The sequence below is a fragment of the Lolium perenne genome, chromosome 3 (genome assembly GCF_019359855.2).
Source record: "Lolium perenne isolate Kyuss_39 chromosome 3, Kyuss_2.0, whole genome shotgun sequence".
Classification (NCBI taxonomy): Eukaryota; Viridiplantae; Streptophyta; class Magnoliopsida; order Poales; family Poaceae; genus Lolium; species Lolium perenne.
The window spans coordinates 93,631,072-93,701,340 of NC_067246.2; the positions used below are offsets into that span (position 1 = coordinate 93,631,072).

Sequence of the window (70,269 nt, forward strand, 5' to 3'; positions counted from 1 at the left end):
AGGACGATGAAGAGGACGACGAGGACGAGGATGCCGCGGAGGATGCAGAGGATCTCATGGAGGTTGACGCGGACGGCGTGAGGAAGAAGAAGGCGGCCTCAGGCACACGAGGCCCCAAGTGGAAGGTTCTGGAGGATGAATGTCTCTTCGAGTCGTGGTCGACGGTGAGCCATCACTCCGTCATCGGCTCCAACCAAAAGTGCGGGAAATATTGGGCGAGGATCAAGGCGGAGTTTGATGAGGGCAAGCTAGTCAACAAGGATTACCGCACGATGACAATGAAGAGGATCCAAAAGGCAATGTCGACGCGCTAGGTCATCATCTATGCATCGGTGAACATGTTCCATGGGTTCCATAACGACCTCGAGAGCAGAGGCGATAGCGGCACGAATGTCAGCGATACGGTACGCCTCTTTCTACGAAAAGTTTTAGCGCCTAGTTTAATCACGATCTGATTGCGCTTCCTTTGGATTAATTCGACCGCGCCGTGGCGATGTACCGGAAGAACTCGGAAGGGTTTAGGCCTTTCGTGCTGCTGCATTGCTATAGCATTCTCAAGACGGACGAGAAATGGCGGTTGACGCGTATTTCGTTGTCGAATGGGAAAGATGCCATTGATCTGGATGCACTCTCGCAACATTGGCAGGGCGTCCTATCGGCAACAAGGCTGCCTTGGCCGACGTAGCGACAACCCAGAAGATGCAGGCGTCGGTCACACGGTGCCTCGCCGAGGTCTCCTCGATCCTGCTCTCCCGCGACAAAAAGACCGACGAAAGGTGGGCGACGCTGCTCAAGAGGCAAGAAGAGAAGATGGAGCTCAAGAAATGCAAGGAGGGCATGTTCCTGCGGACCGCGTCGACAACTGGAATGTCTCCCCGGATGCGGGCGGCGCACAACTTCTACAAAGGCATGATCCTCGACGACATTGAAGCTAAAATGGCGGCGGTCGAGGCAGCGGCAGCAACCCCACCCTCGAAGGCAGAGCAGGCACCGGCATGCGCGACAACGTCTGCTAGTACACCTGTGTTGGCGGCATCGGCATCTGCGTCGGCCTTGGCGTCAACGACGGAGCAGGCACACCGGGCAGAGCACGACGAGGTCGTCGTGATCGACGGGCCTACGTCGACTCAGGATGCTTCGTCGGCGTCGCCGAACCCCTTCTTCTAATTTAGGTTTAGCTTGCACCATCGGTCTGTAATATGATCACGCGTCCAGTACTTTGATCGCGGCTACTTCGATCGCGATGACTTCAACAGGAACGCTCTCTTTTGAATGTGAACCATTTGAATTTTCTTTTTTGGGACCACGTTTGGGGGACGTGGCTGGGGAGCGACGTCCCCCAAACGCGGCACGAAGAAAACGTGTCCCCCAAACGCTCGATCCGGTGATGTTGGAGGGTCGCTTTGGGGACGCGGCTGGAGATGCTCTTAGTTTCGTAGTTAGGAGCCTTGATCATCTTAAGTCAAGACACCTCGAGAACCGTATGAAATATGCTATTTTCATGTACCATGCCGGATTATATTTTGTCATATCCTGTTGTGTTACTTCTCTGTTATTGATGAAGAGCAGAGTGTTTTACTTAACAGCTAGATGTGGTTCCTTCTTTTTTGCAAACTAAGATGATACCCCGCGCGTTGCTGCGGAAACTTGTAGCATTGTTCTGTTAAACCTAATATTTTAAGTTAGAACTCTGTAAAATAATATCTTCTAATATACTTAAGGACACTACACAAATGGACCAAACCCAAATAGAGATTAATATATATGATGCAATTAATTGTTGGATTAGGTGGCAATGCTCACCATGAAGCTCATAACAGTATGAAATAGTTAACTCATGAGCGGTAGTATTAGAGGGAAATAACATAAGCTGAACTCAGTAGGGATATTAGTCCTGCAATGATTGCACGTTGAAGGACTTTAGTTACAAAAATATCTAATGGTCCCTCAGAAGAAAATTTCACTACACTGTAACTTGTCATTTTCCTCTTCCCAAAGCTCAGTTGCCGACCAAGATTGAAAACCTAAAATATTTGCTGCATGGATTATAGGTTGTCAAGTAGTACAAACATGTTCAAAGAATGGGAAAGGAACAAAGCATAGTGAATTTAAAATTTGAAATGGTTTGAGAACTCTACATGGAAAAAGGTAACTCGTAATGCAGTCTTGAATGCATGAGGTAGCCGGTTACATCACTTCAGCTTACAATAGATGAAAAAACACTGACTTATCAAATAACATACGACTTATCAAATAACATATATCGATCAAATAGCTTATGAATAAATTGACACAAATAAGTAAAGTGGCACATGTATTTCATATTTTCATTATTAGGAAATATAATTATCTGAAAACATAATAGTAGTGGTGAGACTGTTATAGTTTTATTGAAGAGAAATAAAAACATTTTATTGCTAAAGTGATACTTTAATCTCTTCTCTTCTCTGTAATGATTAGCAGGTATATGACAATACGTACATGTATTAATTGCTGAAGGAGTCAACGAACATAGAACTAAGAAAATCAGAAAAACCATGATTAGCGATCCGGTCAAATATAAATCAAGCTAAAATCTCTATTACATACCTTTGACTACAGTGCATACATTAGGTAACTTTCCAGCAAGAAGCAACTCCTTGGAGTCATCGGTGATATACCTGATGTTCAGGTAGAGGACAAATTTTTTCGATAAAGGGAATATATTAATATCAAGAAGATACCAATTACACCCAGCCTCTGCAACAACGCACCACCCTAATGGCACTACGGATGCACACAGCCAAAAAAAAAAGAAAAGAAAACTAAGAAACAAAAGTCCCGCTACAGTATCTCGGGCCTAACAACAGCAATACATCCACCGCTAAGACAACACCTGAATTACAGACTCTCCAAAAAACGACGCCTCCAAGAAGGGAACAGTGCTCAAACACTGTCGTCGCCCGATCAAAGATCTTAGGTTTTCACCCTGAAGATAGTCCCCGCTCTCAAAACAATGCCTCCACCAAGGCCATTGCCAGGCACAACCAGTTAAGGCCAGACCTTGGATTTTCACCCTGAAAGGTAGGACTCTGCACTTCACCTGTGTTGTCGCCCCCACTTTCATACCGCTCTTGTGAAGCCCGGAACACCAAGCAAGTCTCTCAACAACGCGGAGAGTTGGAACCTCCCTTAGCTAGTCCTCCCCTCCGGCCTTCATGAAATTCTCTTCTTCCGACTTTCATCATGGATCCATAGTCACTTGATGTCAACACAGAAAAAGAGCTTCGCGCCGCTCCCTCCAGAACCAATCGGTCGGAATAAAAACATGGGTGCGCACGACCGAATACCTCCGATCCAACAAACTCCAGGCAAATCCCTGTTACATTCGTCGGCGGAGCCTTCCGGAACTCAACCCACCGGCCAGATCACGAGTCCAGGTCTCCGGTAGGTCCTCCTCTTCGACGAACTATCAGATTGCCCAGCAGGAAACAGGCGAAGCCACTGGCTGTTACGAGGCGCAAACCAGAGCTGGCCCGCGTCACCGCCTATCTGGGAATGGTGCGCCGCCGCCCATGTACATGAGCAGATGGAGCCACATGCATCATGCTCCAGCCACTCATGCAAGCATGCCTTGGCTGCACGCCAATGATGTATCCAGGATTCAATGGATCATGCCATGGTCGCACGCAAGGCAAGGACGCGGTTCCAAGATCTGATAGCCAGCCGCCAGCATCAGCCAGATCGGGACGCCGGCAATCAGCATCAACCAGATCGGGACACCGGCGACCAGGTGCTGCGGCAACCAGATCGACGACCTACTCCAGCAAGAATTCGATCTTGGCCGAAATCTTCCTGTATCGGTGCACGATCGCCCAGATCGCATATCTCCAAACGATGAGAAAACAACTAGGGAAGAAAAACGGAGGTCGGGCAAGCTCCCCGCTGCCGCCGTCCGCCGTCAGACGGCCTCCTCCAGCGGCAGCGGGGTAGTTGGGGCGGCTGGAGGAAGAACTCTAGCTGGTGGCGGCTTGGGAGCCTCCGGAGTCGCCAAGGGAGGCGACCCGGGAGGACGATTCAGCATTCTCAGGTAGAGGACAAATGAAGAACATACTTCTAATTTGTGCCCGAACGCCTCACCTGTTGAGATGTCAGATATACAAACTTAGTCAGTACAGCACCAGAACATTAGTATTAGTCTAGCACCTCATCTCTTCAACTTTCCGCTTTGCTATTCAAAAGTTCTGACCAAAGTCCATTAGGCAGCTGCTTCAGGCAAGAGAGGACGTATCTACAAAACAATGGAGTAATCACATGTTACTGGAATCTCGACAAGGATGATCCAATCAAATCAGTGGAAGTGGGTCTTGAGTCAGCAACACGCAGATTCCTGTGAAAAAACCAACCAAATGATGGGAGGTCAAAACGTCAGTCGAGCAAAGCAACCTCACAGATGAAAACCTTAGTGGGAGGATAAAAACATAAAGGAAGAAGCAGAATCTGGATCGGGCAACTACCAGAGTAGACACCGGTGCCATATATGAACGCGAGCAAGCCTGAAGTCCAAAGCATCACGGCCTCACGAGCATCTTTTTATACATGGAAGCAGCGCCTGGTCAGTTCAACCTAGAAGTTTCTTGTGTATTTGCTGGGCAATCATGGCTGATGAATGCTTGGCATCATGGGGCGGTTTCACTAGTATTTGTGGCGAGAAGCGCATAGGTCGTAGTGAGAGGATTTATGGCCAAGAAGTTGTACACCGTGGCGGTGGCGGTGGCGGTGGCGGAACAGGAACACGAACAGACGGGAGAACGGCAAGAAAGTGCAGCGCTAACACGAGGAAGGGCGAGCGAGCGCAGGCGGCAACTCATCCAGCCCATATACAGGCCTCTCGTCCAGCCCAAGCACGCCCAGCCCATGGGAGAAAATGCGGGAGAGCCAGAGAGCGATCAGCAACCAACCAGCCAAGGAAAAGAGCGCAGCGCTAAATTAAGGATGACGTGGAGGCACAGGAGGTCTGGAAAATCAGCAAGTGGGGGTCTCCTATTTAGAGATAAAAGATTAAGGAGTAGTTTTCTTTTTGCGAATTAAATAAGAATGGTGGTGTGAAATTAATCCACAAACCCCTTCTATCTGAACTATCCTTTTCGAACACATTATAGGTTGCTTCATTACCGAACCTCGCAATATTATAAGATTAGTAATACTAAGCTACTTCTTAGCATATGCTAACCGTTTCAAATCTGACGGGTCTTCCATCAGGTTGATTACCTGCTTCAGTTTCAGTTTCAGTTTCCACCATTTAACTCCGTCTCAAATCGAAGAGACTGTGCTTCGATGATTAGCAAATTAGCTGCATTGTCGTATCACAAGCTTGGCTCTAAGGTCTGATGTCATTGAAGCGAATCTATATCTATATTCTATATTTATTTATTTATCTCTATCTCTATATCTATCTACATATATACTCTACTTTAAAAGAATATAATTGTTCCGGTTCCTGGCAACCGTGGTCTGTTTGGTTGAGCGTTCTGCCCCAGGTTTCGTCGCACCCCCTTGCTCTGGCCCCATCGCCCCAGGTTTCGTCGCACCCCCTCGCTCTGGGGGTATTTGATAAAATGCCCCACTTTACTTTGACATTTGCTTCAAAGGGCACATTTACTTTGTCATGGATGAAATGCCCCATTTTACTTTGCCCATTTGCTTAAATGCCCCATCTAAATAATTTACTGCAAACTAAAATAGCATCCTTCTAATCTAATATAACTAGATGACACCCCGCGCGTTGCTGCGGAATTAGTTAGTCGATGTTAAAAGTTTCGGTGTAAAATGGAAATGATGCCAACTAAATGTTCGAAATTGAAAAGTCGATAATATGACAAAAAGACACTAACTACTCAATTGGTAGTGGGGTTGGTCTCGTGTTGGTATTAGATATCAACCTCCTAGCCCTTGTAATACCAATGATCTGATATTGCTTTAACATAGTGTATCGGAATATGTTAGAAGATCAAGACAATGAAAGATTTAGAGATCGGGAAATCCATATTGGCTCCCGGGTGCAGATGCACTCGATAGCTGGACCAATCAGAAACAGACAGATTGATAGCAAGCATTGTATTTCATGTTGTATATGGCTGCGCACTCGGAATATTATAAAGTGGGTCAGCGGTGGATGTAGACTCATTGATTGCCACGGCCCTGTTTCTTGATGTATCGGTACAAACTTTTTTCTCACGTCCTGGACCAACGTCTAGAGTCTTGACCGCACGCGGTAGTTAAGACAAAGCCCAGATGTCATCAAATCCCTTGTAGATGTTCTATTCAAACTGCTCTAAAACATAGCCCGTGTATAAATCTTGCTGGCATGCTTCTCTACGCCCAGATTGAGATTGTGATGCACAACCACTCCGCCATGCAACATCAATCTATATTACATCCTTCTCGAAAGCAAGATACAGATGACTTCGGCCGTCGCTCTCTACATCAATGGGAGCGGCGGCTCCTATACGTGACGGGCTACCCGCGCCACCGGGCTATCCCGCGCCGCCGGACTTTCGCGCGTCCGGAGGATGGCGACTTAGCGCGGGCAGTGTCCCGATCCCGCCGCCGTCGATGGGTCGCGCCGCCCTGGAGGCGGAGATCGACGCGGTGCTCGTCACCCTCAGTGACGAGCAGCGCGCGGAGGAGAGGTTCTTTCCCGACAATTACGAGGCGTGGACGCTTTTCTTTCGGCAGAGGTATGAGCGCGAACTCGCCCAGTACGACGGACCTCCTCCTCCTCCCGCTAGGAACAACGCCACCGGCCGCCGCCGCTGGTGGAGCGCGTCTGGCCGCACCCTCGAGAATGTGCTCGCGCACATCGAGGGTGGGAATTCCCCCATTCTGGGGATGCCGCCGCCGGTGGCGCCTACCGTGTCACGCCGGCACGGTAGCTCCTGGACGCCGAGGAGGATGGCGCCGTCCTCCTCCTCGTCTGGGTCGAGGTCGGCGTCCAGGTCCGACGGATCGGCTCCTCCGCCTTCGACATCGGCCTTCGTCAAGAAGGAGCCGGCGTCTCCAGCGCCGACCTGAAGGCGCAGCAGCGGCGCCCTCGTCATCCGCGACCAACCTTCTCCCTCGCGCGGCCGCAAGAGGAAGTCGTCGAAGAAGGAGGCCGCCGCAGCGTCGCCTGCTGGACCTGGCTACCGCGCGCCAACGCGCCATCCGCGCCGCCGCACCGGCCACCGCAACGAACGTCGCGCCCAAGCCCGTCCCTCTGATCAAGCTCGAGGAGAGCAGCGACGACGAGCTCTACCGGCCGACGCCGCCACGCGACGACCCTGGTGCTGGCTCAAGCCGTTGGTACGAGGCGCCGCCGGCCGAGGACGCCGGCAACTCGAGCGACGACGATGACGGCGATGATTACACGGCCTTCTACCACCATTTCGGCATGTAGAAGGACGTTATTAATTTTAGTTTATGTTTCCATCTGGTCGAATTCAAATATATATATATAAATTCGGCATATATATGTACGAACTCGCCTATATATGTTAAATATCTTTAAATTTTGCTTATGTTTAAACGAATTCCACCTTGTTTTATCTGAATTCGCCGTTTTTTGTCAAAACTTTTCATCCATCCTGAACTCACCGCTGGGAAAATGGACCTCCCAGAAAAAAAATACATACATCCAGCGCTAAATAGCGCCGGATTTCGGCCGGAGGAGCCCAAAGATGACCCACACGGTTTCTGTCCGGTGGTGCCCTTCTGACCAGGAGCCTGCAGTTGCCACAGGCACATATCAGGAAACCAGGAGCCTGCAACGCTCTGGAGTCACTACTTAATAATTCTACAATCACTAGTTCCGGTGTAATTTTGACAGAGATCTAAATCGGGAACCTAATCGGACCATGGCAAACAGCAGGGCATCACACAGAATCTATAAAAGAAAATATGTCAAACTGAACATGCGTAATGAATCCACAAGGGCATTGCATCAGCCAAATATGTTAACCTCTAATTTCTATCTGTGATCATACGAATGCACACAGATTATTTCTAACTGAGCTGGCCGAATTTCATGCGTATGCTCTGGCGATTAATTACCATTTTTTTCTACCCCAGAGATTGCAGATCCCTATTTCCAGTTGAGAGTGCGGAGTCCGCTTGCCCATCAGCGTCCTGCTCAGAACCCGAACCCGGCAATAGCTTTGTACTTTGCCCATCGCGGATTGATCCTGCTCCATTGCACTCGCCATCTTCCCTCGCGGCCGTAGCATCCACCGCAGCGTCCGCTCCGCCCTCCCAGATAGGAACGCTGTAAAATGGAGACACGGGCACACGGCCTCCCGGTCAAATCATGGAGCAGATATTTGCAGCTGTGCCGTCGTCGCAAGCGCCATAGCCCGATGGCCGAGGAAGAAGGTTGCACACACGTACCTGCTCACCAGATCCAGCGGGAAATCCAATTCGTTGATTCAGGTCGCCGGCGAAATCCTGCTCTACCCTCCGCCACTTCGCCGTCACAGTCCCCGCACACCCCGCTTCAGCACCTGCTCAAATCGCCGGAGAGGGCTCTACTCTGCTCGGGAGCGACACCAAGTTTCAAGCGGTTCGATCCGGGAGACACACGCCGACGGCCGCACGGACACACAAATCTGGACCCGTGGTCCAGGAAGCCGCCAGTGTAATGTACCGCGGGTCCAGATATTCCCCGTAGCGCAGCCGTCTCCTAGGCCGGTTTCTCTCCGTCCGACCAGCGTTAATGCTGCGGGCCCGTATACCGACCTTACGCGACGACCCCCATGTATTATCTATTTACTAGCGTACCTACCCATCTATTTCCTGACTGAGTCATCAATCTTCAGGCGTGATACTACGGTCCAGATATCAGGTTTATTTGTACCCGGGAGCCAAAACTCCACTCCCCTTAGAGATCTCGTTGTTGGACCACAACTTTACTTTCTTTCTATTTGAAAATACGGGGACTACTAACAGTGAAAATTCAAGCATAACAATGAACGTGACTCAATCAAAAAAAATTGACCAATTAAATTTGATTTAAAATATATTTTTGGAATTGTAAGAACATGTTTGCCGACGCCCTATGGATATCAAAATGTTATGGACAGGTCTAGGGAGCAAACGGTGGCTCGTTTGTCTAACCTGGCCCTCACCCGGAAAAGGAAAGTTTCGGTTGTGTCATAGCTATTTACGGAAAGTACCTATTACCAGCACAAGGTGACCAAACAATAACGGGTCTCCTCGTGGCACCTACTCGTTTGCATGTGTAAAAGCAATTTCACACAACGTGTGTTCACGTGATTTATACTGTGCTTTTTCAGCAAAAAAAACAAGCAGCTCACAAAAATGATACATATTACTAGCCTGCTAAAAAATTGGCTAGAATACACATCATCAGTTTGTACATTGCGTGTCCATGTTGAAAATATTAACGACACATGAAATTTTTGATATTTTAACATTCGACGTAGCCATAGAAACCTACAATTTTATATGACTTGTTGACACAACAACGGCAGTTGGAAAAAAGGCCAAGAATGAAGAAAACAAAGCTCGGCTAGTTGACATCTTCCAAAAACTGGTTGTTGATTGCTTCAAGCAGGTCAAGCACCCACCTTGCTCCTATCCAGATTCTTGCCGAACCAAAAAGCAACAAGCAATTGTTATGTTGCATTGTCATCTAGGTAACTAATGTACTTCCTTCCGTTATTCTCCATTTTTCATTGAAATGATCCAGGAATCTGGCTAGGAAAAAACAGAGAACCATCAGTGTATACCAAGATAATTGAAAGTTGCTGATGTTGTCCAAGCAAAAGTCTAGCTAGGAGGCAACTTATCACTGAAAGTTAGGCACAATTATAAGATTGTTGGGCAGCGTACATCTGGCTGCATAACAAATTATACACCTAACCTACCCAATGTTACATAACTTTGCATCGAAGTTTAGGCAGCTTAGAAAAATTGTATGAGGAACCAATTTAGCACAAGTGTGAACTAACAAAGTATTGTATATCGGCATATCAAAATTTAGAAGAAAGAGAACACTCTGGTGAACAGATAAGAAAGCAACTTAGCATATGTGTGAATCAACAACGTATTATATGCGGCAAATTAGAAGAAAGATAACACTTGCATGAACTGATAATAATGCAACTTAGCGCAAGTCTGAACCAACAAGGTATTTTATGCCACAACTTAGAAGAAATAGAACAGCTGGATGAACCGATAATAAAACAATTTAGCACAAGTGTGAACTAACAAACTATTGCATGCCACAACTTAGAAAAACACAAGGCTGAACCGATAATAAAGCAACTTAGCGCCAGTGTGAATCGACAAAGTACTATATTCTGCAACTTAGAAGAAAGAGAACACTTGGATGAACCGATAATAAAGAAACTTAGCACATGTGTGAACCAATGAGGTATTGTATGCCACAACTTAGAAGAAATAAAACTCTTGGACAAACCAATAATAAAAAAACTTAGCACATGTTTGAACTAACAAAATACTCTATGCCGCAACTTAGAAGAAAGAGAACACTTAGATGAGGCGATAATAAAGCAACTTAGCACAAGCATGAACCAACAAAGTACTTCATTCCGCAACTTAGAAGAAAGAGAACACATGGATGAACCGATAGTAAAGTAACTTAGCCAGGTGTGAACCAACAAAGTATTGTATTCCGCAACTTAGAAGAAATAGAACTCTTGGATGAACCAATAATAAAACAACTTAGTACGATTCTGAACTAACAAAGTATTATATGCCTCAACTTAATTTAGCACTCAGATGAACCGATAATAAAGCAATTTAGCACATGTGTGAACCAACAAAGTATTGTATGCCACAACTTAGAAGAAAGAGAACACGCGGATAGGCCGATATTAAAGTAACTTAGCACATGTGTGAACAACAAAGTATTGTATTCCACAACTTAGAAAAAAGAGAACACCTGGATGAACCCATAGTAAAGTAACTTAGAACAAGTATAAACCAACAAAGTATTGTATGCCGCAACTTAGGAGGGAAAGAGCACTTGTATGAACCGATAATAAAGCAACTTAGCACATGTGAGAACCAACAAAGTATTCTATGCCGCAACTTAGAAGAAAAGAACACTTGGAGGAACTTATAGTAAAGTAACTTAACACAAGTCTAAACCACAAAGTATTGTATGACGCAACTTAGGAGGGAGAGACCACTGGGATGAACCGATAATAAAGCAATTTAGCACATTTGTGAACCAACAAAGTATTGTATGCTGCAACTTAGGAGGGAGAGAGCACTTGGATGAACCGATAATAAAGCAACTTAGCACATGCGAGAACCAACAAAGTATTGAAAGCCGCAACTTATAAGAAAATAACACTTGGAGGAACCGATAGTAAAGTAACTTAGAACAATTGGAAACCAACAAAGTATTGTATGCCGCAACTTAGGAGGAAGAGAGCACTCAGATGAACCGATAATAAAGCAACTTAGCACATTTGTGAACCAACAAAGTGTTGTATGCCGCAACTTAGAAGGAAGAGAACACTTGGATGAATGGATAGTAAAGCAACTTAGCACATGTGAGAACCAACAAAGTATTCTATGCCGCAACTTAGAAGAAAATAACACTTGGAGGAACCGATAGTAAATTAACTTAGCACAAGTGTAAACCAACAAAGTATTGCATGCCGCAACTTATAAGGGAGAGAGCACTCAGATGAACCAATAATAAAGCAACTTAGCATATGTGTGAACCAATAAAGTATTGTATGCGGCAACTTAGAAGGAAGAGATCACTCGGATGAACCTATAGTAAAGCAACTTAACACATGTGCGTACCAACAAAGTATTGTATGTTGCAACTTAGAAGAAATAGAACACTTGGATGAACCAATAATAAAGCAACTTAGCAACTGAATGAAACGGGATAAGCAACTTAATGAAATGGGATAAGCAACTTAGGAGAAAGTGGGGAGCAACTTAAACTTAAGTGGCTAATCAATGAAAATGGGATAGAAAGAAAGAGAACACTCGGATGAACCGATAATAAAGCAACTTAGAACATGTGCGAACCAACAAACTATTGTATGCCGCAACTTAGAAAAAAGAGAACACTTGGATGAACCGATAACAAAGCAACTTAGCAAATTAATGAAACTAGATAAGCAACTGAGGAGAAAGTGTAAATAAACTTAAACTATAGTAACTAATCAACTTAATGAATTAGGATAAGCAACTTAGGAGAAAGTGAGCAACAACTTAAGCTAAAGTGACTAATCAACTTAATTAAATGGGATAAGTTACAATCCTATGATGAGTTGTTGCTGGTTGTATTTTAGTTGCAACCATCCCCACTAGGTTCAAACAGTAAAAAGACTAACCAGGCTCATGAAAATACATACGAGAATGGCCAAAACTAAAATGATCATTTTATTAACTTGTTCAAATCGACTAGGACAATTCAAAAGTCAGAATCAGTGCATATCGGATGGCAGTAAATGACCATGTTATACACACTTGTTCAAATTGGCAAGGACTATTCAGAATCGACAATCAAATGGATCTCAACTAATTGTAGATGTTCCGTTGTTCAATTAGAGTAATGCATCTATACAATTACTAGAATGGCATGGCTTATAACTTAAAAGTCATGGAACAGAGAAGTACGTACATACTATTGTTCTGCAGGGTCTCAATGAGCACCCATGTTTTTGAGGAGATGGACACTTGCGCCACAGCTGGCCATAACACGAGACTGAAACAGGTTAGTCATGTCGGAAAGCACTCCAATATAATGGTAAGCAAGCAGAGATTGTTATTAGGAAAGTAGCATGAAAGAATAAACCTTTAGGGTTGGCCGACCTCCTGTATGGTGTTGACGCCCACCATCTTGAGCATTCTCTGCAGCAGCTTGTTGTCTGTGGTTGCCAACCTACTTCTTCCTGCACCTAAACCAAAAGGACACACACTGAGTCCGATGAGTGCCTACAACCGTGCACGAGGACACAAGAGTCCGTGGCCGTATCCGGAACATGCAATGGTGCACTTCTTCCTGCAGAAATAGACCACACATTACTACTATGTTCCATACAAACAGACGATAAATCCCTAATATCAACAGAAATAGACCACACATTACTACAATACTTCTAGTTGCAGTTAATCATCATGATATGCACACATACATGAGGTATCCGTACTGTCCCAATTGTCATCTCATCAACTGCCAACTTAGTGTAGAAGATTAAATGTGATTAAGTTTTTTGTGTGACCATATCCAACAACTTGGTGGACTGATTTTTTTTAACTGCTTATCGAAGCAAACAGTTCCAGCTAGGAAAATAAGGCACTTAGTCTACATAACAGTACAAAAGAACGAGAGTTGTACAAGATGTCTTTTTAATGAAACAAGTGTGTATTGACCTTGAGTTTTTCTCTTCAGAATTGATACATATTCCAATCCGGTTGTGAAAATACTTCATAGTCTGTTGGACAATCTACAAAGCTGTAACTGTCTGCATTCCTTCTTACAAGGATGGCTAGGAACATATGGCCAAATAGTACATATAGCCTGTAACTTCATGGAATCACCTTGAATCGTGAAGAAGAGCAATATTGCAGAAATGAAAAAGATAACACAGAAGTGCATGAAGCAGAACACCATCAGCTCCCCATTCATTGGCTGCAGGAAATCATCTAACTCCGTGTACGAACATGAAATTGTACTTGTCCAAAAGCAAAATGTACTGCACAGACTCAAACCAGAAGCGGAGCAAACAGCGAGATCCTACTGTTGGATTCAGATTTTGGGACGGGATTGGGGGGGGGGGGTACCTTGAGGGCAGACGACGCTGATGTCTACTTCCCCCTCCTTTTCCTGTAGACAGTGTTGGGCCTCCAAGAGCAGAGGTTTGTAGAACAGCAGCAAGTTTTCCCTTAAGTGGATCACCCAAGGTTTATCGAACTCAGGGAGGAAGAGGTCAAAGATATCCCTCTCATGCAACCCTGCAACCACAAAGTAAGAAGTCTCTTGTGTCCCCAACACACCTAATAGGTGCACCAGTTCGGCGAAGAGATAGTGAAATACAGGTGGTATGAATATATATGAGCAGTAGCAACGGTGCGTAAAAATAGCTATTTGGCGTGTAGTTGATGGTGGTAGTATTGCAGCAGTAGTAACGCAGTAAAACAGTAAACAAGCAGCGATAGCAGTATTTAGGAACAAGGCCTAGGGATTAGACTTTCACTAGTGGACACTCTCAACATTGATCACATAACAGAACAGATAAATGCATACTCTACACTCTTGTTGGATGATGAACACATTGCGTAGGATTACACGAACCCTCAATGCCGGAGTTAACAAGCTCCACAATTAATGTTCATATTTTAGTAACCTTATAGTGTAAGATAGATCAAAAGACTAAACCAAGTACTAACATAGCATGCACACTGTCACCTTCATGCATATGTAGGAGGAATAGATCACATCAATACTATCATAGCAATAGTTAACTTCGCAATCTACAAGAGATCATGATCATAGCGTAAACCAAGTACTAACACGGATGCACACACTGTCACCATTACATCGTGCAGGAGGAATAAAACTACTTTAATAACATTGCTAGAGTAGCACATAGATAAATTGTGATACAAATACATTGCAATCATAAAGAGATATAAATAAGCACCTCACTATGCCATTCATCAGTGAATAAGTATTCTGTGAAATATAGCCTAAGAGACCCACACGGTGCACACACTGTCACCTTTACACACGTGGGACAAGGAGTCTCCGGAGATCACATAAGTAAAACTCACTTGACTAGCATAATGACATCTAGATTACAAGCATCATCATATGAATCTCAATCATGTAAGGCAGCTCATGAGATTATTGTATTGAAGCACATAGGAGAGAGATTAACCACATAGCTACCGGTACAGCCCCGAGCCTCGATGGAGAACTACTCCCTCCTCATGGGAGCAGCAGCGGTGATGAAGATGGCGGTGGAGATGGCAGCGGTGTCGATGGAGAAGCCTTCCGGGGGCACTTCCCCGTTCCGGCAGCGTGCCGGAACAGAGACTCCTGTCCCCCAGATCTTGGCCTCGCGATGGCGGCGGCTCTGGAAGGTTTCTGTGGTTTTCATCGAACGTATCAGGGTTTTCGATCCAGGGGCTTTAAATAGGCGAAGAGGCAGCGCAGGAGGGTCGAAGGGGCGACGACACCATAGGGCGGCGCGGCCAGGGCCTGGGCCGCGCCGGCCTATGGTCTGGGGGCCCAGTGCCCCCCTCTGGTCCTTCCCGGGTGTTCTGGATGCTTCCGGTGAAAATAGGAACTTGGGCGTTGATTTCGTCCGATTCCGAGAATATTTCGTTACTAGGATTTCTGAAACCAAAAACAGCAGAAAACAGGAACTGGCACTTCGGCATCTTGTTAATAGGTTAGTTCCAGAAAATGCACGAATATGACATAAAGTGTGCATAAAACATGTAGATAACATCAATAATGTGGCATGGAACATAAGAAATTATCGATACGTTGGAGACGTATCAGCATCCCCAAGCTTAGTTCTGCTTGTCCCGAGCAGGTAAAACGATAACACAGATAATTTCTGGAGTGACATGCCATCATAACCTTGATCATACTATTTGTAAAGCATATGTAGTGAATGCAGCGATCAAAACAATGTATATGACATGAGTAAACAAGTGAATCATAAAGCAAAGACTTTTCATGAATAGTACTTCAAGACAAGCATCAATAAGTCTTGCATAAGAGTTAACTCATAAAGCAATAATTCATAGTAAAAGCATTGAAGCAACATAAAGGAAGATTAAGTTTCAGCGGTTGCTTTCAACTTGTAACATGTATATCTCATGGATATTGTCAACATAGAGTAATATAATAAGTGCAATAAGCAAATATGTAGGAATCAATGCACAGTTCACACAAGTGTTTGCTTCTTGAGGTGGAGAGAAATAGGTGAACTGACTCAACATTGAAAGTAAAAGAATGGTCCTCCATAGAGGAAAAGCATCGATTGCTATATTTGTGCTAGAGCTTCTATTTTGAAAACATAAAGAGAGCATAAAAATAAAGTTTTGAGAGGTGTATGTTGTTGTCAACGAATGGTAGCGGGTACTCTAACCCCCTTGCCAGACAAACCTTCAAAGAGCGGCTCCCATTTTATTTTATTTTGGGTGGCACTCCTTCCAACCTTTCTTTCACAAACCATGGCTAACCGAATCCCTGTGCCTGCCAACAATCTCATACCATGAAGGAGTGCCTTTTTATTTTAGTTTTATTATGATGACACTCCTCCCAACCTTTGCTTACACAAGCCATGGCTAACCGAATCCTTCGGGTGCCGTCCAACAATCACATACCATGGAGGAGTGTCTATTTTTGTTAATTAATTTGGGACTGGGAATCCCATTGCCAGCTCTTTTTGCAAAATTATTGGATAAGCGAATGAAGCCACTAGTCCATTGGTGAAAGTTGCCCAACAAGATTGAAAGATAAACACCACATACTTCCTCATGAGCTATAAAACATTGACACAAATCAGAGGTGATAAATTTTGAATTGTTTAAAGGTAGCACTCAAGCAATTTACTTTGGAATGGCGGAGAAATACCATGTAGTGGGTAGATATGGTGGACACAAATGGCATAGTGGTTGGCTCAAGGATTTTGGATGCATGAGAAGTACTCCCTCTCGATACAAGGCTTAGGCTAGCAAGGTTATTTGAAACAAACACAAGGATGAACCGGTGCAGCAAAACTCACATAAAAGACATATTGAAAACATTATAAGACTCTACACCGTCTTCCTTGTTGTTCAAACTCAATACTAGAAATTATCTAGACCTTAGAGAGACCAAATATGCAAACCAAATTTTAGCATGCTCTATGTATTTCTTCATTAATGGGTGCAAAGCATATGATGCAAGAGCTTAAACATGAGCACAACAATTGCCAAGTATCACATTACCCAAAACATTATAGCAATTACTACATGTATCATTTTTCAATTCCAACCATATAACAATTTAACGAAGAAGAAACTTCGCCATGAATACTATGAGTAGAGCCTAAGGACATATTTGTCCATATGAACCAGCAGAGCGTGTCTCTCTCCCACACAAGCATTTATTCAAACAAAAACACACAGACGCTCCAAGAAAAGCACATAAGATGTGATGGAATAAAAATATAGTTTCAGGGGAGGAACCTGATAATGTTGTCGATGAAGAAGGGGATGCCTTGGGCATCCCCAAGCTTAGACGCTTGAGTCTTCTTGATATATGCAGGGGTGAACCACCGGGGCATCCCCACGCTTAGAGCTTTCACTCTTCTTGATCATAGTATATCATCCTCCTCTCTTGACCCTTGAAAACTTCCTTCACACCAAATTTCTCATAAACTTCATTAGAGGGGTTAGTACATAATCAAAAACTCACATGTTCAGAGGTGACACAATCATTCTTAACACTTCTGGACATTGCTCAAAGCTACTGGAAGGTAATGGAACAAAGAAATCCACCCAACACAGCGAAAGAAGCAATGCGAAATAAAAGGCAGAATCTGTCAAAACAGAACAGTCCGTAAAGACGAATTTTTAATAAATAATTCCGTTGCTCAAATCAGAAAACTCAAAACTAATGAAAGTTGCGTACATATCTGAGGAACACGCACGTGAATTGGCATATTTTTATGATTTTTCTACAGAGAAAACAGCCCAGATTCGTGACAGATAGAAATCTGTTTCTGCGCAGAAATCCAAATCTAGTATCAACCTTCGATTAGAGGCTTCACTTGGCACAACAAAATACAAAACTAAGATAAGGAGAGGTTGCTACAGTAGTAAACAACTTCCAAGACACAAAATAAAAACAAAGTACTGTAGCAAAATAAACACATGGGTTATCTCCCAAGAAGTTCTTTTCTTTATAGCCATTAAGATGGGCTCAGCAGTTTTAATGATCCACTCGCAGGAAATAATATTTGAAGCAAAAGAGAGCTTCAAGAGGAAAATTCAAAACACATTTAAGCCTAACATGCTTCCTATGCAGAGGAATCTTGTACACAAATGAATTCATGAAGAACAAAGTGACGAGCATAAGAGGATAGAACACGAGTAACTTCAAGATTCTCAACATAAAGAGGGGAAACTTAATATTATTAAGATGCATATAACCATATTTCCCTCTCTCATAATAACTTTCAGTAGCATCATTGATAAAATCCACAATATACCCATCACTTAAAACATTCTTATCATGATTCATATGCATAGAAGTATCATTAATTTTGGCATAAGAAGAGTTCTTCTCACTAATAGTAACTGGAGCAAGATTATTATCAAGAATTTGAACATGGTAAACGAGTTGCATATTAAGGGAATTGTTTTTGGTAATCCAATCATGACTATGACAAGTTTCATAAGGATAGTTATTACCTATATCATAGCATTTTTTATAATAATCATCAAAGATTGGAGGCACAGTGTCATCATAAGAAATAGAATAGTTATCTTTCACAGTCGGTTTATCTGTGTCCACACCATCATTGTTATTAGAAGGAGATGCATCAAGAACATAATGACCAGTAGCAAAAGGATTTTCAAACACCTCTTCCCCAAGCTTAGAGCTTCCTATATCATTATGGGAGGAAGCATGGATAGCACTGACACTATGGCAATTATTATCATCATCATTTTCAGAATTAGTTTCCCAGAGATTTGCAATATCAAAAGTAGTGCGCTCATTCAAATCATGATTGCTAATATATGTAAAGGGCATAGGAAGATCATCGTATTCAGATTCATTATCACAATAATCATTAGGAGCAACATACTTACGGTTACTTAGCGTTATCTCATTCACGCGGGGATACGCCGTTACCTCTTTCTTTTTATTCTCCTTCTTCTTCTTCTTCTTCTTCTTCGTTCCCTTCTTCTTCTTCTTCTCTTCCTTCTCCTCGTTCCCTTCTTTAGGAGGAAGAGGCTTGAAGGGTAGCTTGTCCGCATAACCTGATTTATTTTCAGAAACAACAGAAGAAACTTGGGAGGACCCCTCCTTTTCATTAATTAGTTGAAAACACACAGCGGTCCTATCATATTTTGGCAAGGTGTCATCTTCTAAAATATTTTGTATGTAAGTATTTGTATGGCTATTATCAATGCAATAAGAAAAACACCCATGCAGGACATCATCAATATCAAGATCACTCATATGTAACAAAGAGATTTTTCTCGACAGTTCTTCACACCCCAAAAATAAAGTAAGTTCATCATGCTGATTAGGAGTAATTTCATCATCACAATACAAATTTGCAGCACTCATTGGGTTCAAATTATCATTGGAGGAGCATTGAAAATTAAAATGACCCACTTCATGGCAAACTTCACAAATAAAAGGATAGAGGGCACAAACTTTTTTACCAAGATCATCTAGAGCCCTGAGCCACTTTCTAGTTTTTTCATTAATATGATGGATGCAATATTCATCTTTGACTTGATTAATTCCACAAGGTCTATGCATTCCACAAAAATTAACATGCTTATAAGAAATAGCATTCTTAGGAGTTTGAGCATGCTTATTGCAATAATTAACAACAATTTGATTCTTCATGCAAGCCTCTTTAAAAGGTTCATGATACTTATCAAAGTTCTTCTTAGGCAATTCAAAATGAGAAGCAAAGGATTTATAAAGATTTGCAGCAATTTGAGAGTCAAGACCATAAGTAGCACTCATATTTCGAAATTCATCGGTATCCATAAAAGCTTCAATGCATTCATAATCATAATTTATACCTGACTCTTTACCTTTGTCATTCTCCCATCCTTCAGCGTTGTCCTCAATCCGATCAAGAAGATCCCACCTAGCTTCAACCTCCTTGCTTGTGAAAGATCCCTCCGAACACGCGTCCAGATAGTCCTTGTGTTGTCCTGAAAGCCTCGCATAAAAATTATTAACAATAACATTACGGGGGAGCTCATGAATGGGACATTTGAGCATTAGTGACTTCAGTCTCCCCCACGCTTGAGAAATACTCTCTCCCTCACGACGATAAAAGTTATAAATATAATTCCTATCAATATGCACTTCATGAGGAGGATAAAATTTAGAATAAAAGAGAGATGCAATTTTCTCCCAACCAAGAGAATGTCTATTCTCCAACAATTTATACCAATGCGCCGCTTTACCAGACAATGAAAGCAGAGAATAGCTTCTTCCTCACTTCATCCATAGAGATACCTGCACACTTGAATAACCCGCATAATTCGTGCAAAAACAGTAAATGATCTCTAGGATGGACAGTTCCATCCCCTTTATAGTGGTTGTCCATAACACGTTCAATAATTTTCATAGGTATTTTATACGGAATACTTTCAGCAGGTGGATTTAAAATATCAGAAGCATCATTAGAGTTATCGCATATGGGAGATAAAGCATTATCAGAGCAAAATATTTCTTCCAAAGCTGAGGAGCAAAAAAGATTATTTTTATATAAACTAGCTTCCCCAAGCTTAGACTTTTCCATAGTATTAGCAGTAAATGCATTCATACTAATAACATCGCTACTAGCATGCAAATAAGGTTCCATAGGTTTTTTAATTTTCGCATCAAACAATTCTAAATCAGGAAAAAGATTAAAAAGCTCACCAATTTTTTTGTTGTTTTCCATTATGCCTAACTAGTGTAAACAAGAAACAAAAAGATGCAATTGCAGAATCTAAAGAAAATAGCTTCGAGTACTTACAACGACGGAAAATAGCTTGGTAACCGAGGTCCGGAGTGTGAGTACCTTTTACCTTTCCTCCCCGGCAACGGCGCCAGAAAATAGCTTGATGTCTACTTCCCCCTCCTTTTCCTGTAGACAGTATTGGGCCTCCAAGAGCAGAGGTTTGTAGAACAGCAGCAAGTTTTCCCTTAAGTGGATCACACAAGGTTTATCGAACTCAGGGAGGAAGAGGTCAAAGATATCCCTCTCATGCAACCTTGCAACCACAAAGCAAGAAGTCTCTTGTGTCCCCAACACACCTAATAGGTGCACCAGTTCGGCGAAGAGATAGTGAAATACAGGTGGTATGAATATATATGAGCAGTAGCAACGGTGCCAGAAAATAGCTTGCTGGCGTGTAGTTGATGGTGGTAGTATTGCAGCAGTAGTAACGCAGTAAAACAGTAAACAAGCAGCGATAGCAGTATTTAGGAACAAGGCCTAGGGATTAGACTTTCACTAGTGGACACTCTCAACATTGATCACATAACAGAACAGATAAATGCATACTCTACACTCTTGTTGGATGATGAACACATTGCGTAGGATTACACGAACCCTCAATGCCGGAGTTAACAAGCTCCACAATTAATGTTCATATTTTAGTAACCTTATAGTGTAAGATAGATCAAAAGACTAAACCAAGTACTAACATAGCATGCATACTGTCACCTTCATGCATATGTAGGAGGAATAGATCACATCAATACTATCATAGCAATAGTTAACTTCGCAATCTACAAGAGATCATGATCATAGCGTAAATCAAGTACTAACACGGATGCACACACTGTCACCATTACATCGTGCAGGAGGAATAAAACTACTTTAATAACATTGCTAGAGTAGCACATAGATAAATTGTGATACAAATACATTGCAATCATAAAGAGATATAAATAAGCACCTCACTATGCCATTCATCAGTGAATAAGTATTCTGTGAAATATAGCCTAAGAGACCCACACGGTGCACACACTGTCACCTTTACACACGTGGGACAAGGAGTCTCCGGAGATCACATAAGTAAAACTCACTTGACTAGCATAATGACATCTAGATTACAAGCATCATCATATGAATCTCAATCATGTAAGGCAGCTCATGAGATTATTGTATTGAAGCACATAGGAGAGAGATTAACCACATAGCTACCGGTACAGCCCCGAGCCTCGATGGAGAACTACTCCCTCCTCATGGGAGCAACAGCGGTGATGAAGATGGCGGTGGAGATGGCAGCGGTGTCGATGGAGAAGCCTCCCGGGGGCACTTCCCCGTTCCGGCAGCGTGCCGGAACAGAGACTCCTGTCCCCCAGATCTTGATCTCGCGATGGCGGCGGCTCTGGAAAGTTTCTGTGGTTTTCGTCGAACGTATCAGGGTTTTCGATCCAGGGGCTTTAAATAGGCGAAGAGGCGGCGCAGGAGGGTCGAAGGGGCGACGACACCATAGGGCGGCGCGGCCAGGGCCTGGGCCGCGCCGGCCTATGGTGCAGGGGGCGGTGCCCCCTCCTGGTCCTTCCGGGTGTTCTGGATGCTTCCGGTGAAAATAGGAACTTGGGCGTTGATTTCGTCCGATTCCGAGAATATTTCGTTACTAGGATTTCTGAAACCAAAAACAGCAGAAAACAGGAACTGGCACTTCGGCATCTTATTAATAGGTTAGTTCCAGAAAATGCACGAATATGACATAAAGTGTGCATAAAACATGTAGATAACATCAATAATGTGGCATGGAACATAAGAAATTATCGATACGTTGGAGACGTATCAGACGCCTCTGGAAACAGTCGCTAGGCCCCTAGGATTCGACGGAAGTGCGGCCAGCGAAGGAGTCGAAGGGTGCGGAGCCGTAGTCGCGCCGGCCGGCAGTACCACGCATCCGCGTCCCCATCCCTTGGCTTGCTTGAACCCCTGACCTCCATGGCAGCGACCGGGGACGGACGGTAGCGGGCCGTCCACGGGCTTGATGCTGCGACGGCTGGTGTATCTTCCGGTGAGCCTTTCCGCCGTCCTAGATGCGTTGCCAGAAGGCGAGCAGCGCGGATGCGGAAATGGAGGAGCGATGAAGCGGGATCGGGGAAAAAATAGGGTGGCTGGGGCCGCGCCGGAGGTTTTGGACTTTGGAGTTTGGAGGGGGCACCGGAGGGACGGGCTGCCGCCGGTGCGGGGAAGGAGAAGGTGTGGGGATCGGGAATGTGGGGAATCTCTCCTCACCACACAGGCACGTGGGGCCACCAGGTGAGAGATGTCGGAAGCGGACGACAGGGCCGTGATCGAGTGCATCGGACGGACCAGAAGCGAGGGCTCGGACGAGCAAGCTAGCACCCGTGCGCTTTTTAGCATTTGGGAATGTTATTAAGGTGACTGACCATAAAATTAAGAAGATATTTGGAAAAGCTAAAAACGGCATCCACTGGATGCTAGCCAACGTCCATTATGGTCCATCGAGAACAATGATTATTTTCTCGGGGAATAGTACACCAATTCTTGGAATGGAGACTGCTAGATGAAACATTGCAGGAAACATAAGCAAGACAATCACATATAGAAAATTGCCCAAAACCGAGGAAAGGAACTCAACCAAACCTGAAAATATCAGTTCTTATGAAAACGTGTAAAGGTATATCTGAGATAAATTTTGGCAGACTCAATGCCAAATATTTTAGTTTGCTACATGAACTAATTAAATTGGTAGGAAGAAAGAAAGAGTCCATGGAAAAAAGAGGGACTAACAAACAAATCATCAGGCTAGAGAAGTGCGAGCAGCTAGCATCTGTAAAGCAAGGAAGGTGTATCAGGCAGAGCATGTGGAAATGTCAAGGCGGCACCGCGGCATGATTTAATTTGGAAGGTAGTCATCTGTACTTTCAGCCGTCTGGTCTATTTTATTCAAGCTTGAAGAGGTCTAGTAGAAACAGAAGTTGCAGTTGCAAGCACTTAGAAATACATTACTCTTACTCATGTCCTGTTTCTTCATGCCTAATTAGGCCCAAGCCTTCCTCCCTGCAATAAGTATAACTTTTAAGATTATCGAGAAAGATTAAACAGTGGAATTGTGGAAAGCTTTAAGAAAACCTGTCAAATAGTGCATCATTGTTTAACTGTATATTCCCATAAGGCTGACATTCCACACATCATGTATGACTTCAGAAAGTATGGGCGCATGAAAGAACTACATGAATTGAGTGAATGTCTGTCTAAAAAGTACTTACCTGCATTCTACTTTGATTTTCATCAAACACATTGTCTACATATAGAAACAAAAACTGCTGAAAAGAAACATGAGAAGGGTGAGGGATACAGATTGCAAAATCGTTGTAGCCCTATCTTAGATCAGAACTACTCCATGACCATCAGTTGTAGGTATAGATGTGAACAACAGAGGCACATATCATAAGGAGCATATGATTTGGGCAATGAGATGTGTGAGAATAGAGAGAATGGGGATGCGGGCTAATCGGGAGGCGATGGCGTGGAGAGCCGGGGGCAGCAAATTCATGACTGCTCATAGTGGGAGTAACATAGCTAGTAACATCACACATCTCAAGGCATTTTGGTGACATGGCATACGAATAAATGAAGAAAGAGAGTGAGGTGGTAACTAGCTATGTTACCATAACATCACACACCTCAAGGCAAAATGAGTCTACAACATAATAAATGACATAATGCATGACACCACATATAAGTTACTACCCACTATGAAGGTAGTAACCTAGACTAGACTAGTCTAAGTTACTCCCCACTATGAGCAGCCTAACTTGCCAACATCAAATTCATCTGGCAGGCGCTTAGACACCAACTGCGATGGGGACAACTGGATGGAGTACCTCCGGTTCTTAAAGTACGCGAGAGCAAGTCCATCGGTTACCTTGTATGGAGAAATAAAGCCAATCAGTTTCATCTGCATTTGTTGCGTGATCGGTAGTGGAGGAGACAGGGGCCTGGGAGCATAGTTTTTAAAACCGGACCGGACCGGTGGTTCAACCGGAAAAAACCGGAACCGGAGCCTAGGCTGGTTTTTTAAGCGCACAAGACCGTACGCGCAGCCGAGCCGGATTAAACCGGGCAAACCGGGGTCGAACCGCCGGTTTCACGCACTAAACCGGATCCCGGTCTGAACGGCTCAATGTCTTAGCGTTGTAAAAATAGAGATGTAGTGAGCAAGATTCGAGCCTTGCACCTCACGAGATACGCGCAGCAGCGCTGACCAACTGAGCTAGAATTCCTTTTTGTTCAAAATAGAGACACGTCCGTTTTGTACATCTTCTACATAGTATGCTTGGATGCAAGTTGGCTCGGCTGCCATTTTGCTTGATGGCTGTTTTGCTAGCTTTGATGTATACACGATATTACTTGGCTGTTGCTTAGCTAGCTTGCTGCTTGCCGATGCTGCATCCAAGCTAGCAACATTTGTTGTTGCCCAATTAGCTCTATTCCGTCAAGGCCCCGGTTTCAGTTTTTAAAACTATGCTCATAGGTCGCGGCCCGCGAGCTTCAGTCTTGACTTGCAAATTGTTGATCAGTTGTTGACAACTCTGTTATATAATTACGTGAGTTATTATGTCAAATAACAAGTATGAAACTTTTTCCATACATATTATTTATGTTATTGTAGCATTTATAAGTAAAAATATATTGCCTTATATTTAAAAAACCAGACAGTGAACCGGTGAACCAGTGGTCCGACCGGTAAAAACCTGAACCGACGACCTCACCGGTTCGGTCACCGGTCCGGTTTTTAAAACTATGCCTGGGAGGAGATGGACGGGTGTAGCCCTGCAATTATTTCGTGGAACATTTATGTTGAGACGTTGAATGCTGAGCATGAATGCATGATGCAGCAGTTTCGGGAGCATTCTGATCAATCTTGATTTTGGAAGGGCGAGCGATTCAAGCGGGCTTGCCGTTCAGGCTTCGTGCGGCAATGAAAATCTAAAGGTATAAACGATGCCCCCCATAGGGGGCTTCACAGCGCTCTGAGAATGTGCACCGTCCGATTTTTACACAGACTGGCCCAAAATCGATCTAAACCGCTCGTTGCTGGCAGCACAGCAGCTTCTGGTTGGCGCAGAGCACGCGTTTGACATTTACCTCGTCAGTCCTTGGCGCTAGTGAAATCCATGCGATGGCAAACATCTACCCGCGTTTGGCTGCATTTGGGTCCTATGGTCGGTCGGGTCCACGCATCAGTCGCTGTGGGTTGTTTCTGGGTCGCGTTGGTCTCGCCCCGGCCGTCCAAAATATCTCTGGGTAGATAGGGGTACTTTCGACCTTTCGCTGATGGTATAAAAGGCGAATCCCACGCTAGGAAACCCTAGCCGCCGGCTGCCAATCCGCTCGCGAGTCGCCCGCTCCTGCCCCTCCCCACGTTCTTCTCCTCCCTCTCTCCTCTATCCTGCCTCCTCCCTGGTGCTCAGCAGGAGGAGCACGAGGCGCCGCCGTATGTCGTCGTCCTCCCAATCTCAGCGCCATTCTCCTCACCCAATCGCTGGTGTCCCTCACCTGGGAGCTTGGTCTCCGACGAGCACGAGAAGAGGAGGCCGCTGCTGCTCGCCCGGAGCTCGGTCTTCGACGAGCGCGAGAGGAGGAGGCCGCCGTTGCCTTGTACAAGGTGGGCTGCTGTCTCGCCCAGCCATCCTCCTTTTCCTCCGCATCGGGGCTGCCTCAGCAGCAGCTGGAGCCGGCTGTCGGCGTGGGGACGGCAGATCCCGGCGGTCGGCGCGGGGACGGCGGATCCCGGCGCCTTGAGGTGTACAGCCGGCCGTGAACTGCAACCTCCAGCCATGGATGAAGGCATTTCGGCTGTGGACTGCCTCCTCGTCTCACAGTCTTCCTCGTGCATAGCAGCAACAGCAGGGAACCGAGCTCCAATGACTGCTATGACATGACGTGGAGATGAGGTGATGCTCTCTTTTTTTCCTTATTTGCCTCCTCATCTCTTCTTAAACTGTGTTTCAATTCTTTCCCACTAATCATCATGTAGATGCTATTTTATCTCTGCCTAGAAGGTGTTATACAATAATCCTGCAAGGGTGCAGGAGAGGTTGATCCATGTGATATTGTGCGTGTATTTACTAACTTTGCTTTATCCTGCAATTTATAATCCAATGGTAGCAATTCTTTTGCAATTGGTTTAGATTTTTTTTGCTCTCTATATTTTGCATCCCTATTTTTATAAGGTTTGAAGTGGTGTGTCTTTGTGGTGCACATGTTGGGTTAGATATAAACTGTAGTGCATGGTCTTTGTTTCAGGTTACAAGAGCAGAGATGGAGTCGCTAGCGGTGGTCATGGGTCGATGGTCTAAAAACTGACTAGAGTAATTCTTCTCCGTGGTATATGGTACTAATTATTTACCCTCAAATATTGGACACATTTATCTAATGCACAAACTCTTTCATGTTTGTAATTTGTCAAAAATGTTGGTACCCTATTTCAGTGTGTAGGTTGTCAAAATAAGCTTCCTGCAATTGGTCCTGGGTGGAGTGTGAAACAGTTCTGAACCAGCTACCAGGCAGGTAGTGACTTGGATGGTAATACAGTTACATGAAAGGAGTACAAACCCATGACGTTCGCATCCAGGTAGCCGACACCATGGCATCCATTTTCTCCCAGCCGTGAATAAAAATGTGTTTCTGCTACATAATCACACTCAAATTCATTACTCTTGATTTTTGCCTCATGTTTTTGTAGGTAGTAAACAAGGCAGTCCGGTTGGCCAACATTGTGCCTTGCATTTTGGGAAAGACCCTAAATGATGTTCAGTTCAAAGGTAAGGCCCCCTTATACAATTGCAGAAAACACAATTCCGCAGGATACAACAGACTTCTCAAATTTTTAACATTGGCGACAGGATACACAATTCCGGCAGGATGGGGGTTGATGGTATGCCCACTAGCAGTGCACTTGAATCCAAATATTTACCTACATCCTCTCATTTTCAGTGCTTCAAAGTTTAAGGTCTGTAGACTTTAATGCTCACTGGGTCTGGTTTTTTATAACACATCATTACCTAGCAGCATAACGTATTTTCCACTGTAATTTCTATGTGCAGAAAGCACTTACATTTTTTACGCTAGGATTAGAAATATAAGCTGGGTTTGGGCGAATTTGTTTTTACAGTTTGAACAACCTGCATCTTAACACTGGCATGCTTTATGGTTTTAACAACTTGCAACGCAATTCATCCGATCTGTGTTCAGGAGAGAGGTTGGGGCCATGGTATATTCAGGTATGGTTTGAGGGATGCTACTTTATTTTGCATCTGAACCGGTGAAGTGCAATTTTCTTGAATATGACATGCCTTATGGCAGAAAAGAAGAATCTAAAAAAAGGCAGGAAAAAAAGGGGGGAAGCATGCACCGACGTAGGCCAGCATTGGCTGGAGGTCCCTCACGGGCAGGCATATTTCAGTTTCTTAGTCACGGTTGCATTTTGCATATCGTGGAGAATTCAGTTTCTTAGTCATTGTTGTAGTCAAGGCAATATCACAATACTTCTCTGTCAAAATTAGTTTATTTTGCGAGCCTACCCTCCATTTTCATCAAAATAAAAAAATCTTGAGTGACACCATTTTTATAGGGTATATGGGAATATTAGCTTACGTATCATGTCTTTTTTATCTCTGTCAGATTAATGCATGCATAGAGTAATATTTTGTTCATCCTTTAGGTGTATTTGGTGTTAGTGTAAAAGAAAATTTGTATGATCAGTACAGTAGTGGTTTTCTTGCAATCTACTTTTCCTGTTTTGCTCTGCTTGCGATGGTTGATTATTTAGTTCTCTAACTTTTATAAAGTGTGATTTTAGGTTCTTTTCAACAGCAATATTTGAGTCATGTTCGGCCGTATCAGTTGGTTCTGTTTGTTATCCTTTTTCAGAGTGTTCATCTTCAGGTGCTATGTCAGGTAATTTGTCTTCACATGATCTTTCTTTTCTGATTCTGCATCCTACCCACTGCTTTGGATCAATATGAGCTTTTTAATTTGTAGGTCGTTACATACACCTTTGTCGAATATTAGTTCTTCAATTAAGTTTATGGTGGATCAGTAATCTGATTTGTTCTATGGGCAGTCCAGTTCTGAGCCCCAGCCATCACGTTTGCATACAACATATATCGTAATTTTTCCAATGTTCGTCGTACATTGCATGACCATTTGGAATTCGAGGATGCATATAAATAATATCCAGATAACCATTCTAGAGTCTTCGCAAAATTTATTACTCATTTTGTAGGCACTTCTAATTAGTTATACTATTATGCTCCATATATAAAAGTTAATATATCCCTATGAAATAAGATGAAGGATCGGTAACAACACTAACAAATGTTTTTCCAATAAAAACCAATCGGGCGGCAAAGGCATATTGATATTCCTGAAGCGAGATGAGTTCCCTAGAAAAGGCTAGAATTCCATGGGACTCATGACACTAACTATATGGTTTCTTTCTCACTTATTGAGCTATATTTAATGGTCGTCTTTCTCATTTCTAGAGCTATATGCCTGGTAGTAGTGAACAATTTGCAAGTGTGAGTATAAGCCCTTTAGATGTACCAACGAGTGGAAGGATCCAGGGGAAGACAAAATCAAGGTCAACTTGGTTTAGCCCTGTAGCAGCTCTCCAGAGCTTCATGCTAAGATACTATAATTGCACTATTTGTGAGAATGATTATTTCTCAGTTTTCAAGTACTTTTTGTATTTGCTCCATATATACTATACATTATCTTTCCTGGATTCCGTGGGACTCGTGACGCCAATATGTATGTAAAAAAGAGTTCAGTTTTATTAATTCAAGAAAAAAAGAACATACCAGCTGATGGCGCGTCATCTTGATCAAACATGTTCGTTCAGCTCCTGCAGTTTCCTGTTTGCTGTGGCTGCTTGCCACCGAGTAGGCCCTTCTCATCCAGAGCTTCACTGATAGAATCAGCACCTCTGAAAAGCTAGATCATGACTAGGGCCAGACTTCATGCCAGTAGAATGAAGCTTCAATTAATTTAGGCCAACACAGGAAAGAAATCTTAGCATGCCAATAATTGATAGAGAGGATTTCAGAGCTGTCAATAAGATACTGGATAAATTAATAATCAACAGTCCAGAAAAGAACAGCATACCAGTTAGTTGCACATCGGCCAGTTTCACTTCTTGCTGTTCCTGATCCGTCGAAAGCCGCTGCTGTTCATATCTGAACGAATCGGTACGATTGGTACTCACAAAGGTACTGCATCTTGACCAGCGACGGAGCTTCGTCGCTGAGCCCGCCGCATAGCCAAAGCGGAGTTTTCTTCTGCTTAGATTATGCCCATTTAATTCAGATGTGTACATAAGACATCCATGTGTGAAGCCCACGTGCACATGAATTGTATTTACTATTTCTATAGTTGTATTGGATTCCTCCATCTCATTCCAAAAGTGCGTTGTTGTGAAGAGTAACCTTCACCAAATGATAGAAATGAGAGTTAAAATTTTAAAATTTACACGGTTTGGACCACGCAAATATTTTTGTATTTGGCATTGCTTTTGGTTTGTTTTCCTGGGTAGAGCATCTATTGTGTGTTCACCATTTTTGTCCTAAAAATTCTTTTCGATTTGTCATTGACCCATGTGCTAGCCTACTACAGGAGTAATTATGCAATGAGTGATATCCTTTTCCCACGGGTTTCTGCATTAGTATCGGTAAAAGTTAATTTATTGCGTATATGACCGCAGGTGTCTCCTATGAGGTAGTACAAGGATTCCTTATTTGCAGTTAAAGAAAGGATCAGTTATTTAAGAGTGTCAGGTCTACATAGCTGGGGTTGCCATTCTCCGCTATGTGCGACACCCATTGCATGCTGTTCTCTTAGCCATTTGTAAGACTGTTTTTTTGTAATTTTCTGGATGGCACTACAAATTTATGGGTTAGTTTGGATACAAACTTACGGCCCAGAAATCAAATTATGCACAGAAATCCACCGGAGAGTAGCATGTGGTGGTACTGCAATCAAATTATGCAAACTTTGCTTATTTGTATCATTTACTATTGCTGCGTTTATCTGCACAAGGTAGATATTTTAGATGTCTTTCCTTCTCAGCATAGCAAGCATGTGCTACTGAATTTTTGTGATCTCTAGAGTTTGGTTTCTTCTGTTTCCGCTATGGTGATCCCAGTTTAGCTAATTTGTCTTCTACTAAATCTTCCAGTTTTAGGATGGACACCAAAACAACTCACCTTGGGTTGCTAGGTTCTATTTTATGTCCATTCCATGTTCTCCTGATGCTTTATGGGATTAGACATGGATTATTTGTTCCTTTTAATTTACAAGTATTGCTTTTTTAGCTTCTGCCGGAATCAGACCTGAAGCTTGCTTTACATATCTAGATGCAATCTTTTGTGCAATAGTTCAGCGAAACATCAAATGATATTACTTATTTTAGCCCAATGTTGTTTCAGAATGGATTTTAACTATGAGAACAAGGCAGTGCCAGCTCAACTGGAGAAAACGCAAGAGTTGTTGGACAAGCACATAGTACACGTCTGGCCATGCCCCGTTTCACCTTTCTCTCGTCATGACAAGAAGGAAGAGAAGTCTCTACAATCCTCGAGGGAATCACCTCTAGCAAGCAAGTAGCTCCTAAAGAAATTTGATGATTATCATGCCTTGCAATGCCCCATTCAGCTTTAGGTAATGAGTTTACTTCCATTGGCATGTTACACTATAATTGGTTTCAGTTCTTGCAAATCTGGTTTCTATTTCTCTTAGTTACTTTGGTAGATTATACCAGCTGCAGCTAACATTATGTGTCTAATGGACAGTTTAGTAGACAGCTGGTTAACTGCTTCCTGAAGTGACTGTATGATGCAAAGCTATGGTTCTTTTCGAAGGTACTTGGTGCTTGGACACATGTAATTGACAGCTGGTTGTATTTTCAATATCTAAAGCTCTTTTGTACCTCAAGCCTATTTGCTAGAGCTTTTGTTGTTACATTTCTACGTATATTTTTTTTACTGAAACAAGTTATTTCAATAATTTTTTGATTTAAATTTAAGAGGCTCTAAATTAAGATATATTTGAAGAGAACATATGACTCAAATGAAGCATGACTCAAATTAAGACAGTTGTAAACCAACCTACTGATCATTTTTTTGCTCAAGCATGTATTTGCCTTTTTTTTATGGCTTTAAAATAGTTACAACAACAATGAACTTGAGGTTTCCAGAATACACCTGAGTCTCTCTCACTCCCATCTATCCTACTCATGCTTTATCAACTTAGTACATAAAAGCAGTTTGTTAGTATCTTTGCTTTTTTTAGATACTAATTCATGATCTTCCTCCAAGATGGCTAGAGAAATGGCCCAGGAAATCAGCTTTTGTTAGACTTGCTGGTGAAGGAGATTGGTCCCATCAATTTAAGGTTGTAGCTTTATTCAGGATTTACCGTTTCCATGTATAGTTTTTTAACTATGCTTCCCTGGCTAAGAATGTCACATATTGTATGTATATAGCTGGTGGTTCAATGGCGGGAACCATACATGAAACCTTCCTTGCAATATACTCTTCCCTTTGCTACGTAGAATAACTGATGCCCTGCCTGATGTGTTTGTGTGGTGTATTGTTCTAGATTCTTATTATCTGTATTGATAATGCCACAGTTTTTTCTGCCTTTGTAGATGAAGAGTAGCGAATTGTTTGGACTGAATTCTGAATATGCTGCATTTGTGCCATGTGAGAGAAATAGCATATTGTTATCATCTTGAAATAGTAGACAAAAATGTACATTGAGGTGAGCTATCTTGAATGGTACTTCTTTCATTCCTCTGCATGCTTTCGCTTTGTTGCTTTAAAACTTAAGCATGTTGTTCTTTTAAGGAGCTCGTCACTTCAGTACAGACTACAGAGAGATGACGGCTTGAGATATAGTCGCAACACCATCATTGGCTGCAAGAATTTGCTCCCTGGAAGCGGAAATGTCAAGACGGTAGCCTGTAACCACCTCTGCATTATTATGAATATTGTTATTTATGTTTAGACATATCTCACACATTCGAAATTATTAAACTATGTAGCTAGCTTAATTAATCTACACATGCATCAGATGAATTCTCCCATTGTACATGTAAATTTGATTTTCCTCTCTATGATGGATATTGGGGCTGAATAAATTACCGAGTGATGACTGATGGTATTGCGTACTTGCTGCAAAAAGAAGAAAAGTAAAATTGCTCGAATTATGCCTTTTTAGTACAGTTTTAGTTCCAGAATGCTAATTGGTTGTGTTAAACTGCAGCATATTTTCCCCTCACGTGACGAATTCATAAAAGAACAATATTTTGGTTGTCCATGCAATCCAACAATTGAATGCAGTATTTTGCTCATACAAGAGAAGCAACCAAAGATCATACATGTAGGTCCTCTCTCTCCCACTCTCTCAGCCCTCTCTCTGCTTCTCTCTCTAATCCCTGTACAAATATTTCAAGGTGTATAGTTGCTAATATTTTTATGAGCATCTTTTGGGGTGTGTATGCAAATAGTAAGGTCATGAGAAATCTGACATCCGCTATTTTTCCCTCTGCGTGTTGCCTTACTTGATTTTAGTGTTGTTTGTTCCTTTCGCTGAGGGTGCACTTTGTTTATGGAATAAAGCACGCAATGATTCTGGCAAATTGCTTGAGGCCTTGAGGGTCTGGAGGAAGTAGAAGAAATAATTAACCAGTGGCTAAATTATCTCCCCTACCTCCAGATATTTATAGGTTCCTAAGGAGCATATACATCGTGTGTTATGAAAGTTATTAGGCATATGTGCCGCACCATATGTGCAATGGTAGCTATTTTTCTGTATTCTCCTTAAATTTGTATGGGTGGCGTCAAGCATTATTTTAGTTTTATCTTTGCTTGTGTATATGATAAGATATGAGATATACATGGATTTTTAGCTTAATTGAGAATTTTCTTTTATAATTACTTTGCAAGTTCTGCAGTTTAGTCATTAGTATACTTCCCTCATTAGTTCATATATAATGATAGAAAGTAACAAGTAGACTGTCTTCGCTCATACGTACAAGGGCGTTGTGGTGAGGTTAGTCGCTGTCTAACTTCATTGCGTGCAGCAGCTACAGAGCTCCGCTGTCTCCATTCCCGTCTGCACGCTGCTGCCTCTATCCTCTTCCCCTCTTCTTGGTGCATATAGTGCCTGGCTGGTCGGACGCTTTTGATTGCTGGCCTACGGTTTGAGGTAAAAATGTTTTGGGCAGATCGCAAATGGAAGAATCACAGCGCACATAAAACTAAGGGCACTATCATGTTTTGAGGTACAAGATTTCGTGATTTTTCTTCACATTTGATCTTTAATCTCTTTTATTCATTTTCATAATATAAGATTGATTATATGAGATATTGCTGCATGCTTATATGCTTAAAAAAGGTTCTTGAGGGGCTCTCCTGTGCATTATATGATTGTACCTCACTCTCCTTGTGTGCTCAATGAAGATGAAGATACCCTTTATTTCCTACAGTGGCTTGGGAAGGGGAGTAATACCGTTACTTGCTGGGTAAAAGGCCAGAGAAACGTTGTTGCGTCTGCTCCGAGTGTAGAGGTCTTCCATGGCGGTGCAGGGCCAAGGTCCTCCATTTGGTGATGGCAGTGGTGTTAGCATTTGGCGGTGCACCCACATTAGATTTATGTTTTCGATGCGTTGTGGCCTCTAAAGATCGAACTGCAACGAGATTATTTAGATGTTATAACTTTTGTACCTTCTATTATTGTCAAAAGGAAATACAGAATGTTAGTTATTGTAGTATATTTAGCTATTTTCTTGATTGTGTATAAACATTTCTGTTCTTTTCCAAATTTGTGTGTTTAGTTATAATATCACTCTATTAATTTTGTTTTCTAAATCCTCTAAAATGCATTTCTATTTAAATGTGGATCTGTTCGAACTTCACGGGATCGTGCGCCAAGGCGCACATCTAAATCTAGTAAGAGTAAAGCAAGGAGCCGCGCCCGACCGCACGGTCACGGCTGGGAATCAAGCGGAGAAGATAAAAACGGTTAATCAGGTGACGTGGCTCGCTGTAAGATCAGTAAAATGGGGCCATCTATTAAGAAAGAGAAGATATGCAAGCTGCAATTACTCTTTACCCCTGACTTTACCTCTGAGCTGAATAGCTGAGCCGTGGAAATGCATTCATCTCTCTCTCTCCCGTAAGAACAAGACAGGCCGGGCCGACGACGCCGGCGACTCGACCGGCCGGCCGTCGCGACCAAGCAAGATCGCCGCGTTGTCTCTCCACCGTGATGTCCCTCCTCGCCCCTATCCGTCGCGCCCCTGTCTTCCTCTCCCTTCCTCTCTTTCTGTCCTCTCCCTCCGCGTCCCCGTGCGGCGACCACGGACGATGGTGGCGGCGCATCCCGATGTCTAGAGGTCAGTCCCCTCCACTTCTTACTCCTCTCCTCTGCCTAGTACTTCTCTAATTTGTTTTTTGCTCTCTCGTTCGGTAGGCAGAAACACTAGAATTAGAATTGAGGGATGGTTCTGGACTAAGGTGTGCTATGGATTTGTGGAGCAGTATCTGTATTTTTGTACTGTGTATTTTTCATGGTAGAGCAGGAATAACACGATTAGTAGTGTCTCTAAGATTCTAACTTGTGCATTTTTTCCAATTCGAGTAGCGGTCATGGCGGAAGACAAAAACGAGCATGGCCATGAGTGAGGATAGGGTAAAACAGTCATTGTAGGTTTTACATTAGATGGAGAAACTTGTTAGATTCGAAATGGGGCATTTTAGCAACGCAATTTCTATTCCGCAGCTAACCTCGTTTCGGGCCTCCAGCAAGGTCACAGTCGTAGCCGCTAGATCATGATCGGACGCTGCGAGCGAAGCGGTGCTCACTCGACCACAATACAACACACGCACGTACACGGTCCCACCTTCCACGACACAATACACGCACTCACACATGTTCTGTGCTCTCTCTTATCTCGTTCGGACGGGGCTTGCCTGCGCCGCCTCTGTGCGCCCATCCGTGCGCCGCGGCCTATTCTTCGGCATCGCACGGTTATGCTTCGGTCTCTTATTATGCATCCCTTATCCGAATAAAACAAATCGCAAAAACCGTCCTAATACACGTCTCGCCGTACTCTTTTTCATCCTCCGTAGATGACACACCCGGCTACGTCTTCCGCACAGACGAGCAGGAGGTTCTTCTCCGACGCTTGTACCTCACGTGGCCCTCGTCTATGAGCAGGGATTCTCTGATGCTTGGACCTCACACATGCGTCACTGCCAAAGGAAATTAGAACGCCGTCGAGGCGTTGAGGAGAGCAGCGGCGCCGCGCCGACTGTGGGCGATCTCCTATCTTCCTGCCGGTTCACTGTCGGAGGTATTCGCTTCCATGAGCGAGAGGCCGAAGAAGAGGATCACACAAGGATGAGGAGCCTGAGACCAACAAACTGGCCGATTCCCAAATCAATGAGCCTGGGATATACATGATCACGGTCTTATGCATTGATTGTCAGCTGGAGAAATAAAAACTGCCAGAACGCAAACGGGGTGATGCAGTTTATATGTCGGCCAGACGGACGAGGTTGATTAGCATCAGGAGTCAATCGGTGACGGCCTGGATATAGACCTCTTGTCACTGAGGGCCGGGCCGGTTAGGTTCCTGTCAGCGACGAGCCAGTAGGATGGGATCGCGTGGGCGGGCGGCTCCTTGACGCCTCGACGGCGTTCTATCTTTCTCTGTGGAGGTGACTGCTCGCGAGGTCTAGCATCGAAGGATCCCTGCTCGCCGGTGGTTGGGAAGACATCGCTGGCCGCGACCATCCGATGACCTTCTCCATCCTCGGCGTCACGGCCTCGCGGGAGATGTCGCCGCCGGCCATCTACGGAAGGGACGTGTATTACAATGGTATTTGGGATTTATTTCAATCGGAAAAGAGACGCGTGAGAAGAGAAGGAAGCAGAACCGTGCGATGCATAAAAGAGGGCGCGGCGCACGGATGGGCGCACAGACGCGGGCGCAGGCAAGCCCCGTCCATCTCGTTCCCCTGCTACCTCCTGATGCGCCGCCGCCGCCTGTTGCTCCGGCTGCCGCCGGTCGCCGGCCTAGCTCCCTCAAGGTCTCCTCCCTCGAATCCCCGCCGCCACGACACGGTTCTGCCTGCGTGCGCTCCCCCATGGATAACCCTGGTGATTCCACCCACCTCGCCCGATTTTCTAATTTGATTCGCGCCTGGGATGCATCCTCGCCGGAGCCGGCTTCATCCTCGTTCGTTGCGGGGTGCGTCCTCGTCCGTGGGCGTCGCCCACATCCTCGTGGCGCCAACGACATACCCGCGGCCTCGGTTACATCCCCACGGCGTTGTGCACATTCTCGCGGCCTCAGGCTTCTCCTGCTACATTGTCGACTCCCCCGGCCATATAATCAAGTTTCGCGACTAAATCGTCGAGGATTCGGTTACTCCCCAGCGCCATCGAGATCCCAATCGCCCAGGCTAGTACTTTTCCCCCTACATCGACCAGAATCTGATCTTTTAGTGCCTGCGCATGTTACATTTTTCCGAGAAGAAGTGGTGGTAAGTGGAACTAGTTCTGTCGGATCATCTGTAGGATGGAAGCATTAGTAGAGGGTGTATTTTTTCTACCAGAGGTAGGTAGATTTTTTTTAGAAGTAACACATCATTTTGGAATAATACATGCAGAAAGAGAAGATGGAACTTGTTATTTCTTGAGATTTATGTTAGTTAGTAGCCTTGGTGTACATGAAAAATGTTGATGGAAATGTTCCATCTTCTGGCTCTGCATGTTAGATGGAGTGTATGTATGTGGAAGTAGTTTCATCGGATCATATGTGGGATGGAAGCAGTCAGTTGAGGGGGCTTTTTTTGTTACAGATGGAGGTAGATTATTTTCGGAAGTAACACATGTTTGCTGGAAGAATACATGCAGAAGCAGTAGATAGAACTTGTTACTTTTTTAGGCCAGAATTTGAGTTTTTTACATCTGTCAAACTGCAGATAGAGATGTTCCATCTACTGCTGGGTGTGTCTGTCTTGTTGGGTTTTACCAGGAATGTTTACATGCAAAAACATATAAACTTTTTTAGAAGATTATTTATATAGTAGGAAGTGAAGTTCTCTGGTGGAACTAAAATACATGGTACAATTAGTACCTCTAATTAGATGGTAAATGTACCAGTTGTAGGCATATGGACATCATGTGTGTGTTCCGCCGCCCCTGTTCCTTCCGGCCGGCCCTTTTCCTCGCCGACCTGTAGCGCCGTCTCCGCCTCTTGGGCGCTCACCTCCTCCCCCATTCCTTCTGGCCGCCCCCCTTCCTTGCCGACCTGTAGCGCCGTCTTCGCCTCTTGGGCACCCACCTCGGGCACGGAGGAGGCGCCGCCCGTGAGTGAGAGCACCTCGCGGCCGCGGGCTGCACACACCGACCATGGAGGATGCCCCGTCCCTGTCGCCAGTAGCATCCCTCGCTGCCTGGATTCATCGCGGTGATGCCGGTCTCATGTCCGCGTCTCCGGCGACGGCGTCGTTGTTTCCTGCTGGCCGGCAGCGTCCTTGTGGTCACGTCTACATCCTCCTCGTTCACCGTCACATCCTTGTTATCACCGCCAACATCACTAGTCTCCGGACACAAGACCTCCTTCACTGCTTCATCCTTGCTTCTGCTAGATACTCCTGAGGGTAAGGTATGCATTTCTGCGCAGTTATTTCTGACCAAATTGTGTAGCAGTCGGTAATGTTACATGCATTTTTTGTGCTACAAAGTACATGGTGTGAAGCGTAGTTGAATTAGTAGATAGAACATGGAACCCAACCAACTATGTTAATGTAACGTTTTTGATGCAAATGGAACAACTTTTTCCATCAGGAACAAGGCCCATCAGCATTTGTTTTGTGTTACATGTACTAGTTGAATTAGTGGATGGAACCAATTATGTCCATGCAACTATTTTTTGCAGCAGATGTAACCAATGTTTCATTAGGTGTAAGGTCGATCAGCATTTGTTTTTGTGTTACTTGCAGTAGTTAAATTAGTGGATGGACAAATTATGTCCATGTAACCTCTTTTTGCAGCAGATGGAACCAATTTTTCATTAGTTGTAAGGCCGATCAACATTTGTTTTGCGTTACATGCAGTAGGCTAGCACGGACAGTGATAGCAGCCACAACACATTGGTAATTGAGTAGTAAACAGTGCTTCCAGTACCTGTCATTTCGTACTTCCAGTCACTAGGATTTGCCTTGTGTCTTGGTAAGGGAAGTTCAAGAAGTAATTCTGGAGCCTAGATGGTTCATCAATGCTTTTCCGGTTGATAGCAACATGCAGCGATCTTACTTGCCAGGACTCTTCTGGGTGCTCACCATATTTTCTAATCAACTTGTCTTGATATGTATTTGACCTACACCAACACATAACACTCTAGGCTGTGGCCTGAATTTCAGTGAGAAACTTGGTTGAAGATTATGATCACCAGAAAACAAAGCTTGGCTCACCTCACGCGGTGGAGGAGACACTGGAGGTTATCTCGGTTGCAGCCCAGGATGTGACCTTGTTAGTTAGGAGAATGAGTAGCTCCATGGCAAACTAGGAGCAGAAACGGTTGAATTCAGCGCCTTGAAATCTGGAGAAGTCCCAGGTAAAGTGTTTATTTTAGCCTGGTTTCCTCCTTTTGGCACAGACTCACCGCAAGATGGCAGGTTTCTGGCAAGGTCGGCAAGACGTCAGCTAGCTCACGGCAAGACGGCGGGGTTCTGGCAAGGTTGGCAAGACATCGGAGAACACATAGCAAGATGACGGTGAACTCACGGCAAGACGGTGGGGTTCCAGCAAGGTCGGCAAAACTGGCGACGTACACCGGTGAGACCGGTAGTATTCCGGCGAGTTACATTTAACCCGTAAAGAATAATCTACCTAGTTCTTCTTCACCCAAGTCGTGATACATTGGCATGTATTTTTTTTCGACCGCTCTGGCTAAAGCACGGACATGTAACTACTCTAGCATCCTACTGGATGTAACTCTAACTCTTGTTTGGATGTAACAAAGTAGTTGCATCAGATCAGGCTAGAACTTTTTTGCAACAATGTAACAGGTGGTACAGGAGCTCCACCGATGTGTCTCCCATCCGCAATTCTTTCTGGAAACAATAATTTTTTTGATGTATTTTATTCCACACACGGGTTGAAGGAGAACTCGAGAAGGTACGGGGGTTGTTGGATGGAAGAAAGAAGGGGGCGCTAGTTCCCGCGCGTCCGTCCAAACTTATCTCCAATCTTTCTCGTTGTTCTTCTCCTTTTCTTGAACACGTGAGATGCAGATGTAACATATATGTGTTCTTTTTTCTGTTATTCCCCTCCTCTCCCGTTAAGATTCAGATGTAACAGCTTTTGTGTTCTTATTCCTGTTATAAACCTGCGTCTCTCCAGTTGAGATCCAGATGTAACAGCTTTGTATTATGCATGTTGTTCATCTACTGTTCGCTCAATTTGAGATCCAGATGTAACTGGATCGGGATCTGATTTTCGATAGGAAGAAAATAGGATCTGATGGGTATCAGGTAGAAAAAAAAAATCTGTTATGGACCGCCACCGGCCGGCAGCGAGACTTCAATGCCCGTGTGCTTTTACGTCTTTCTAATTTGGGAAGCCTGGTCCCCACACGTTGCTATTTTTGGTATTGTCAGATTGACCTCGTGTTAGGCAGAAAACGAGGTCGACCTCGGTGTAGCACAGCCCTTTTAGCAAATGGGCAAAGTAAAACGGGGCATTTCATCTATGCCAAACTAAATGTGCCGTTTGAGGTAAATGTCAAAGTAAAATGGGGCATTTTATCAAATAGCCCCTCGCTCTGCCCCCAGGTTTCATGTTGTAGGATTATGGACGATCTGATTGATGGTTTCCGAAGTGTGCTCACACCTTGCTCAGGGAAGACAGCCCGCACCGATCCTGCCGCCGGGCCTGGCTTTGCCAGTCTGTGCGCCCAGAGGAGGGGGATAGGCGGAGGCTAGGGTTTTTCCCTCCCGTCGCCTCGCGGGGGCGAGAGGATTGAGAGCCAGAAGGCAAGTCTGGTAATGGAGGAAGCACTATATTTAGAATGCGGGATTTTCTTTTCCATGTTTGTGTTGAATTTCATCAGTATTTGCACAATCCAATGCCACAGCTTGTTCTGCCTGCAGCAACATAGCAGTGTACATAATAGACTGCAGAATGTAGAAGACGACGGGATTAGTTTCGAAATTCTACTAACACTGAGCATATTAGTAGTAACAGTTGCCAAAAAAATATCCCTGCATGCTTGGCACTGACAAGAAAGAACCAAGAATCTTCATCAGAAGACCTTGCCAGGAATTTATTTTTTGCATATATACTCAACAATGATTTACATCACTATGCAGAGCTGAGTTCCTAACAGTTGCTAGAATACAGATGAAACAACACTGAACGAAATCCAAATCTGGCAGCGATTCAACCCTCAGGTGTTACATAAATTAACCACAGGAAATCCAGATCTAGATTAAAAGGAAGTTGATAACAGCATAAGGATTAAATCAATTGCATATATACATCTGCTATAGTTCACTCTGAACTATGAAGTAGCTTTCAGGTGCTAAATATATCCTGCAGCCCAGGTTGGTTAGTAGCTGTAGCACTGTCTGCCATTTTGTTTGCCAGCTGAAAGACAGCGAGAGTAACGCCTTCGACAGTCTAGATTCAGTGTGCAACATGATTTCTCGCACATGGGATCCTTGGTTAGGGCTATTTACCATATGACTCGGATGTGGGATAAGCCCTTCCATGAAGAGGCAAAAGTTGCTCACAAGCTGAATCTCTTATGAGGCGAACGGGGAGGATTCTTCGATTGATTTCTGGTCTGTGGGCTTTAGCTCCCAATTACGAAGACTGCTAGTTGGTGAATCAGACTTTGAAATGTACAAGACCTTGTTGTGGAACCTATGAAGTGTTTTTCGGTGACCGACGCTTATGTAGGTTATCCCTGCAGCTTCGATCTGACTGTATAGATGAACCTGTGCCAGAGGCGAAAATAGTCAAAGTGGGATTGAAATAAAACTGTCTGTAATTAATTCAGTACATGATAACTGCAGACTTGGCATTTTTTGACAGTTCGTAGCTCAAAAGAATAAAACAACTACAACAGCAGTATATGGATTGTTACCTCGTTTGTATCATCTAGTGCACTTGTGGACTCGTCCAGAAGGACAAGAGTTGGTTTTGCGAGTAACAGCCGAGCAAATGCAAGACGCTGCTGCTCTCCCAACGAAAGAACACTGGCCCAGTCATGCATAGAATCCAAGCCATTGAAACGAGGTAATATATACCCCAGCCTAACAACCTCAAGTACTCTGATTAGTTCATCAGTTGAGGGCATCTCAGGCTTGGCACCAACTCCATCTGACGTGGAGACTTCAGACAGGAACGGAAGAGCATCTGGTATTCATAAAAATACAGAACTTCAGGAAAAAAAACAATGAAGGAGTTTTTATTGACACAAACGTCGCATCAAGGCGATATAAGCGCATAGACTTCGCACCCTACCTCTGGATAACAAGAAGCACACAGCCCAAGAACCGAAAACAAAGTAGCAGAGGGAAAAGTAAACAACATTAAATAGATAGCCTAAGGTACTGGAGGCCCAATCCGAAAACTACGCCGGCATCCGCGCTGAGTAAAAACTCCTTGGCTGCAGGCTGGAGAAGAGACCAGCTATACATGAATGTCTCAGAATGGGGTATCGCGAACAATCCGTAGATGTGTACAGTTGTTCCACATCTAACAACCAAAAATAAAGAAATGTAGTACTCCTGCATCACTGTTAAGAACAGCATGATGCAACTACAATGATCAGACAAAGTAAACAGAAGCAACTACTACAACTTTTGCATTTTACTTCTGTTAGACATTATTGTTCTGCAGTGTATTAACACCGGCACGAACTTTGCTAAAATACAGACTCGCCCATGGTACTATCTAAGGCATAAGCTGTAACACCTCAAGGTCCAAAATTTGCTAAAGCAAACATGCAACAGACCACGGAATTTGGCTAGGGACCTCCCCTCCCGACTTTGTCAAGAAAAACGTATACGTTGTAAGTGCCAAAAACTTAAAATGCATGAAAAGGCACATGCACACAAGTATACCTGGGCATTTTTCGGGCCGGGTCTAAAAAAGCCCGAAGCTGAAAGTCTAGGCCCGAGCCTGGCCCGGCCTGACCGTCGGGCCAAGAATCCCGGCCCGACGCCCAAAAAACCCAGCCCAGCCTTCGGTAAGTCGCACATTTTGCAGGTCCGAGGCCTGGCCCGGCCCCGGCCATCGTGCCAAGAATTCAGGCCCGAGCCTGGCCCGACATGCAAACTTGGCCCAGCCCAGGATTTTCGGGTCGGGCCGCCCATGCCCAGCTATACACACAAGTCACACATCTATCGAATAATTTTCTCCTTCATGACATAAAAAGCATAGTGGCAAAGAACCAGCCGCACAGTATAGAGACTGTGTGGGCATTCAACCAAAAGGAAGCTTTTATACTTAACAGATTGTATAATTTTAATTTAAAAACAAATTAAAGTTAGCAAAAACAAAACAAGAAGATCAGTGTGATCATATTAGTAATGTTTCCACCTTTCCTTCTTTTAGTACATGTGCATATCCAAAATATTAAAAATTTCATGTTGTAGTTACTTTTAGGATTACCATTGTACAATTTGAGTTTTCAGGTTGACTAAATAGCCACGCATTCTCTAGGGTTTTTTGCACCTAGATGGTAGTTTGCATGTACTCAATAGCTCCCGATGAAACAAAATACCTTTTTTCTGAGCATCATTAGTTGGTGATAGAAGAATATCTTCAGTCCATGTAGGATACAGCAATTGCTGACGAAGAGTGCCCAAAACCATATATGGTCTTTGTGGGACAAAGAATATGCCATTATCTCTTCTTTGCTTGGAACTTTGTAGTAGCTCTTCACCCCTTGGCTTTATGTTGGATGGCTCGCTAGAACTGAAATTTTCTGTTTGAAGCTCCGTAGAATCTCTCGTATGGTACACAATATTCCCCGAACCACTAGTCCAAAGGCCAGCGAAAGCACGCAGCAATGAGGTCTTTCCACTTCCGCTGGGTCCCATGACCTAAAAGTAAAGATAAGATCATCATACTAGCCAGATGTCACCAGTACTATTTATGTTGCTGATTGGGTCACTAGCTAAAGCAATGAAATACCAGTAGGTGATCCTTTTCTTTTAGTTCCATACTGAAGTCGGTAATAAGAATATTTCCGCCCCTGGGTGTTAACAATGTCAAATTACAAATCTCTAGAACGATGCCTTGATCAGAATGCATTTGTGATCCATTAGAACTAAGAACCGAAGGACTGCCACTCTTGAAAACAATGTTGATCCCTTCAATGCTATCACGTCGGGATGATAGAGAAGGCTCATTTGCATCCAACAGATCATCAAATTCACCTGAAGTTTTAAGTTAGATTAGGTTAATCTAGTTGTCTTAGCAAATAATCCACACACACATACAGAGAGAGAGAGAGAGAGAGAGAGAGATGTGACCTAAACGATCAATGACTGCTGAGAATGCACTAATTGACTGAAATCGGAAAACAATGAGAGAAAAATCACTGAGGATGTGATTAAAAGCAGACACTGATTGGTTTATTACTCCAAACTCAATTTTTCCTGCAAAGAACATTGGAGCAACAACTGCAGCTGGCAGGATTTGAATTAAATATTGGTAACCATTAGTGAAGAACTCCAGATTCCGGGATGCTAGCAGTAATTCCTGCAGACATAACATACAAAATCAAACATTTGCATGTAAACAAATATAAATTCAGGACAAGTTTCTGGATGTACATAAACAATGTAGAGAGAGAGGGATAGAGAGACAGACAGACACAGATACACAGACACACACACACACAGACTGTTTTCAAGAACAGTAGTGCATTCTCTCACGAGAGCATAACTGTATAACCGTGGAACAGTTTTGGAAAAAAAAAATAGTGTTACAGTTTCGGATTTTTTTTTAGTGTTACAGTTTTGGGATTTTTTTTTTAGTGTTACAGTTTTGGGATTCAAAAATTATCTTACTTTCGATAATGATTACTAGGCATAGTATTAGTACAGTGGAAGTACAAGATGTGTCTGCCCATGCAATGTCAATATGTTATTACAGCCTGATTAAAAAACGTAGAAATAATAAATTTACTTTATAAACATATAAAGCTGCATATTTATGTTGAAACAGAACTTATGTAATATTACATTGAGAGGGATGCACATTTTAAGATGTTCAACATGATTTTACTGCTAGCTACTTGCTAGCATGCCATCTTATTTTGGTTGCAAATTTTGCTGACACTGAGGAGATCATAGCGACACCTCAACTTGTGCATCTTCAACAATGCACAGACAGACCACAGCATGCTGGTAGATTAGATCTTAGACGAGGCAGAGATGTGGAAGTGAGCACCTGTTAGATTCCTTTTTAGAATTTCGGCTTAGGCTCTTTTGTACAGCTATGTGGCAGCTTCAGGCAGCAGTTTTGCTAGTTAATTGTCAGGTTCTTGGTCATCTTTTGGGAATTTGGGTCATCATCATCTTATGGCTTTGTATCATTTGCGCTTTCTCAGTCCATTCTTCAAATGCAAAAACATGTATTGCGGTAGTATGGAAAGAATGTCGAAGATATATAAGATATGAAAAATGATGGAGATGATACGGAGGATGTGAGAGAAGAGTGAGGAAAAATAAAGTGAACAAAAAAAGAGTATAAAGAGATGGGAAGGTATATGAAAAAAAAAAAGATAATGTATGAAGATGTAAAGAAAAAATATCATTTATCTTTATTCTTTTTCTTTTATCTTTTATCTATTCTTCATCATTTCTACTTTTCTTTTCCGCCACAATATCATCATAGTTAAGAATCTTTTGGGGAAATTAGCAAATCTGGTATCTGTGTGTTACAAAACTATATTCAACATGAGTTGCATTTTGCAGGAGATTATGAAAGATGAACAAAGCTAGACTTTTAAACTGCTAGTATCCTCCTTTCTGGTGAAATGCATTATAAAAGAACGTTAAGGATTTTTGAGAAAACCATCCAAATTATCATAATATTCTTTGGCAAAATATAATTAGGGTTGAAAATAAACAAGCTGGTGGATGGATGTAGTTTATTTGCAGGCTTACATCTCTATCCTTGGCATGTTAACCTAGTGTACATGGTACAACAGTAACGTCGGATCAGAGCAAAATAAACAGGACAGCTTATGCATGAAATGCTTACACTTAGGTTTTGGTAAGCCCTCCTGAACCGGTCCAATAAAAGTTGCAATTCATTTTCCTCACCACCATAAAAGGCAATTGATTCAGCATTTTCTCTAACACGGACAAGTCCATAACGAAAATCAGCTTCTTTCTTTTCTTGCATGAAGTTCAGGTTGACCAAATTCTGTCAAGACAAGCATGACAATTGTTTGAATGGGGAAAGAGTGAACAATTATATTTACTTTGATTCAAGCTAGAGATGGTAAAGCTTTACCTTACCAAGGAAGACACTAATAACGGTCCCTCCAAAAGAATACACAATAAGAACAATGAATAATGGTGGATAGATTCCATAAAGGATGTTGCTGAATGATACCAAATCCACAACAGCATTGAGAAGTGTCAAAGAAAATGCGAGCGCTGTTCCAGTGAATGAACTTAGATCATCATTAATCCGCTGGTCTGGATTGTCTATTAGTGATTGAGACTGAATCTTATAGAATGTTCTGTTCTTAAAGTAGCGCTTCATGTAATAACTTGTCATCCAAGATCGCCATCTTAAAGAAAGGACTTCTCTTGCATAGTCCCTCAAGACAAAGAACTGTATAGCAGTTCAAGCAGGAAATTGCAAAATCAGAACATATAAATCTATTAAAAGGTACACCAGTTGCTAGCTCTGCAACAAAAAAAAAGTAAAGTCGCGAGTACATTTCCTCTAATGATGAATGGCAATAGGAACATAGCACTTCCAGACAATGCTGGAAACCAGGAACAAGAGCAAGATCCTGACAGTTTAATCCTCTGGTGCAGAAATGACTAAGCCAATGTGTATTACTTGTACCAAGACATTTTGTTAAATAGAAGAGATAATTTTGTGAATTTTAGGCAACAGTCCGTTCCGAATTGCAAGATATTATAGCCTTTTCTGAATTGTATGTATCTAGATGCATTTCAGTGTGTCTGTTCACTCATTTCAGTCTATGTATTTCATACTGAAATATCAAAAACATCTTATAATTCGGAATGGAGGGAGTAGAATATAAAAAATGATACACAAATCAAACTGTGGATCTAGACACCCTTGGAAAGGATACCTATCATGATACACAAATCACTGATACTTACATAGGAAACCACAAGTTCACAACTATGTTATTTTTTAAAATGTTAGTAGTGCGCTGATACAGAAAATATTACTCCTAATTACATCATCTGACATTTTCACTAATCATGTCTAGGTGCTACAGATATTCATAAACAGGCTAACAGCTTGAAGATCAATACCTACAAAGTAGCAGCAATATGCTCACCGGAATTCCTACAGCGAAACCTCCCAAGTAGTACAGCAGTTGCTTGGTAAACTGTTCCTGGTCCTTGTCTTGCAAGAAAAAACAGTAATATGTATTAACAAATAAAAATATAAGATGTCGTGCAACCACTTTGAATGCTATGAAATGCCACCTCCAATTACACCCGTACCAAAGACTGAAATGAAAAATTCTTGTCTACTTTGGTACTGCAGATGGCACCCAAAGATACTGAGGTATATTATTTTTAGTAAAAAAAACTCTAAGAATTTTAATGTGAAGCAAAAAAGAGTTAATATCCCCCTCTCCTGCCCCTTCATCTTATCAGATGCACCGGCAATTCTGCGTATGCGTATATTTTTTATTCAGAATGCTGACATTCAATCTACTACCTCCATTCCAAAAAAAAACTGCACAACATTTTTTAGATACGGATGTATCTCTAACTAAAATATGTCTATATACCATCGTATCTAGACAAACTTGAGCAGCTTTTTTAGGGACGGAGGGAGTACAAAATTGTTAAGAGTTTTGAACAGAACACGAGACGTACCGGCAAGGGCATTGTAGAAGTCGCGGCCCAGGAAGTTGAATCCAACACTAATCCCGGTGGTTGCCAGTGTGAGAGCAAATACAGCAGCAAGCTGCAGCCTTGCTTGGACTTTGTCCTCTGACCACCAGTAAGGGGCAGCAACTTTCCAAAATCTTCTAGCTAGTGTTTTGAGGTCGGTACCGTCTCTCTGTCAGCATGAGATAAAGGAAATAGGCATTCATTAGAACCAGAATAAACAGCAAACCAGCACAAGAGGCACCAGGCTGGCGCTTTGCTTATGCATGAGTAAACACTGTTTTGGGATCTTATCGCTCTGAACTTCAGACTGCTGAACTGCAAACCCACAGTTGCAGATTGCACCAGTCTGTAACTCTGGATGCGTGTAATCTACTAATGCAGCAGGAAGCTAAAGCTACTGTTAAGCTACACAAGCAGGTCGCATGACAGACCAAAACCTCAGAAGTCAGAGCACAAAATTTGAACTCTAGTAGGGACTGCAAAACAATACTACTCCTAGTTACTAGTAGTAAGCTCGAAGCAAAGCCCCGAGCAGAGCAGAGCAGATCACACCAAGAAAGCCACAGCTGCAGCAAACCGTAATCACCTTGTCCTCGCCTCCTGGAGGGCCAGGGGGGTCGCTGGAGGCCTCCCCCGCGGCGGCGGCCGCTGCCGGAGGAAGGGGCGCAGCCCCGCGTCGCCCGCGGTGGCGCATGGAGGATGCCACCACGACCCTTGGGGACGAGAAGGGGAGGCCGACGCGCGGCGACGGGGAGCAGAGGAGGCGAGACGGCCGCCGCGGAAGGGGAAGTGGTGGTAGCTGCGGAGCTGTCGAAGTGGAGGGGAAGCAGCATATGGGCACGAGTAGGTGCATCTTTCCCTCCCACCTTTTAAAATCCTTTTACTCTCCAGTAGTTTCGCTGCTGACCCGTGAGACGCCGACAGCTCCACTATGCCGGAGAAGCTTGGATGCTCGTCGTGGCGAGTAATGGCGGCCCGCCGCTGCCGTGGAGTTGGGAGAGGCGTGCTGGCGAAGCAGAGAGACGTTACGGTTTACGCTGCGTCGACCTGTAGGAGAAGCAGTTGGGTCACTGACATTCTGGTCCCGGGCAGACCGGGTCCCACGTTCAGTGAGAGGATCATGGTGAGCACTAGACACGCCGGTGGAAGTGGCAAGCAGAACCACACGTATCCTATCTGAACAGAAAACAAGAATAGAGTTCCCAGAGGGGAAACAATTCTAAACAGAAGACAAGTCACAGGAAAAGGATGCGTTCCAACCAACAGACTATTTCTATTTTCTTTTTTTATTTCACAGAGATATCATCAAATTTATTACAGCAATGAAGAATTTACAACAGATGGCTGGCTGTGGCTGCCGGTTATGACGGTTTTTATCTAGCCTGGTGAATGAACCCTACCTCGCTATGTCTAACAAAATTTGTGAACCAAAAACACAAACTTGTTGCACTACTATGTTGACAGCCACGCATGAGAAGATGATCAAAGAATCTGGGATGAATCTGTGAATGCGGCCCTTTGGCACGGTAATTGGGGTTAGTCCTTGTGAGCGGTTTAGTTCATGTATCCACGGCAGTTAGGAGCTTTACACAGACAAGGGACCTTGCGATCCTCCGACTCGTCCTGGTCAAATTTGTAGTCATACCTGCGCATCACAAGATGAAATGGACGCATGCATGAGAAGACGATAAACATAAGTTTCATCGATATCAGTTATACGTGTAAATCAAAAGAACACTGAGTTAAGAAACGGTACGTCAGTTCTTCTCCTGCGGAGACGTCTCTTCTGGCAATAAGGATGATCTGGCTCTTGTCATCGCTGACACTCATGATCCTAGCATAGCAGTTAGGCACGCACTGCAAGAGCGAGCAGTGTACTTAGTTTACCATTTCTCTGGCTATTAAGAATGCAACGGGATGCAGGTGTGGAAGCCTGGAGGATTACCGAGTGATTAATTAGACGGGCTATGTTTCCTCTCTCCGTAGCGTCAATCACAACGTCTTCGCTTATCTTGAACAGCTGCACCACAGCAAAATGAGAAAATCAATATGCTATGCCAGAAAACCAATATGCAGTATTTCATGTAGTCTTGTCTATGAGTAACAACTTTGGTTAGCTATGAGTAATTGTCATCTAGAAAGGATTGCCTGACCATGAAAAGTATAACAGTAAAAGTTGAAAGTATAACGCTATATAAAATGAAAGTAAAAAAAAAAGACTCACATAGCAATCTTTATTTTCCCTGTGATATCGTGCTTCCCTCAAATCAGCAACACTCCGTCTAACTTGGTCCCCACGATATTCGATAACCTGCACAAGTCTTGTTAGCTGAAAAACTACAGATAAAACCCTCATGTGCAGATGTACAATGAATTTTGAATAAGTGATTAATAAAATAAGCAAACGCATTTTCATGGTAAAACATTAAACTCTATTGTAGGACAAAGACTGAAAATGATCTACCAAAATGCTCATGCTGGCAATTTAGGTAAAGCATGAATTTGTTACAGCAATGAGAATTTATGATGGTTATGGAGGTCGAGAAATGCAAACCAAAAGGTGTCTGCTGTAGTTTAGACAGTAAGCATTTAATCAAATTGTTGCCAAAGACAAACTGCAGTTGTTTTACTTATGCTTTGCGACCGGATTAACATGGCGTGCCAGTGCCCGTGCCTAAGGTCATCAGTATGAGCTTTGTTTTAAATGTATAAGTAGCCTGAAGTGATATACCATTTGCCCCTCTTGAATTTTCTTAGCAGCAAAGAGCCCCCATCCATGTACTCCAGATCGACCATAACAGACCCTCTTATTTTCAGTTTTCTGAAATAATTAACATGGAGTTTATCAGTATGATCACATAGCCTTTTAAGAACTGGAATCACTCAAAAACTAAACCTGTAAATAGTGAAGCCGATCTTTGAATGTAGAAAAATGTTGGTCATCCTTTTGATCCTGTTAGCAAACGAACACGATGCTAGTTATTTTAGCACTCAAAGGGAACTTCAAAAAAGGAAAATGCCAATGCTCAGAATAGCGTAATTACCATGCATGCATTCAAATCCGCAATCAAATCCTGGGAGTGGTGTTGGGGTCCCATTACTCGATGGGGAATTGCCTTTCCTTGTTCTTTCTGGAAAATGCAGACAAATTAGTACTAAAGTTTTTCTGACAAAAAAAAAAACAGCAACTAACACTACAAAATCATGATAACTTCACATGAAACGGTGAAACTAATAGTAATCTAAGTTTGGCATAACATAATGCAGCTGAAATTTGAAATTCAACACATGCCCACACAAGGACCAAAGAAACTGTACATGAAACATGTAAACATGGTCAAAGTATAAATGAACTAGAAAAGAAAAATGATTGGTAGATGCAAATGGTTGTATAGACGCTTACAAATTTATGCACAAAACACAATCAGAAATATATTTTCTCTAATCCTGTGACTCTGATGGGGGAGTAAGGGTGGGGCACACATAAACAAGATGACTGAAAATACCTTGTTTCTCAACATATCATAAGGTAGGCACCTTGCAGCTGGGCAGTCGGAAAATGTAGCAGGAACCTGGTGGTTTTCGTTATTGGTCAATCGTGCAGGAGACTGCTTCTCATTGTTTTGGATGAAAAATTTGGTAGAGAAAACTCCTTCAGGTGTCTTCACTATCAACACATTATCTGGGTCGGGAGTACTAAAATGCAAAAGAAAAGTATAGCATGCATCAGTAACAAACGTTTGTGATAATTCATCCTTTCAGGTAAATTTACACTTCTGCAAATAATATTGTTCCAAGATCATGCCAGCTCCATGGATCACATTGGTCATTGTTTTTTTCTTAAAACAGGTTTGATGCTAGTATTTGAAATCAACACCAACAGAGATAGAGAACAAACAAAGGGAAGCCTATATAAGGATCATGAAGCTAAGTTAGAATTGTTCTTTAGAAAAACAGAAACAACTCGTGAAACTTACATGAACTTGATAAAAAAGGACTAAGCTGGGAGAATAATATTACCTGTGAGACGCACAGAAGGAAACCATTTTTGTCACTTGCCTACCATTTCTTTCAGTGTATTGCAACTACAAGCACACAGAAAAAATGACAATTTAATCAGTTTTTCAGTTAAAATAGGGTGATGAAAAAAAGGCTACGCATCAAATGAGGCACAGCTTAATCGCTGTAACAAGTTATGCTTAAAAACAACTTATTAAGATGCTTTAGGCATCAGCTCCAATGGAAGTACTTGAGCAATGATGCCAACAAATTAGCCACAAAGGAGAACTTTTCCAGAAGATAGTTTGAACACAAAAGGTGGTAAAACTTGCTGATCCACAGTAACACTGCATAGCAGCCCAAATTATAAGGCTGCTAAGTGGTATATGATGAAAAACTAATCTTCCAGCAGAGCATTATATAGCTGATAACATGCATTTTTGTTTTCATATAATAGAAGATTGTGCAGGTTGCAATAAAAAACATACGTAAACATAATAGTATGATCATAATTTCCACTACAAATGGCAGTCTACCTCCATGCGATATCCTGCTCTCGACGCACACATTGCATGATAAGAAGTAGAGCACTTGTAGCACTGGGTGCAGGCCCCATGCATCTGCTTGCATATTACACATGTCTGGAGTTTCAAAGAAAACATAAACAAAAAGTAAGGTGAGATTTGAACACATAAGCACATACAGTAATTTACTACGGGTAACCTTGCAAAAAAATATCAAATCAAAATCCTAACCTTCTTAAAGTACTCAGAAGGAATGCTCAATACGCCCATAGCTGGCTCCATTGTCTCGTCAATAGGAAAAGAGACTTTAGGCTGGTACCAGGCACATGTGACATGAACCCACAGTTGGTCAACATCAGTTGGCTTGAGAGCACCGCCTGGAGGGGGTCCAAAAAAGTTACAGGTTAACAGCATTAACAATCCATAAGCAACATGATATCAGATACCACAAGACAAGAGAAAATTATAATATCAGATACCACTGTGCACCAAACAGAACTTATCACATAAAAGGTAGACAGCTAAACATGACTGTGAGACACACTAAAAACCTCAATACTTTAGGCTATTAGTAACCATGCATGCGCAAAGCACATTTAAGAAATATAATTGACACTTGGAACAGGTACATTCTCCACTTCCAGATATTCACTAGTATAGATGTGGAAGAAAACATTTAACTGTACACATTTTAGGAAAGCTCATTACAAAATTTTAAAGATCATCGCATAGTTTGATGTTAAATTCGTAAACATTGGTTGAAATCTAAGATAAATTCACATCTTGGAAAGGCATGATAATTTTATTAATTAGAGCGTATATTTAAGAGGTTGTAACCTCTTAACTCTTATATAATTATATAATAAAGACAATAAAGATACCAGGCAGCTCAGATCAAAATTATCCCAGCCTAACTCCTGCTTTTTATACTGGTAGACATAGACATAGATTACTGAAATTCCCAATAATTCCATGTTAACTATGTAGCATATACAATGTGACCCTGTTTGGGATGCAACAATTTCACAGGAATTGTTTCTTGTCGAAATTATGAAAAGAACAAGCATTTCAAACAATGTATTGTATGATAGTCATCAGGACAAAAATACCTTTTACAGGACATAAGCAGCATTCTCTTTTCTGTTGGGGCAATTCACATGTTCGACAAACCCAATTGGTAAGATCCTCTAGGGCACGTGCTCCATAGCACTCCTGATGGACAGCTATTTGACATCTGAAGTAACAATTTTGGGGAGAAACTTTTGTGAGCTACTAATCGTAGCAATTTACATACAAGGTAGTCTTAAAACATCAAAGGAACTCTTGAATGAAAGTGGCGAACAAAAATCTAAATGATTACAGGAAATACCTGTTACAAATGATAATTTTATTGTAGTCCCAATCCTCAACCCACCGACAGACAGCACAACGTTCAGTTGTCCATTTAGCATAGACTGGACTATAAGAGTTTGCTGCAGATATTGGAAAAAATCAATCACATGAAGTCATGTTGCAACCATCACCTACACGAGCCAAGAAAAAAATAAAGAGCCAACATACCTTGTAATGAAAGCAACTCTTCTTTCTTAATACCTGGGGTAAAAGACTTGAAATTCCCACCAGGAATGTCTTCAAGCTGGAGACAACGACAAAAAAGGAACCTTGTCAGTTTTGTACATCTAGGGCATGCATATTGCTGTAGATATCCACATATTATGCTGGCGAATGTTTGAGTTGATAAAGATCTTGAGAGCTTACCAAGTTGATTAATGGTTCCCCGGTGCTCTTGAGTTTAATACTCGTCTTCCATTTCTTCTTCCTTGAGCCAGTATGTCTCTCCCACTCATTCAGAGTCATCAGCCTTTTCTTGCAAGACTTGCATGGACATAATATCCTGCCAGAACCAATAACAACTCAAATACCAATAGTGGTTCAAAGTCAAACACACATAAGGAAATCAATGTACTAGCAGCTTCAGAATGGTTTACAGTACTTCTGGTCGCTGTGCAACATTTCAGCTGCCATCACAACAAGTGGCCTACTAAATAATCCTAAAGGTGGCTTCTACAGTAACAGTGAGAACTAAGAACCTAAGAAATACTTGATTATGCACCAAGCTTTACTATTAAAAAGGGGAGTTGGTGAATGTCTTCACTTGCAAGATTATGCACTCGTCAGCTTACATGAAAAACGGAACAATCCTTCCTTCAAACTTCTCTCATATGCTATTAAAAAATTAACAACCGATCCATCAATCCCTACTCATCTTGTTGGAGCGAGAAGAATTAAGGCTTCCTTCTGCTCATGGTTGCTTCCTTAGTCAGAAGTAGTAAATGGGCAGTTGTATTTGGCAGGGATTGGCTTCATAGTTGCACCCATGTCAAGAGGACTATATCATTTTACTGAAAGATGATGGCTTGCCGGTCCAGCAGCTACTGCCCGGCACAACAATCATATATACCATATTAAATAATGCACAATCACTTAGCAGAACTGAACCAGGGTGGTCAGAGAAAGATTGAGAGAAGGCAACCACGGGCAATTAGCAGTGGGGGACCTACAGGGTATGCCGTATATGCCATGGCATACCCTGAGGCCCAGCTCACTCTCTTCCTGAAGTGCTAGATCAGGTATGCTGCTAGCTCTAATTTGCTAGTTCAAGCGATTGAGCTAGCTCTCGTATGGCCAGCGCTCGCTTAAACTCTTGCTATGCCAGCTCACATAGAGTTCTTGGTCGCTCTCTTGCTAGTAGTAACAAGTGTGTTAGACTGAAACTAGATAGAACATACTAGAACTCAGGTATGCTAGGTAGCTCTATTTAAACTCAAACACAACTCAGACCAGTATTTGTACGTGTAAACTAGTTCACTAACCTAACCAAGATTAATTCTAGCAGATTATGCATGTCTCATTTTTCCGATTAAATCCAGAATTCAATAGGTTTGTTTTGCTGATTCAACTGCCTCACACGAATTTTGAACCATCTGGAGTTCCAGACGGCATTGTCCAGCTGCCAGCTAGCTAGGATAGGATCGAAATGCAGCACGCCTGTCTCCCGGGGCCCACACCCGCACAACGCCCGCCAGCCCGTTCGCCCTTCGTCGGCCGTCAGGAGCCCATTATTTACTGATTTAGTTAATTTAGTGCTTTGGTAAATAGGTGGAACCAAAATGTAAGTTAATCTTTTTTATTGTGGCATACCCTATAATAAAATCCTAGGTCTGCCACTGGCAATTAGCCAGTTGAGAATTAAAGGACCAGTTGCGAATATACAGCAGCCACTTCAGTTTCCATAGAAGTGGATGGTACTTTAGACCTCAGGTAAAATTCAAGCTCAAAATATTAACGAGAAGATAAAACTTAATGCTCCAAGAAAAGAAAGAATGGCACATATATAAATTTCTTATTACTTTCTGAAAAGTTGGCTTCTTCAATTTGGGAAATTGACCAAATTAATATATACATTAAATTCAGATGTACAGTATTGGTAAATAAGCGCATTTAAAGAAACATGTAAACTGAAGATTCGGGATAAGATATGCTAAATGCTTACATGTGCTTCTCAGTTAAGTACAATGCTTCCATCCCAGCGCAGCACACAGGTATGGACTCAGGCAATTTTTCCTTTGAAGTGCTAGCAAATCTGTGCCGAGACATGTTAGAAACTGGCACTCTTATTTATTAAACAGTCAAACATCAGTAGGTTTGAGGAAGAAAGAGACAACTCACTCTGAACTGTTCGACATGCTCACTTGTTCAACTGCCAATGTCTTCTTGCGTTTTGACTTGCAATCAGGACAGAAATACTCTGCATTTTCTAAATCCTGCAAAGTAATGGACGGTCAGTGAATTCTATACATGGAAGCATTGCAAATATATCAAACATTATGACGTTAAACTGTCAACACCGAACAAAAATGAACAACAACCTCCAGTTCGTTGCATGTCCGATCGCATTCTACATGAACCCAAATCTCGCACTCATCACAACACACCTGGCAAGAAGTGCATTGCAGATCAGTGCCTATATTAATCAAGAGAAGATAATCCATAACATCACCAAAGCACATATCTTTCTAGGCTTACCCAGTTTCCACCATCTGTGTGGTGCCAGATTTTCTTGCATATGCCACAGTATTGTTTTGACTGCAATAGCTGCGGAAATGGTAATGTTTGTAAGGAACTAAATAGAAAGAAACAAGTTTATGAAACAAACAAAACACGTGGTTCACACTCACACGCCAGATACATACCTTTTCACAATGCCTACAAAGTGACTGCTCTGCTTCTTGCTTCTTTTTCTTTGAAATCTTGGATGGAAGACGATTACCACAACTATCACAACATGCTGCTGGTTTCGGAACAGCCTGCACCACAGAAGATTAGATAGCAGCCTAGCTGAGGACTCGTGATTAATGAGGCGGCTGAGCTCGATTGTAAGTACTTCACACAGCAAGTTACCTCAGATTGGCACTCTTGCTCGGTATTAGAACCAGTCACTTCATGTGTGCCATCGGCGACAGACTGCTCATTGACAGACTTCTCCAGAGAGCAGACCCCGTCCATTTGGAGGTCAAAGAAACCACGCTCGGCAAGGAAAGCCTCCTCAATTGCCGCACGGAATTTGCTCGGCCTGAGCTTATACAGGGATTGTCCCTGAAACCTGGTAGAAAGAGGGAGGAACTTGAGACACAGCCAAGTAGGTAAAGCTTACATATGCCAGAAGAAGGCGGAAGTTCACCTGTCCAGATACTCCACAAAGGGGAAGAGCATCCCCTGCTTAACCCATCCATAGTCCTGCGGTAGAAGATGGAAAACGCTTAGGAAAAACGCTATGGCCGCTGAAAGAATATGGTTTCATCATGAAGCAGCAATTCAACCAGGAAATTGCAATCCATAATTACCCTGCTGTGGCCGCTGGCAGAGTAACCGAAGAACATGACGCAGAGCGCGCCGGGGACACAGGAGTTGAGCACGACCTCCGGGGCGTGCAGCAGCGGGTCGATGACTAGCGCGGGCCACGCGGGGCACTTCTTCCCGGACCTCGCCCAGACGACGTCGCCGAGCACGAACTCCTCGGGCCAGTAGAAATCCTCCTTCCTGGCGCCGCACTCCTTCTTCGGCTTGCACTCCACCACCGCGGCCGCGGGCTTGCCGTCCGGCCCAGCATTGCTCGCGGAGGTGACAACGCTGCCGTTCCCAGCAGCATTGCTCACGGACGTGACCACGCTTCCCACCACGTGGGGCTTATCCTCTATCTCGCATTTCACGGTGGCGGCGGTGCTGAGGGACGTGATGACGCTCCCGCTGCCGCAGCCGGGGCTGCCGATGTTCCGGCAGGCACGGTAGAGGTCGTGCTCCGTCTGCGCGGGGGGTTGGTGCTCGTCGCCGGTCCAGACCTCGGTCTGCACGGGCCCAAAGGCGGAGCCTTTGGGCGCGACGGCGCGCACCTCGACCTCGTACACCTCGCCGTCGTCGTCCCCGGGCGCGGGCGCGGGCTTGCAGGGCTTCTTGGCGAGCGGCAGCAGGGCCGAGTCGCGGAACCGCGAGGGCACGACGCGCTCGCGGCGGCGCTTGGTGGGCGGCGCGCCGTTGGTGGAGGGGGGCTCCATCGCGCACGGGCCCGCGGCGGTGCAGCGCTTGAGCGGGGCGAGCATGGCGGCGGCGGCTAGGGCATCGAGGGCGGAGCGGGCGCGCGGAATCGCGAATCGGGTGGGCGGATTGGGCGGGGGGACGGAGGAGGCTTAGGGTTCCGGCGGCGCGGAGTTGGGATTTAAGGTCGGGGGATTGTTGGGGGCCGAGATTGGGATTTGGGGGCGGATTGGGAGGAATGCGCGCCGGCTGGGTGCGGAAAATTTGGGGTTCCCTCCGACTCCGAGGCTCCGGGGGGATTTGGGTTTTGAATGAAAATTTGGAACGCGATGTCGGGGTCGGGGCAGGGGCAGGGGCAGGGGCAGGGGATGCGAGGAGAGGCTGCTGTGGGAGTGAGGTGGTGGGGAAGACGACCCGCCCGACAGTCGGGACGCGAGTTGGTCCGGTGGCGTCGTGAGTTTTCGCGCGGATGTGGGCTGTGGTTGATGCCGTGTGGCGGGCTCTGACGTGGGATCCTGGGGCTCTGCTTTGTAGGCTCGGATCTGGGCTGGGAGACGAAACCGACATGAACTCCAGGTCGTCAGCTACCACGCCAGCGCCGCCTTCTCATTTTTGCATCACGGCTTCTCGACTAAGGGCATCTCCAGCGGCGTGAGCGACCGTTTGTGTCCGCCATGATCGGAAATGCGTCTGGCACCACCTCCAATAGGGCGACGCAAAGTGACCGCCGTCCGCAGAGACGCAAACCTGGCCCAAATATCCGGCTGGTTTGCGTCTCCGCGGACGCGCAAAGTGTCCGCAGCGGCACAACTGCTTCGTCTTCCGCGGTATTACTTCTGGGCGGCGCGATGCAGCCTTTGCAGGGCCGCGTTAATGGCGTATCTCGACTTCCGCGAGCGTGCGCAGCTAGTAGGCGTTGCACTGGCGGGCCATTGAAGGCGAGATGGCGTCGGAGCCTCTTAAAGGGACGCTGCCGGCGCCCATTTCCCCGACCAAAACCATTACCAAAATCCCACAGTAGCCACCACACCGACTCCATGGGGAAGAAATGATGCCCGTTCCGGAAGACGAAGAACGACCAGGAGGCTAGCGGCTCGCGTTCCGGCAAGAAGGCACGGGTCGGCCGGTACGTCCGCGTTGACCTCGTGCGGCAGCTATGGCAGGAAAACCGGCCGGTACCATGGCCGGACGCGAACTTGCCGGGAGGAGGCTGGTACCTGAACTCGCGGTGTGTGCCGGTCCCCCCCCCCCCCCCCCGTGCCGCGCGAGGGCCGAGAGCGGCGGGATGAGGTGCGCCGCCGCCGCGCGGTCTTGCCGCCGGATCTGCGGGAGGATCCGTCGTACGCGCTAAACTCCTACAACTGGATTTCCTTCGGGACGTGGGAGTTCGACGCGCGGCGCCGCGCTGCCTACCTCGCCGACGTAGACTACTTCGAGCGCGAGATCGCCGCCGAAGAAGAAGAGAACGACCAGGAGGACGCGGACGAGGACGACGACGAGGACGAGGACGGCGACGTGACCATGCCGCAGTACGACCACGACGACGGCGGACCGGCGTGGGATCCGGAGACCCAGCCGCCGGACATTTCAGAGGAGGAGGCCATTGCCATGGCACTGGCCAACAGCGAGCAGGACGAGCTCAACGAGCTCGCTTTGTGGGACGGGCTTGCAATCCAGCTCCGCGAGTCAGCGCTCGCGCAGGGGAGGCCGACGACTCCTCCGGCCACGCCGACGCGTTCCAATGTCCGCGCTCCGCTTGCTGCTCCTTGATACGTCTCCAACGTATCTATAATTTCTGATGTTCCATGCTTGTTTTATGACAATACCTACATGTTTTGCTCACACTTTATAATGTTTTTATGCGTTTTCCGGAACTAACCTATTAACAAGATGCCACAGTGTCAGTTCCTATTTTCTGTTGTTTTTGGTTCCAGAAAGGCTGTTCGGGCAATATTCTCGGAATTCGACGAAACAAAGACCCAGTATCTTATTTTTCCCGGAAGCTTCCAGAGAGTCAGAGAGGGACCAGAGGGGAGCCCTGGGGGCCCCACACATGGTGGCGGCGCGGCCCAAGGTGGGGGCGCGCCGGCCTAGTGTGAGGAGGCCCCGTGGCCCCTCCGACTCCGTCTCTTCACCTATATAAGCCCTTTCTATTAAGAGTAGAAATCGATAGAACGAGAGATTGAACAAATGATTGAATCAACTCCTTTATTGATCAGGGATTGAATCCTTATATAGTACATGAGGGGACGCCACCAACAGGCGCGTCTGTTTACAAGAGTCGGTTCCTGGAGGCGACGCTCCAGGACTAACTGCCTACGACGGTTCCCACGGATGTGGGATTACAACCGCCGGGAAAGTGGGGATTAATTCCTAATTAATATGTTATTAATTATTTCTAACACTCCCCCTAATCACCGCTTCACTTCATAAGGATCCATCGCCTTGATCAAATCTCCTCCAAAAACCTCGTGGGAAAAATATGAGGAGTCCTCCAAAAACCCTGTGGGAAAAATGTGAGGAGTAGTGTCGTATATGTTGTTAAAACTCCTTCAAACCCAGTGGGAAAATAAGGAGAAAATGGTACAACATATTATGGTTATTGCCTATGTTAACTCAATATGAAGTATATCCATAGAATATAGAGGTCAATAAATATGTCATGAATACTTTCCTAAAAACCCCGGTGGGGAAAAGGGATAGTATGACATATGATCTTATGTTGATATTGTTGCCTGCCAAAACCCACCGGCGAGCAGCGACGGGCAACACGGAGAGCCGGGAGGCTCCCAGGACTGCTGGTGGGCCCTGGTCCCTCGGGCAACGGCCCGCAATGCTCCAGCACACGTCCAAGCTGGTGCAAGGGCGTGCCACCTGACCTATACCTGGTCAGGAAGGTGATGGATTGCTTCGACTAGTTTCCTGCATGGCATACACGCAAACATTAAATACGAGCCTCGATCGGCTCTCAGGTTATCCTATGAATCGGCTCAAGGAGCCGATCTACCTATGATTCGCCAAGTTTTTACTCTTAACTCCAAGAGGGAGTATTTATGCTCGATAGTGGGTTCATGTCTCCGTGAATCTAGGGGAGTGACAGAAACCTCTAAGGTTATGGATGTACTGTTGCCACTAGGAATAAAACACTGATGCTATGTCCGAGGATGTAGCTATTGATTACATTACGCACCATGCTTAATGCAATTGTCTGTTGTTTTCAACTTAATACTGGAAGGGGTTCGGATGATAACCTGAAGGTGGACTTTTTAGGCATAGATGCATGCTGGATAGCGGTCTATGTACTTTGTCGTAATGCCCAATTAAATCTCACAATACTCATCATATCATGTATGTGCATGGTCATGCCCTCTCTATTTGTCAATTGTCCAACTGTAATTTGTTCACCCAACATGCTATTTATCTTATGGGAGAGACACCACTAGTGAACTGTGGACCCCGGTCCATTCTTTACATCTGAAATACAATCTACTGCAATTGTTCTACTGTTCTCTGCAAACAATCATCATCCACACTATACATCTAATCCTTTGTTACAGCAAGCCGGTGAGATTGAGAACCTCACTGTTTCGTTGGGGCAAAGTACTTTGGTTGTGTTGTGCAGGTTCCACGTTGGCGCCGGAATCCCTGGTGTTGCGCCGCACTACATCTCGCCGCCATCAACCTTCAACGTGCTTCTTGGCTCCTACTGCTTCGATAAACCTTGGTTTCGTACTGAGGGAAAACTTGCCGTTGTACGCATCACACCTTCCTCTTGGGGTTCCCAACGGACGCGTGCTGTACGCGTATCAAAGAGTCATGCCTTCAGGAGAGCTCTGGGACCGTTGCTGAAACAACTTGATGCTGAATATGACATCCCTGCAGAACAGGTACCACCACTTACAAATTTCTTGCAGTGGCTCACAATGATTGTTTGTAACCTTGCTCTGTTTCCTTGCAGCAACAAGATGGTCCAGAACCTGTACAAGCTGACGGCTCCTCCTTCAAATTCCTCCCACCAGCTCTGGTGGTCCTCTTCTGCAAAAACTCACCACCCTTGAAGAAGGTTGTGATGCAGAGCCAGCCGATTTCACCAAAATCGGCTCCCAAGAGCAGAGTATCTTCCAGGGCAGCTGCCCCCCGAGACTCAATCAAGGCGAGAACGGCAGTGAGGAAAGTAGCTGCCAGGAAGACCTTGAAGCGCCAAAACCCTACTCCAGCTCAAGAAAGTTTGCACGTAAGCTGATCCATGCCTTGGCCGATTTCATCTATCCTTCTCGGCTTCTGCAACATGCTTGTATTTCTTTTACAGGCCTCTACCGAAGAAAACTCCAGCGAGGAGACACAGTCCAGTCGAAGGGAATCGAGCTCGGGCAACTCTGGGAAAACCACCACGCAGAGCCAGCCAGACTTGCCACCGTCGGCTTCCAAGAAAAGGTCAGCTCTTGAACCTGCTGCTGCCCAAGCTCCAATCAAAGCAGGGCAGGGCGGTCTACGCACAAAGAGCCGATGCATCAAGAGAGCCCGCAAGGAACCGCAAGCCTCTTCATCAAACCAGGAGGTTTCAAACGTAATTACCCTCCATACTCTCCTCGGCTCATATCTCATGCTAACCCATCACTGCTCGCATTGGCTAACCACTTCCTTTGCAGACTGACGACACCTCTAGTGGGGAAGTCGAGGAGGTACTGATGCCATCCGCCACCATGGGCCTAGCAACCTCTAAAATTGTAGCTGACAAGGTTGCTGACTTGGCCAAGCCCACATCAGAAACACAAGAGCCGATCACCTCATCATCGGCTGTTCCTCTGGTCCTAGGAGAGGTACACTCCTTTCCCTTGGCTCTGCCCTTCTCTTTTGCTGCATATTGACGTTGTTCTTGTTGTTTGTCAGGGTTATGACCTCTCAAGCTTGCTAACGTTCGACCCTGAATCCATCGAACCAGCTACCTCTAGGGCAAGTGAGGAGACAGGACCCAGTGCTGCCCATGGTCCACTCCAACGTCTCAAGGCCCTGCTCTCCTCCTCAATTGAGACATTGGTTGAAAACCCCGAGGAAGTGAAGAGCATCCTTGAAGAATCCAGCCCCATCTCCCGGTGACACTGCAGGTGAAACTCTGGCCAGTTGTGACTCTGTCTGCCTTTAGGTCAAGGGTGAAGCTGGCTCGTCAGAGAATAGACCTACGCCATGCCCAGCTTCCGTTGAAAGCCGATATTGCAGACAAATGTCAGCGGCTTAATGAGAAAAAGGCTGCCTTGGACGCCAAAACTGACACCTCCGTCAGCACTGCTGAACTTGAAGCCTTGCGAAAGGAATTGGAGGACCTTGAAGAGAGGGTCCGGGCAACCAAACAGCTCATCCATGATAAGGAAGCCCTTATTACACGCTCTCAAGAGGAAGCAGAAGGCCTCAAAGCTGAACTGAAGACTGATCTGGCCGACATACGTGCCCTGAACAGACAGCTGGTGACGGGCAAGGACGAAGATGATGAGGCTGAGATCGCCGAGGTGGATCGTGTGCGTGCTGATGCCCTCCATGCCCTCGAGGCATTCCTTCAGTAGAGGCTCTCTATGTAATCTGATACCTGCTCAATTGAGCTTGTACCTCTAGAGTCGATGCCTGTGCATCGGCTTTTTAGTCTGAAGTCGATGTCTGTGCATCGGCTGTACTTGTGTCCTGTCGTTCCACATATTTTCTAAAGTCGATGTCTGTGCATCGGCTGTGATTTGTATGTACATTTTGTTTTTTACTGGCCGATTTTATGCATCGGCCCCCATATTTCACTTTCCGTCATCCCACATGCTTGGGAAATATTTCTTGAGATGTTGACCATTGACAGCTACTGGGAATTTAACACCGTCCAGCTGCTCGAGCATGTATGCATTACCCTTCAAAAATTGGTCGACCCTGTACGGTATGTGCCAATTAGGAGACCATTTACCATACACTTTATCCTTAGTTCCTAATGGCAATACAGCTTCCCATACTAGATCACCAACGTGGAACTCCTTTGGTCTCACCTTCTTATTATATGCGCGAGCTACCTTGGCTTTGTTCTCTTTAATCTTCTCCAGCGACCAAAGTCTGAGTTCCGTTAGATCCTCAATACTATCACTTATCAGGGCTGCATATTCTTCCGTTGTTAGATCATTCTGAAACGTAACACGTCTCGATCCAGCCGTAATTTCCCAAGGCAATACGGCTTCTTGTCCATAGACCAGATGGTATGGCGAGGTTTTTATAGCTCCATGACATGACATGCGATAAGCCCACAAAGCTTCTGACAATACCTCATGCCAACGTCTAGGATGCTCATCAACTTTTCTCTTGATCAGCTTGATAAGGCTCTGGTTGGACGCTTCAGCTTGCCCATTTGCTTGAGCATAGTATGGAGACGATCGGATCAGCTTAATTCCCATGTCGTCGCAGAACTTTCTGAACTCTTTAGAAATGAAGACCGAACCTCCATCGGTCGTGATAGTCTGGGGGATCCCGAATCTATGGATGACAAGTTCTTTAACGAAATTGATAACATCTTTCGACGCTACTGACTTCATAGGGACGGCCTCCACCCATTTAGTGAAATAATCTGTAATGGCCAAGATCCACTCGTGGCCTTTGCTCGATGGAGGATTGATTTTACCGATCATATCCATGCCCCAACCTCGAAACGGCCAAGGCTTGATGATGGGGTTCATTGCTGATGCGGGCACCATCTGAATTTTCCCAAACATCTGACACGCTTGACACCCTTTATAGTACCTGAAGCAGTCCTCAAGCATGGTGGGCCAGTAAAACCCTGATCGCCTGATCAACCATTTCATTTTATGAGCCGATTGGTGAGTTCCACATGCGCCTTCGTGTACGTCGTGTAAGAGCCGATTCGACTCGGCTGGTCCCAGGCATTTGAGAAGTAACCCCTCCAGAGTCCTGTAGAACATGTCATCTCCTATAAGGACATATTCATGGCCTTGTATCTTATCCGTTTAGGTGCCCCCTGAGCCGGATCTTTCAAGTAATTGAAGATATCGGCTCTCCAGTCATCCTGTTCCAGGAACTGCACCTGAACATCGGCTCCATCTGTTACGTCCTTATAGCCTGATGCCATTTGTGCGAGATCGTTGGCCTCGATATTTTGTGACCTTGGGATCCAGTTAAAGTTTATGTACCTAAATTGTGCCATCAACTCACGGCATTGCATCCATAATGGGAAGAGCGACTCGCTCTCACACTTGTAGTCCTCCGTGAGTTGGGAAATCACCAATTTGGAGTCTCCAAAAAGTTCCACTGCTTCTGCCCCGGCTTCTATAAGCAACTCCATCCCCTTGTGAATTGCTTCATACTCAGCAACATTGTTGGTGCAAGGGGTAGATAACCTGATGGAGAAGGAATATGTTGCCCCCCGGGGCGACATGAGTAGAATACCGATGCCACAACCATCGTCACAAGCCGATCCATCGAAAAACATGGCCCATGCACGTACCGATAGTGCTGCTATATCCGTGTTGATTCGTTCAGCAATAAGATCGGCCAACGCTTGTCCCTTGACCACCTTCGCAGGCTGATACCGGAGATCAAATTCCGATAATGCAAACATCCATTTACCGAGTCGGCCTTTCAGCACAGGAGCCGACAACATATGTTTGACGACGTCTGACTTGCATATGATGACAATTTCTGCTGTCAGTAAGACGTGACGAAGCTTGGTGCAGGTAAAGAATAGGCAGAGGCACAACTTCTCGATCTCAGGGTACCTAGTCTCTGCATCCAGCATCCTCCTGCTGAGGTAGAAAGCAACTCTCTCCAGACCATCATACAGTTGCACCACCACTGAGGCGATGGAAGTGTCAGCCACTGACAAGTATATATAGAATGGTCTGTCTTGCTGGGGCGGAACCAACACATGTGGCTTCGTCAGATATTCTTTAATCTCGTCAAACGCTCGCTGTTGCTCTGCCCCCCAGTGAAACTCGTCATCAGATTTAATTTTCACAAGTCCCATGAACGGCTCGATTCGTCCTGACAGATTGGAAATGAACCTTCTGACGAAGTTGATTTTGCCGATGAGAGACTGTAGCTCTTTCTTCGTGGTGGGTGGCTGCATTGTTTGCACTGCCTCCTGACTTTTCAGGCCGATCTCAATCCCCCGTTCATGAACCAAGAAACCCAAGAACTGACCGGCCGTTACACCAAAAGCACACTTCTTTGGATTCATTCTTAGCCCGAATTTTCTAGTTCGGTCCAGGATGCGACGCAAATCCTCCAAGTGTCCTTCTACGGAGACAGACTTGACCACCACGTCATCGATGTATATTTCCACCAACTTGCCGATCAGATCATGAAAGATGTAATTCATGGCTCTTTGGTACGTTGCGCCGGCATTCTTCAGTCCAAAAGTCATGACTACATATTCAAACAAGCCCACTGAACCTGGTACTCTGAATGCAGTCTTGTGTATATCTTCTGGAGCCATGAAAATTTGGTTGTAGCCAGCATTGCCGTCCATGAAACTTAACACCTTATGACCAGCAGCTGCATTGATCAATGTCTCTGCCACCGGCATTGGATACTCATCCTTTGGAGTAGCTCTGTTGAGATCTCGAAAATCTATGGCGACACGCCATCGGCCGTCCTTTTTTCTGTACAGGTACGATACTAGAAATCCATTCAGCATACCTGCATGGCCTGATGAACCCGGCGTCCAACATCTTCTCGATCTCTTTCTTGACTTCTTCCAGAATCCCGGCCTTCATCTGACGTGCACGTTGCTGGAACGGCCGAAATCCTTTCTTGAGTGGGAGCCGATGCTCAATGATGCTCCTATCTAACCCAGGCATTTATGTGTAATCCCATGCAAAGCAATCTGGATATTCTTTCAACAGAGCTATCATCCGGCTCCTCAGATGCGGATCTAACTTTTTGCTGATAAAAGTTGGTCGTGGCTTATCCCCAGGACCAATGTCAACCTCTTCTAGCTCATCAGCTGATGTAAACCCATACCCTAGCTTTCCGTCGCCTGCTAGATCAATGCTAAACACAGGCAAAACGTATGGCGAGGATAATATGGGCCGATTGCTGGAATCGGCCCCCATTTTGATTGCATTGCTCAATGAAGGTTTACAACTTGGTCGTGCTCTACTACGGGAAGGAGTCCCGTTACTACGACTACGTGACATGCTTGAGTTGAGATCATCCCTTTTTATTTTTTGGGGCCGATCACAGGGATTGGCCTCGCCACGTACGTTGCTCGACTTTGCTCTTGCTACTCCGTCAGGCCGGTGGATAAGACCAGCCTCACACCGTTTTTTATAACTTCGATGCGCTCACAGCCGTCCAAACTGACTCCAGAGAGTGGCTCTTGGTCTTCCGCTTCCCAAATGTTCATGCCGGCTGTTGAGATCTCGACTGAATCATCTGCATGGACGACTTCTACTTCATCTCCATCCCACTGTATCAGGCATTGGTGCATTGTAGATGGGATGCAACAGTTGGCGTGGATCCAATCTCTCCCTAGCAGGACAGCGTAGGTGCTTTTGCTGTCAACGATGAAGAATGATGTAGGGATGGTTTTTCGGCCTACGATTAGATCCACGCTCAGAACGCCTTGCGCTTCTGATGCTTGGCCATTGAAGTCGCTTAGTGACAAGGGATTAACTTGTCAATGCCTACGGGTTGTAGACTAGGGTTTAGTTGGAAGTAGAGGGCAAGTAGATCTCGAAGGTTTCAGCCGAAAAGTACTCGACGATTATGAAAACTAGGGTTTGAGAGACAATGATTCGATGCTTTCTTTGTCCCTCGACTCCCCCTTATATAGGAGGCAGAGCCGAGGGATTCGTATTGTACAAGTTACAGAGTCCGGGAAGGTTTCTAACTCATCCCGCAAGATTACAAATAATGCTTCCCATTACAACTCTAGCTTTCCTTAACAATATCTTGGGCTTCCGAATCTTCTTATTCTTCGGGTAGTGGGCCTTCAGTAACCCCCGGGTACTATCTTCGGCAGGCCCATTGGGGATGCCTATGTCAGTAGCCCCCGAGATTTTGCTTGAATCTTTGAGTCAGGGAAAACCTCCACTGTTTATTTTTACTCGACAACTTAAAACTTCTCTATATTTCTTCACATAAATTTCTATATTGTACAGGGATAATGGTAGTTGGGGCTAGTTCATCTGACGGATCAGGTACTAGTTAACTGCTCTAGTGGCAATCCGCAAAAACCTACTTCAAGATCACGTCCCTGGACATGATCTCGGGATACTGGTGTAAACTTCGACAGGTGCCGCTTAAGGTCTTACCATTCTGTCGAGTCCCAGTCATATTTATCGGGTACCTAACGCGTCCGTTAGGATTTTTCTTCGTATTTGTTGATACGGATAAAAGTAGCAAACCGACATCAGAGACGGCGCCATGCCACACAGAACGGATATGGGGTCTTACCTTCGCAAAGTTTTGCGGCATTCAGAAATTGTTCGCAACTTTGGCGTTCTGAGAATATATTGTCGAGTGCTTATTCGGCTGTTGGAATGGCACATTTTATTGAGTCAACGGATGACTTATATTGCTCTCCTGATGGGAGTATATGTAGAGTTATGCATATAACTCGAAATATGCTCACTTTTTTTTTCTTCTTCTTTTTCTCCATCTTTCTTTCTTCTCTTTTCTCTCTCTTTTTTTTATAATGTCATCGGGTACGCAAGCAGCGTTCCCGATAGGAGTAGCCCCCGAGGCTACAGCCAAGGACTTGTGCTTGGGTGTAGGCTCCACGCCTTATGCTGCTGTATTTCTTTTCTTTCCCGAAGTTTTCAAATCTCTCGGGTGCGCGAACAGCGCTCCCGATGGGAGTAGCCCCCGAGGCTATGAACAAATATTTGTATTTGATCATAGGCTCACGCCATTTCTATTTTGTCTTTCTTAATCTTTTCATTTTTTCGAAGTAGCCCCCGAGCATTTGATCAAAAACTTGTATTTGATCAAAGGCTCGCCAATATTTTTCCATGTCGCCTTTTTATGAAGCTGTTGAGTCGAATTTTTTTCCTGCCAAAGTGACGTTATTGCTGACGATAGCCACGACTGCAAGTCTGAAAATCACGAGAAGTCTTCTTCCGCTGCCTTGCGGGCCCAAATTATCCATTATCTTGACACGTCGTGCAAGTGGGGGACACACGTCCTCCGCTTTTCCTGACGCACGTACCGTAACTTCTCCAGGGTTAAAATACTTTTTTACCCCTATTCCACGTGGTTATCATCTGCCGCACAATTTTTCCATCCAACGGTCCGCCGCTTCGCCGCACCTCTATATAAGATCTCCTTCTTCTTCCTCGAGCACTTCCGCTCACGCCGTTCTCCTGCTCTCCTCTGCAAAACTTCCTCCTGCGCCCCACAACTCCCTGAGCTCATCTTCTCCAAGCTGCATTCCTGCGCCATTGTTGATGCCACCGCGTAGGTTGATCAAACACAGCACGCCGGAATCGTCAATGGCTGCCGTAGATCTGGGAAGCGCGGAGTGGGAAAGGTCCAAAATTTCCACCCAGGACATCAAACTCTTGAAGAAGCTGGGGATCAGCAAGAAGCCCAAAGCGCTGTGCTTCCCTAGTGAAAAAAGCTACCCAACCCCTCCAATGGGGTATCGAGTAAGTTTCGTCGACCATCTCATCCGCGGTCTTTCCGCCCCCATTCATTCATTCCTCCGCGGATTGCTTTTTGTTTATGGTCTGCAACTTCACCACCATACGCCCAATTCTATCCTCCACATTTCCATTTTCATCACCCTCTGCGAGGCCTTCCTTGGCGTCCAGCCTAACTGGGCGCTATGGAAGCGCATTTTCTTTTGTCGCCACAATGGCTCTCCCAATGTCGCCTATAATATAGGTGGCGTTGTTATCTCCGTTCGCCCCACAGTCGATTACTTCGACGTCAAACTCCCTGACTCAGTTCAAGGGTGGCGCAAGAAGTGGCTGTACATTCAGGAGGAAAACCATGGATGCGCTGAAGACAACATTCCTCCTTTCGACGGTGCCGAGAAAATCTTTCGCCGCCGCTCCTGGGATGCAGAGGCTACCGAGGAAGAAAAATTATCGACAGAAGCCCTGATGACTCGCATCCATGAGTTGCAGAATACTCACGGCAAAGAGTTGTCAGGTATCCAAATCACGGCGTACTTTCTTAGAACCAGAGTGCAGCCTCTTCAGGCTCACAAATACCCTCTCTGGAAGT

The 70,269-nt window shown here is 44.6% G+C and overlaps 3 protein-coding genes and 3 long non-coding RNA genes across 27 annotated transcripts; 2 read left to right on the forward strand and 4 right to left on the reverse strand.

Moving 5' to 3' along the window:
- Positions 1-7,906: 7,906 nt before the first annotated feature.
- On the reverse strand, positions 7,907-8,701 carry LOC127338289 (uncharacterized). The gene is made up of 2 exons (XR_007874270.2): positions 8,404-8,701; positions 7,907-8,281 (listed from the first exon to the last, which is right to left on the reverse strand). It is a non-coding gene; the product is annotated as an uncharacterized lncRNA (long non-coding RNA).
- A 578-nt stretch (positions 8,702-9,279) lies between these two features.
- LOC127341912 (uncharacterized) lies at positions 9,280-13,833 on the reverse strand. Of its 3 annotated transcripts, XR_007876013.2 has the most exons (4): positions 13,405-13,713; positions 12,827-13,033; positions 12,653-12,719; positions 9,280-9,728 (listed from the first exon to the last, which is right to left on the reverse strand). It is a non-coding gene; the product is annotated as an uncharacterized lncRNA (long non-coding RNA). The 3 variants fall into 3 exon arrangements; XR_011755086.1 differs by lacking the exon at positions 13,405-13,713 and adding an exon at positions 13,816-13,833 and having other exon boundaries at positions 12,653-13,033; XR_011755085.1 differs by having other exon boundaries at positions 12,653-13,033; positions 13,405-13,715.
- A 12,242-nt stretch (positions 13,834-26,075) lies between these two features.
- LOC127341911 (cytochrome P450 87A3-like) lies at positions 26,076-34,626 on the forward strand. 18 transcript variants are annotated; one of them, XR_011755095.1, is made up of 14 exons: positions 26,077-26,677; positions 27,030-27,117; positions 27,215-27,357; positions 27,469-27,547; positions 27,629-27,735; positions 28,574-28,682; positions 31,211-31,442; positions 31,574-31,642; positions 32,099-32,174; positions 32,431-32,543; positions 32,630-32,745; positions 33,048-33,164; positions 33,868-34,068; positions 34,182-34,626. XR_011755095.1 is itself a non-coding variant. In XM_071828027.1 (7 exons), the coding sequence occupies exons 3-7, from the start codon at positions 27,322-27,324 to the stop codon at positions 29,284-29,286; spliced, it is 348 nt and encodes a 115-aa protein (XP_071684128.1). In that variant the 5' UTR covers positions 26,076-26,677; positions 27,030-27,117; positions 27,215-27,321; the 3' UTR covers positions 29,287-30,636. The 18 variants fall into 18 exon arrangements, 2 of the variants coding, with proteins under 2 accessions (XP_071684128.1, XP_071684129.1); XR_011755098.1 differs by having other exon boundaries at positions 34,247-34,626; XR_011755096.1 differs by having other exon boundaries at positions 34,273-34,626.
- A 569-nt stretch (positions 34,627-35,195) lies between these two features.
- Positions 35,196-39,939, forward strand: LOC127341909 (uncharacterized). 2 transcript variants are annotated; one of them, XR_011755103.1, is made up of 3 exons: positions 35,822-37,254; positions 37,959-39,414; positions 39,476-39,939. It is a non-coding gene; the product is annotated as an uncharacterized lncRNA (long non-coding RNA). The 2 variants fall into 2 exon arrangements; XR_011755102.1 differs by having other exon boundaries at positions 35,196-39,414.
- A 1,148-nt stretch (positions 39,940-41,087) lies between these two features.
- LOC127341908 (ABC transporter D family member 2, chloroplastic) lies at positions 41,088-48,976 on the reverse strand. 2 transcript variants are annotated; one of them, XM_051367851.2, is made up of 10 exons: positions 48,531-48,973; positions 47,927-48,113; positions 47,377-47,444; positions 46,341-46,667; positions 46,086-46,250; positions 44,348-44,576; positions 44,007-44,251; positions 43,594-43,915; positions 41,950-42,221; positions 41,088-41,800 (listed from the first exon to the last, which is right to left on the reverse strand). In XM_051367851.2, the coding sequence occupies exons 1-10, from the start codon at positions 48,795-48,797 to the stop codon at positions 41,606-41,608; spliced, it is 2,277 nt and encodes a 758-aa protein (XP_051223811.1). In that variant the 5' UTR covers positions 48,798-48,973; the 3' UTR covers positions 41,088-41,605. The 2 variants fall into 2 exon arrangements, 1 of the variants encoding a protein (XP_051223811.1); XR_007875996.2 differs by lacking the exon at positions 41,088-41,800 and adding an exon at positions 42,330-42,481 and having other exon boundaries at positions 42,096-42,221; positions 48,531-48,976.
- A 221-nt stretch (positions 48,977-49,197) lies between these two features.
- Positions 49,198-58,409, reverse strand: LOC127339485 (histone-lysine N-methyltransferase ATX4). Its single transcript, XM_051365332.2, has 23 exons — positions 57,372-58,409; positions 57,209-57,264; positions 56,929-57,130; positions 56,721-56,834; positions 56,554-56,622; positions 56,397-56,462; positions 56,197-56,291; positions 56,021-56,110; positions 54,226-54,361; positions 54,028-54,103; positions 53,837-53,939; positions 53,577-53,701; positions 52,699-52,844; positions 52,480-52,584; positions 51,965-52,029; positions 51,451-51,640; positions 50,989-51,075; positions 50,841-50,897; positions 50,676-50,765; positions 50,169-50,255; positions 49,890-49,964; positions 49,701-49,801; positions 49,198-49,589 (listed from the first exon to the last, which is right to left on the reverse strand). Exons 1-23 carry the CDS (start codon positions 58,122-58,124, stop codon positions 49,499-49,501), a joined length of 2,979 nt encoding a protein of 992 aa, XP_051221292.2. The 5' UTR covers positions 58,125-58,409; the 3' UTR covers positions 49,198-49,498.
- Between the last annotated feature and the right edge of the window lie 11,860 nt (positions 58,410-70,269).

Bases quoted from the DNA above. Each gene is read 5' to 3' on its own strand.
- LOC127341911 (XM_071828027.1), top strand. From the start codon at position 27,322: ATGAAAGGAGTACAAACCCATGACGTTCGCATCCAG. The intron at 27,548-27,628 runs GTAAGGCCCCCT...CATTGGCGACAG, and splicing joins AAATGATGTTCAGTTCAAAG to GATACACAATTCCGGCAGGA. The intron at 27,736-28,573 runs GTCTGTAGACTT...ACTTTTATAAAG, and splicing joins TCAGTGCTTCAAAGTTTAAG to TGTGATTTTAGGTTCTTTTC.
- LOC127341908 (XM_051367851.2), bottom strand. From the start codon at position 48,797: ATGCACCTACTCGTGCCCATATGCTGCTTCCCCTCCACTTCGACAGCT. The intron at 48,114-48,530 runs GTGATTACGGTT...TCATGCTGACAG, and splicing joins CTCCAGGAGGCGAGGACAAG to AGAGACGGTACCGACCTCAA. The intron at 44,252-44,347 runs GTCACATCTCTC...TTAAAACTTCAG, and splicing joins AGCAGTCATTGATCGTTTAG to GTGAATTTGATGATCTGTTG.
- LOC127339485 (XM_051365332.2), bottom strand. From the start codon at position 58,124: ATGCTCGCCCCGCTCAAGCGCTGCACCGCCGCGGGCCCGTGCGCGATG. The intron at 53,940-54,027 runs GTATGTTGGCTC...CAATATCTGCAG, and splicing joins AGAGTTGCTTTCATTACAAG to CAAACTCTTATAGTCCAGTC. The intron at 52,845-53,576 runs GTATTTTTGTCC...GACCCCCTCCAG, and splicing joins CTGCTTATGTCCTGTAAAAG to GCGGTGCTCTCAAGCCAACT.